Raw genomic sequence first — 71,097 nt, forward strand, 5'->3', positions numbered from 1 at the left:
GGAAGCCCAGGGAGCCTGGCAAGCAGCATTGGCCTGGGGACCACAGCCAGGGCACTGGCTTGGTACCTCACTTAGTCTGGCTTTACCTCTCATTTGTCACTTCCCCTTGACCACAGTCACACACAGGCAGTCCTGACCTCAAGCACCTGCCTGATTTCTGTGGTCCTCTCCGAACCTGCTTATCTTCTCTGATCTGCGTCATTTACCAAAAAGTGCACTAACCTCAAAATCTCGTCCCACTCTCTCAGTGCCACTTCCTCTCAGTCTCACTGCAGCGGTTCCAGGAGCTCTTGTGACTTCCAATCCTTCCCCACTTTCTTGTTTGCATTAGTCACACCTGGCTGGTTGCCTCCTGCCTGGTCCCTAGTGCGTGTTCTGTGTTCCGATCACTGCCAGGCACTCCTGTCCCCTTGCTATGCTCTCTGGTTGTGGGAGGCCTGTCGCCCTCTGCTCATGGCTCTGCATGGCCTGTCCTCTGGTTGCCCTGACTGTGGCAGGTCTTGCACTGGAGCTTCCAGTGTTAAGAAGCCCTCCTTTGGTCCCACAGTCCACCTTAGCTACATTTCTAGGCTTCAGACCTCAGCAGAATTCCCCAGGCGATATCTGTACTCCAGCCTGGCACACACCTCTCCTTTCTGCTCTGAGTTCAGTCCAGCCCCCCAGCTGCCCCCACCACTCCATTGAAGCTCCTCCTATCAGGGTCACTCACCTGTGGACTTCAAGTTGCCCAACCCTGTCAGTCCTTCTGTGTAGTCACTTGGTGTGACCTCTCAGCCCCTTCAGCCCACCTGGCCATGATCCCCAGCCCTGACCTCTACAGGTGGATGTGCCTCCAGCCTAGTCCCCACTCCCAGTGGGGGCACCTGCTCCTGTGGTCTTCTGTACCACCCATGCTGGTAGCCTCCAGGGTTCAAGCCCCAGACCTCTACACCCGCACATCCCCTACTGCTTGACTCATTTGGATGTCTCAAAGTGCCACGGACATTTCAAACAGAGCACTTCCCAAAACTTCAGATGGCTTTCCTTCTCTCCAGTTAAGTCTATGGCCCTGTGATCACCTTAAATTATCCAGACGCTCAGGCTGGAAACCCAGGGGCTCTTCTTCTGTCCGCCTGTGCGATGCCTGCCTCACCAGTTCTCTTGCCACTTCCTCCCCTCAGTGAGATCACCACTGCACTGCTCAGTGCTGGACCTTGGTAGTAGCTTCTTCTCCCGCTTCTTTTTTAATTTTATCTCTTGAAACAGGTCTGTGTTGCCTAGACTGGCCACAAACTCCTCAGCTCAGGTGATCCTCCTGCCTGGCCCCTGCTTCTGTTCACATCCCCTCCGTTCCTTTTTCAGCATAGCAGCAGGAACTATTTATAGTCAGATCCCATTTTTTTGTTGTTGTTTAAAACCCTACAGTCCTCAAAATAAATGAATAAAATCCTTCAGTTATATCAGATTATCCTTTTCTTTCATACTATCAGAGCCCAACATAAGCATATGTATACATTGTTTAAATGCAAGATTATATACAGATTGTTTGTTTCTTAGTACCAGGGATTGAACTCAGGGCCACTTTACCACTGAGCCACGTCCTGAGCCCTTTAAATTTTGAAACGGGGTCTTGCTAAGATGCTCAGGGTCTCTCTCATTAAGTTGCTAAGACTGGCTTTGAACTTGCAGTCCTCCTGCCTCAGCCCTCTGGAGTCACTGGGATTACAGACACAACTGCCATTCCTGGCTGTTTCTTCTTTTCAGTCTCTAGCTGTTGTGCTTCTAGTCTTTGGTATATGTTCACTCCAGCAAATGACAGGCAGTGAATTAATGTTTTCACTTTCAGGGTGCATATTAGCATGGGCCCATGTTCAAGAACTTCCCAGTTCTTGGTGGGTCTGCTGTGAGTTCCCTGCTGATGAATGGAACTCCCCTTGCACCCCAGACAAGTACATGAGAAGAGGACACTGGAAAGTCTCAGTTCCTGGTAGTGATGGAGGCTCCGGCCAGGGCCAGCACACAAACCTGGACCCATTTTGCTGAATTTTCTGTGGTTCAAAAGCATGCAACTAGTGAAGTCACACAGAGCCTCACACTCAAAAGGGTCCTGCAGTGAACTTGGAGTTGTCTTAGAATTCTGCACTATTTTATCTCTCAATTTGTATTTTGTATGTGAAGTCTATGACAGGACTGTGGAGTATGTGCGGGAACTTGGAGGGCAGCTCAGATAAAGTTGTGACCCCTGCTGAGCCCATGCATCCCAGGACAGGTTTTGGCCTGCCACTCTTTACCCCTTGGTCCTCTGGGCCTTCCCACCTGTGAGTGTTGCCCTTGCCCTTTGCCCCTCTGGGTTTAGCACAGGCCCAGCAGGGCCTTGGGAAGGTCAGGGTCAGGGTGTGCCCTGGAGCACTACAGCAAGTCAATGGCCAACTCTGCAGGATCCTCTTTCCCTCCTCACCTTGGTACCAAGTACTTTTCCCCTTGTGGCTTGGGCTCTGCAAATTATGTGGCAATATACTGTTTGGGTGATTGGTAGCAAGTGCCTTGGGAAATGTTAGGGCTAAAGTCATATTGTCTTGCTCTGTGTTCCAGAGTTTGGGTATGATCCATCCTTTGTACTTTATTCTAGAGCAAGCCCCAAATCACTCTCTAAGAAAAGCGTTGTTTGTGCTATCAAGGGACATCCTGTGGCTCACCTCCCAACTATCCTGAGGCCATAGATGAGGGAGGTGTGATTAGGCATCTCAGTTTTTACAACTGTTAAAATGTCATGTCAGGATGTAGGTCTACCTTGGTAAGCCACACACACCACACTGGCAGAGAACATTACTGAAAATGTTTGCAAACCAGTGTTTATCAGTGCAGCTGAGGGTGGGGTTATTTGTGAAAGGTGATTTCAGTGACGTGTCTGTGATGTGTTCCCTGAGCTTTGCCTTGTTTTGCCCTTGATTCAGCTTTGCACTTGGATCATCAGCTGGGTTCCTTACACAGTGTCTCTTTTGCACTCTGCTGCTGGGTCCGGTCAGCATTGAACAGTGTTGAACAGTTTTCCTTACAGATTGCCTTACAGCCTCTCCTTTCCAAGGAAGGCAGACCTCACTGAGCACTTACACTCAGCCCAAGTGCAGCAGCCTGGCAGAAGGCAGATGATGTGCTCCTCCTGAGACAGTGCTGTGGCAGACATCAGTGAAGGCAGGCGTGGCCTGAGTCCCTTTGGACATGTAGTGAACAGAACCAAAACTGCTGGGCTCATCCCAGGTGCAGTAGTGGCTACAAAGAAGGAGAAGCCAACATCTCATTCCATAGACATTTTAATTTTTGTCCAGAATCACTCTGGCTCACAAGTAGACCTAAATGTTGTTACAGCTGCTTATTTATCAAATGTATATGGAGGAGTGCTTGCCTCGCAAGGGCCAGCCCTGGGTTCCATTCCCAGCACTGGAAAAAAAATGTATATAGAGCTCATACTTGGCCAGCTACTATGCTGAGTCCTTTGTGAATATTAACTCCTTTTGGTCCTGTAATTAGCTAATGGATTCAGTACGAGAGGTGGCACTTCCCTGATTTGACATGCTTGGGAACAGAAATGTTTCAGATTTCATGTTTCTTCTTTTTTTTTTATTTGGAGATATTTGCATGTGCATGATGAGGTATCTTAGGGTGTGCTCCAAGTGTGGACATAAAATTTACTCATGTTTCATACCCACCTTGTACACAGAGCTTGAAGTCTTCTTATATAGTTTTGTTTTGTTTTGGGACTGGGGATTAAACTTGGAGACATTCAACCACTGAGCCATATCCCAGCCCTGTTTTGTATTTTATTCAGAGTTGCTTAGTGCCTTGCCATTGCTGAGGCTGGCTTTGAACTCACGGTCCTCTTGCCTCAGCCTCCCGAGTCACTGGGATTATAGGTGTGCACCACTTGGCCCAGCCTTATATAGTATTTTTGATCTCCTGTGTTTTGACTGTGATCTGTCACTGGAGGTTTGATATACAATTTTCCATTTTTAGTGTCATTTTTGTGCTCAACAAAACTTCGCATTTTGGGCATTTTGAATTTTCCCAAAGTTATATGTCATTTTTGTTGTCTCAGGCAGTGAGACAGTCTGTGTCTTCCATAGTTCAGGAAAAACTTTGAAATGTTTTTTAAAAAAAACTTACCTTACCAGTGGGGCAACTTTTGATGTGCAAAACAAATAATATTCATTAGAAGGTATATCTACACACAATCACACTCCTCTTCCACCGTGCATGGGTTAAATCCAGGGACTCTTTACCACTGAGCTAAGTCCCCAGCCCTTTTTATTTTCTAATTTACTTAGTGACTGTGTTCTGCTCAATTGCAAAGGCAAGACCCCCTGCCCTGGCTCTTCCATATATATTTGGATACAAGTGACTTATGAGACTTTTTATTTATTTGCAAATATATATTTCCACTGTTTTATGGAAATTTTCTCCCGTTTTGTTGATATTTTGAAGCATGGAAGTTTTCAATTTAGATTTTAAGTTCTGTTGATTTGTTTTTTTTCTTTCTTGCTCATGCTTTTGGTATCATATCTAAGAAGTTATTGCCCAATTTTACAAAATCTTGCTCCTATGTCTTCTAGTTTGGCTCTTAACAGTAGCATCTATGATCCATTGGAGTTAACTTTTGTTTTGTTTAATATAGTTTTGTTTTGGTACCTTATTTGGTGTCTATAGTTTGCTTTTTTTACTTAATAATATGACTTGGAGATCATTCCATGTCTCCACTAAACTTCCTGATTCCTTCTTCCTTCTTTGGGTGCTGTGGCATTCCCTTGAGGGCATATACCCTTACATTTCTTAAACAGGCTGGGCGAGGTAGCACACACCTGTAATCCCTGTGGCTCGGGAGGCTGAGGAAGGAGGTTGAGGAAGGAGGTTAAGGAGTTCAGAGCCAGCCTCAGCAACTTAGTGAGGCCCTTAGAATCTGAGTAAGATTCAGTCACTAGAATAAAATATTTATTTTTTAAAAGGGTTGAGGCTGGGGATATGGTTCAATTCCTGGTACCCCTCCAAAAAAAAAGTTGCTTGAGCAGCCCCTGTTGCTGGAAATTTTTGTAAATATTTGGGTTTTTGAAAATTATTTCAAAATGTCAACGTGGCGTGAAAAGTTATTCCATGGGGCTGGGGTTGTGGCTCAGCAACAGAGTGCTTGCTTAGCACATGCGAGGCCCTGGGTTTGATCCTCAATACCACATATAAATAAATAAAGTATTGTGTTCAACTCCAACTAAAAAATAAATATTAATATTTATTTATTCCATAATAACCTCCTCAAAATACAGTTTAAACCATTTGGCAGACTTGGTTGTTGTAGACAGATGGTTGTTGTAGACAGTTCTCCTATCCAGAGGCCTTTGGTAAGCCCCAGCCCTCTGGAGAACAGCCCTGAGGAATTCAAGAGGCTTCTTTTCTTTGAAGAATCCCGAGGAGTCAGGGGGCAGGACATCAGTTATCTGAAAGTGACTGGGACTTACCTCTAGGGGAAGCAGGTCCCTGCAGGGCTGTGTCCTCACTGATCTGGTTCCAGATGACTGACCCTGCACTTGGCTAGTTGTGTGTAAATCAAGTGATAGCAATCTCAACTTGGATCAATACCTCCAGCCACAGGGTAGGCCCTAAATACCCAGAGATTATGAAACCCGGGTTTCTGTTAAGAGGTCGGTTATGGGTAAATCCTGAAATTGGCCAAAGTTGGACTGATCTGCAGAAACTTATCTGACCAGGAGAAAGTAAACAGAACAGGCCAGTGGGAAGCTCAGATCACTGATGAAGTCATCCCCCGCAAGCCCCTGCTACTGCTAACAGTTCTTCACTGAGAGACTGTGAGCTCTTCTTTTATGCACTGGTCATATTAGCATGATAACATAAAAAAGAACTTTGGAATTATTCAAATCCTATTCCTGTTCAGTAAATTAACCTTTTGGGCTAGAGTTTTTTCATTTGTAAAATGAACATGCACTGAATTTGATTCCAAACCTGCAGTAGATTAGAGAATTTACTTAGGATGTCTGTGTGGTACATACTTGTAATCCCAGCTGCTTAGGAGGCTGAGGCTGGAAAATGGCAAGTTTGGGGCTAGCCTAAGCAATTTAGACAGACCTCATCCAAATAAAATAAAATAAAATACACTTTTTAAAAATGTTTTACTTACTTATTTATTTTGTGGTACTGGGGATTGAACCCAGGGACGCTTTACCACTGAGCTACATTCCCAGCTTTCTTATTTTTTATTTTGAGACAGGGTCTGGCTGAGCTGCCCAGGCTGGCCTTGAACTTGTAATCTTACCTCCGCTGTCTGAGTTTCTGGAGTTACAGGTGTGCCCCACTGTGCCTGACTAAAAAAATAAATAACAGACAAATTTAAAAAGTGAAACTTACAGAGGTCCTCAGGGGCTTCTGAACAGCACAGCTGATCTGATCCAATGCTGCAGAGAGTAAGAAAGTTAAAAGAATTTCCACAAAGTTCAAGGCTCTCTCAGCCTTGCAGAGCCAAGCTTCCCCAGAAGGCATCATTAGGTTACAGCATGTTCCTGGTGGCCACATAAGTTCCAGGTTATCAAGTAAATGTTAAATGGAAAACGGCATTATTTTTCTTATTTTTGATTTAAATTTAATTTCAGACTTACAGAAAAGTCATGAAAGAGTGCAAAGAATACCATCTGTGCTTCACTTGGATTCTGCAGATTATCATTTTTCCCACTGGCTCAGTCTCTCCCTCCCTCTCTCCCCTCTCCGGGCTCAGGAGCAAAGGAGCCGTGTTCTTCCTGGACACTAAGGACATGGTCTTTGTAACCACAGGGTCATGATGGGAGTCAAGAAATGATCCTGGAGCATGGTGCTGACTAACATGCCGCTCAGGTCAGGTTGCTGTGTCCTTTAGGGCAGCAGCAAGTCCGGAGCACGTGCCTCCTCCTCCCGCCCCCACCCCCCAGCTCTTTCCTCACCCTTAGTTTTTGACACTTCCTCTTTGTCTTTAGAATTTTTCATTGACTATTATGTGGTAGGTGGACGCCGGGCAGGTGTGGACGCTCGGCGGGTCATCCGCACTGGCAGGAGGCCACATGGTGAGTTCTGGGTGGGTGAGTCCTGGGTGGTATGATCTGCAGAACCGTGCTGCTGCTTGTTCCGTTCCTGGGGCCCTTCTCTTCACTGAAAGAACTGTTTTTTCTCCTTTGGAATTCCTGACTATCTTGTGGGGAACGTTTTGAAACTATGTAAAGGTCTTGTTTCTCCCCAAACATTGTACTCACACTGGATTGCCTTTTTATGAAGACAGAAGAAAGCAAAACTCCTCAGCAAGATTCCCATCAAAATGACTGTGGTGGTGAAAAATGTAACTTGTATAGCATTTGATAACTATCAGGTGGAATTCCTTAGTACTCACTATGTTAAAGACTTCAGGTCTTTGTGACCCTTTCTTTTCAAAACATCCTATATCTAAGGCGGACTCAGACTCATGACTCATGTGGTATGATTTTGTGAGTGCTGTTGTCTTTGATAGATGAGTTACTCCCACCACTTTTGTATTTGTCTACTATCAAGGGTGTAATAAAATAAACAAAAATGCTTTTAGAAAAGATTGATTCCAAGTGTCTCTTCTTTTCCTCCTTTTTCTGTGTATCTGCCAATCTCAACCAAAGACTTTTACTTTATTGCCCACCTAAAAATCCCCAGCGGTGTTTCAGTCCCAACTCTTCATCCAATCCAAGCCTTCCCCTTCAACTTAAGAACTTTACTCTCTTCAGTCAAATTAACCTACATAATTTGCTTTTAAACACCAACTTATGTTTTTCTCTTTCTGCAAAGTGCCCTTCCAGTCTGTCTTGATTCTGTCTGTCCACATTCCAGATAAAATCAAGGGCATCTCCATAAAGGGAGCCTGACCTCTCCTTTAAAAGTGACTTCAACTGCACATGATCTGTTTGGTACTGTAGGGGAGATGATGCAGGAGGGACTTACACAGGGAAAACAGTGGTATAAATGACATGTCAGATACAGACCAGAGGTCCATAAACTCTCTCCCACAGGCCGTTTTCTGGTGTTCTGCATTTGACTAGACCCTGCACACAGCATACACACAGCACTTTTCAGTACACATTCCCATGTGTCTGTGTCCATGTGTGGTAGCTAATGAGGCTGCATCCCCATAGAACCCAACATTTATTAGCTATTCAATAAAGAGGTGATTTATTGACTTTTTTTTAACTTTTTTTGGTATTGAGGATGGAATCCAGGGATACTTTACCACTGAGCAACATTCCCAGCCCTTTTTTAAAAATTATTATTATTTATTTTTTTAATTTTGAGACAGGGTCTTGCTCAATTGCTGAAGCTGGCCTCAGAGTTGTGAGCCTCATGTCTCAGCCTCCCCAGTTGCTAGGATTAGAGGCATGTACCACACCCCCATTCATTATCCTTTTTTGTTCTGGTGAAGCCTTCTCAGAAAAGGATGGGGGACAGTTGTTTCCATTCTTCATGTTTTAATTCATGTCTAAGTGTGAGTGTTTACACTTGGAGCCCTTTCTGGCAGTGAGAAATTGGTGCTGATTAGTTTGGATGCCTTTACTAGATTTCCCTAGGAGTGAAGGAGCACTTCACTGGGATTCAGGGCTCATTTGAGGGCAAATTGTTTATTGTAGTAAAACATACATAGGTGCTTCTGTTTCATTAACCAAAGCTTTACGTTATAGGGATCTTCATATCTGCCTGTCATCTGTTTTAAATGTTTGACAGCTGTCTGGTCATCCGCAGCTGGTGTTGGGGCACAGAGGCTGAGCCAGGCTCCTGCCAGGAGATGGGGGTCCCACAGGAGCTAGGGTTAACTGTGGAGCTGGTAATTAAAGTGAGTTTGCTTCAGTGGACGGTAGCCATGGTGTGCACAGGGAGTGCTGAGTACTGAGGTGAAGGGGTGGCCGCTGGGGGCTTCAGCAGTCAGGCAGGCAGAGGGTCCTAGAGGCAGGCCTGGCCTTGGGATGGGTGGAAACCAGCTTTGTGTGGCCAGAGGAGCACACACTGGGGGCTTGTTGGTGCCAGACGAGGACTATGGGCTCTGGGAGGCATGCGGGAGATTTTTACCTGGGTTTATACAAGAAACAGGTACATACAGGTTAGCAGTAAGCTAGAGTTTACCCAGAGCCCGCCAAAGGATAACCCAGCAATGGACCAGCTCCATTTGAGTCACTCCCCATGTGGGGAGGATGCCACCAGCCTATCTGTGGCCATTGGGCTAACTCTGCATGGCAGTGTGGTTCTGAAATGGCAGGGTTTTGTTAGTTCTCTTGTAAACAGTTACTGATTCAGAAGGTCATAGTGCACTGCTTTGGTCTTTGAGAAGTTCAGGTCCAAGCCTGTCCTGCTCACCAGGCACGGTCTTGTTCAGGAGCTTCAGGTTCCCACATCTCACTGGTGTGCTGGAGGGTGGTCCTGTGTTTTGAATCACCCCAGGGCATTTAAAAGGTCCAAATGCCCAGGCCACACCCCATACCAATTAAGTCAGAGAGGGGAGAGGTGGCAGTGGGACCCAGCAGTAGTAATCTTTTTAATAGACTTTATCTTCTAGAGCAGTTTCAAGTTTACAACAAAATTGAGAGGAAGACACAGAGGTGACCCATAGTTTCCTGCCCACAGGCCCCCCAGAGAACATGGTGTCCCCATAGGGATCACGCTTGCTGCTGTGTGTTTCATGGATGTGGTCCGTGGTGTCGCGATGCCTCTGCCATTATGGGGTCTCACATAGAATGGCTCATTACTTTTCAGTGGTTTCAGTTTGATGGTTTTTCCTCTCTTTTGGGCTGTATTTTGGGGTGAGGCATAACCCTGTTGCTGTCAGCCCAGGTGTCCTTCAGTCTCTTGTTCTGTCACTGTGGTGGTGTTTTGTATTGAGCTCTCTAACGTGCTGTGAACCACCATCTGGGAGCTCAGGGACATAGGTTGAAGGTGCAGCAGTGGTTCTCAGCTTGAGGAGTCTTTAAGTCCCTCGAGCCCTGGGAAGTGTGAAGTAGGAGTATGTGTCACCTATCAGACAAGCCCCAGAGCACTCGACACGGATGGTAAGACAGACTGCTACAGCCTATTAAATTGTCTGACTTTGTACCCAATGTGTCTTGTTTTCATCTGCTATGGTGAGAAAATGTTCAGGTACTTGGTGCAGACTGTCGGGCTGCGCCACCAGTGACTCTGGCACTGATGTGTGGACTCTAGTCTTCCACGCAGCCCCACCTCACGTAACAGCGCCCCAGTCAGGGCCAGGATCCAGCTGCTGCGGCTGCACTGGAGGTGTTTGTCCCCACTGGGCTGTCAGGACCCAGGGGCTGAGGCTGAGTCCTAGCTTGTGTGGGAAGAATGAATGGCTGATTGAGGAAAGGGAATCAGTCACCAGAGAGAGCAAAGCAGATGTTGAGGGCCAGGAAGGAACACCAGGGCTTGCAGGGACCTTGATTAGTCCATGACTGGCCCAATTCAGGACCTTTTGGACATTGCTCATTTCAGAAACAGAAAGGTCTTTGAGGCTGGGGTCGTGGCCCGCTGGCCATAGATCATGGAGAAGGAATTGGCCTGGCTTGGTGACCCTATCTGTGAGATTGCAGGCAGGAACTACCCTTTGGGAGTCCCTTGAGAGCACCGTCTGTACCTCCCTGGACCCACAGCTGCATTGCTGCGAACGCTGTGCTGTTGGCACTGACTGGAGCCACTCAGGGGTGGCAGCTTACCTTAGGGCTAAGCTTATCTGAGCTGTTTAATAGTTTTTATTCTCCTTAATTTTTTTCATTCACTTTTCCCAAAATTCAGACAGATATTTGTTGAACACATTGTGAAAGTCCAGTGTTCATCTAGCAATAAGGGTGTACACACTGGTGAACGGGGACACCATCCCTGCATTCTGATGGCCACAGACATTGATCCTTCAGCAGAGTGTGAGCCAACAGGGGAGGACAGGATGTGGGGGGGCTCAGGGTGGGGGCTCAGGGCAGATGCTGGAGGAAATTGCTTTGAGTTTGGGCCTGCAGCATAATTTCAGACAGAGTGGAGCGGAGTGTGTTCCTGACAGTGAAAAGCTGGTTTATTAATGTGTAGGGCTCATGGGATGGAGTGTGTTTTTGTTGCCTTTCCTCACACCAGCCTGCCCTGGCCCGGGGAGCCATTCCTCCAGCTCTGTGTTCAGTGCGTATCTCACTCCGCTCTTTTAGTGTCTTTTAAGAGGCCACATCTGTGCTTGTTAGGAGATGTTGCAGTGTCAGACTGTCACGGCATAGCGAGAGAAGAGAGACAGGCCACAGTTGCTCAGTGGCTCAGGGAGATATCCTGACCACATCAAAGTGCTTCAAACAATTTTTCAAACAAAACCCTCTTTCAGTTTCAAGGAAGTAGCAGGACCTGTTATAAAGATAAGGATCTTACAAACCCCCATACTGCAGGTGGACGCTGCCACGAAGTGACCGGCCAGCTGGGTGCCAGGCCAGCCTCGACTGCCCCAGTGATTTCTTCATGGTGATGCTGCTCAGTACATTTCCAGTGACTTCACGGTGTGACAGCTAGAATCACTTGGCGGAAGATCGTCCTGGCAGGAAGCTGGGCGCCACCGTTGCTTTTGTGTTACTTTAATAGTTCAGAATGTTGAAATGGGCTGCCTTGGGAAATAGCCTCTTGGGTGAACAATTTCCAAATTTGCTTTTGTCTTTGTTATGATGGGTGTTGTTTTGTATTCTGTCTTTTCCTCATTCTTTTTTCTTTCTAAAATGTCCTGTGTCTCCATCTACCATGTAGGAACATCAAGCTCTGAATGTCAGTCAGTCATGGGAGGGATGACAGCGGCCAGCTGGCCCTGAGGACCTATTGACTGCTTCTCAGATGGCTTTTTAGGTGTCATTGGTTGCGCTGGGTCCAGGCTTGAGTGGCACTGTAACTTTTGACTACATGCTGCCTTTTAGTGGTGAGGTGCATGTTAGAAGCCCTGTTCTCTGGACAATGCTAAGGGAAGGGTCCTTTTGGTTCTGATTTTGTTCCTTCTATTTAAACTCTGGCATGACTCAGCAGACTTCTGCTCCTGGGAGAAGGCCCAGGGAGAAAGCTGGCCCACCCACGTCACCACACAGGGCTCCTACATATGGGGGCTTATGTGTAATGAGGACCTAGAGCTGACTGTCAATTCTCACTTTACTTCATTCCCTAGGATGCTGGTTTTCCCAGAAGTCAGCAGGAAGCTTGCTTCTTCTCTCTGTGAGGTTCTGGGCCAAGGCTGGAATCATGTCACAGCCTTCTTGGCCACTGTGCCATAATTGCAAATCCTAGGCTTGAAAAAAATCTGTTCTTATTCAGACTGGGATTCCAGTCTTCAGTGACATGGAATGTAGACTAGAACAGTACTTTCTGTATATCTCAGTGTTCTTTATGTTTGCATTTTCACCATTTTAATGAGCTCGTAAAACCTCCCTTTTATGGCTCTGAGGGGAGCTGCCTGAATCCACAATACTTTTACTATGTATTTCCATAATACTCTCAGTCACTTAAGAAGGTGGGGGTGGGGCTGGACAAAGTGCACCATTCCCAATTGCTTAAGAAACCGGTGAAATCGTGCCTTGCTTGAGCTGCATGGAATGCAGGCTGAGGGGGAAACTTGTGTGCAGTTTCTCTTTCTCACACAGGACAGCATCTCTAACAGATGCTGTTCACAGTCACATGCACTTGGTCAGGGACTGCTGCAGCGAGCTTGGCCAAAGTCCTTTGGATTTCAGGCTGGGGGTACGACATGGTAGTGGAGTGCTTGCTAGCATGCATGAGGCCCTGGGTTCAATCCTGAGCACCACAAAGAGAGACAGGAAAAGGCATTTGGATTCTGCAGACAGTGAGGTGAATGGAAATCATGTGCACCTTGAAGCAAGCGTTCCCACTGAACCCTCCCTACCTGAAGCATTCTCTTCCTTGTCCCCCATAGTGTCACAGTGTCTCAGGGCTCCCAGTCTTCCCATCCACAGCATCCTCTGTCCTGAGATACCTTAGTCAATGGTCACCTTCATCACAAGGTGACCAAAGTGGTTGCTGGAGCCCGAGTAAGATGGTGGGAGATGAGGTCTGAGAGGTTTGGGAGACTTGGCCACAGAATGCAAGGACTGAGCCCATCCCAACATGGAAACCATGGAGAGCTTGAGCAGAGACAGGATCTAACTTCTGTCTCTCACATCATTCCTCTGGCCCTGTGGACCACCATGCCCAGTGGGTAAGACACCAGTGTGCCCAGTGAGTAAGGCCCTGCAGCAGTCTACAAGCAAGACCACGACTTGGTGGGGCAGGGAGCTTCGTGCTCTAGTCACGGGTCTCAGTAGAGATCATCTGTTTTGCCCACAGCTTTGGAGGCCGTGGTGAGCAGGAGTCAGGTAAGGGTCCCGGCCCCCGGAAGGCTGGTTGCCATGTGCTGAGGGAGAAGAGGATGGGAAGGTACATTGAGGGGTGTGACTCAGGAGCTGAGTTTGAGGCAGTCAAGTGACGCTGGTAAGGGGCGAAGCGTGTGCTTGGCATGTGGAGCTGCTCAGAGTCTGAGCCTGGGTGAACGAGCAGAGGAGTGTTGACTAGTGCTCAGGGAATGACAGGGACAGAAGAGGTCAGGGAGAGCAGGGAAGGAGCAGCAATAGGATAGGAATAGAATCAAGGGGGAGTGGGATCCAGAAGTAGGTCTGTAAGACGAGCTGAGAACGAACCCCCTGATCTAACCACCTGGAGGTCGCAGAAGCCCCTGAGAAGGACAGCACCAGTGTAGTCGCCAATGTGGTCATGGAGGTGAAGGTTGAATATCCACATTCAGGAGAAAATGGGAGACTGGACACGGTGAGCAAGGCACACAGTTCTTTTAAGATTTGTAAATAGAGGACGAAAGGGCCACAGCTGCAGGGTTGAGCTTTGCCCTTAAAACTGGGATTGAGTGTGAATGTGGCACTTAAATGGCTGGCAGTGGTGATTTTACAGCCAAAGGAAAGGTCAGGGGCAAGAGGGAGAATTGCCGGATGGGCGTCCTCGGGTGGCAGGGTAGAGAAGCTGCAGGTGGCTCTACAAAGACCACCCGCTTGCCTATGGCAGGAAGGCAGGACCTGTGGGCAGATGCTGTGGGGGCAGTGGTGGCTTGGGGGTGTGAGAAGTTCCCTTCCAGGTGTTCAGTTTCTCAGGGAAACAGGAAGTCAGTCAGTAGTAAGAAGGAGAAGCTGGCAGAGGTGGAGATTTGGAGGAAAGTGGGCTGGGAAGGGCTTTTCTGCATCCCAGATTGCCTCATGCTAAGAATGAAAACGGGAAAAGTACCCTCTGGCCTGCCTGGTGCCAGAGAATCTCAACTTGATGTTCTCTGGCCAGCACAGCCTGGCGAATCTTCATGTGGGTGTCACTGGCTTTTGTTGCAGTGAGACAGAACCGAATTATTGGGACAGGCAGAGAAATTTAGCTGCTTCTCCTGGTTTGATCAAGCTGCGTGAATTCGCTTTTCCTTTTTATATTCTTGGCTTTCTTATTAGGCTGGTGGGCAGCTGAATCTGGCCAGCTGGATCCAGGCACTCTTCCTGGTCTGGCTGCAGTGATGGGTGGATTGGACATGTGGACGGACTGCTGGACGCATTAGGAGCTTTTCATGAGAGGCAGGACGGTGGGAGTGGCTGAAGCACACTTGATATGCAGGAGTTGCAGGTTGTCCCCACACCAAGTGAGAAAGGCAGGGTCTCCTGGAGGTCAGCGACCGCCTGTGGAGGGTGAAGGCCACCCTGTGGCTGTGTGCTTTGGAGGCTGGGCAGGGAAGCAGTGCATACAGGAGGACTTGGGAAGCGTGTGCTGGGTGGCTGGGGGACGGTGGGCTTTAGCTTCAGACCTGGCAGCAGGATCAGTGAACCAGGTGGCAGGGGCACTGGGAAGCCAGGAGGAGATGTCAAAAAGCCTGACTGTGAGGACTGGCGAGGATGCAGGCCCTGACACAGGCCCTGACTCAGTCCCGACACTTGACTGTGCTCCAAACATTCCCCTACAACACAGCACCATCTGGCCCAGTTGTCAGCAATGCCGAGACAGAAAAACCTGGGTTTAGGTGTGGCCATTGGGGTGACTGGCAGGGGTAGGCCCAGTCTTAACCAGATCACCAGAAAAGGGAAGGTAAATACGGAAACCAGGAGCTGACTAATGGCCAGGGCTAATGGCCAGGGCAGCCAGAGCGCCCTGGGGAGGACGATGGTCAGCAGGGGATGAGGGAAATGTGCTCACTGGTTGGAGTCCCTTCCTCTTTCTGGAACTAGCCGATTGTCTAGATTTGGACTCAGTCCTGGCTCCAAGAGCTGCGTGTTCCCATTAGCCAGAGTGATGGGATGGTTCAAAAGAAAGGCACGAACTAGTAACCAGCTTTGGTGCAACTAGGTCGGGCCTAGAGTGCCTAAAGCTGGTTAGGCATATTGGATAGTATTTCTGCTCAAAATCATTAACTGTAAACGTGGGTGCTTGGCCTCGAGCCCACAGCTCTGCAGCCAGGCCTTGATCTGGCTCAAGAATCCCTAGGAAACTTGTTTGTGTACTTTAAAGCCTGGCTTTCCTTGTAGGGCTCTCTGTGGAGACAACTAGTCAACAGGGCAGAGTGAGTCAGGGCTTCTAACTAGCCCCTTCCTGCATGAACTGGTTAACCGGCTCTCCTGGCTTCCTTCTTGGTTCTGAACTCCAGTGCCCAGGGCTGCTTTTCTGCCTACCCACAATAGCAAGGAACTTCTTTTGTTTGCTTCTGGTCTGAAAGAAGGGGTTGTTTTGAGATTTGGACCACAAATAATAATCTATTGTTTCCTATAATAGTAATCCACCCTCTTTTAGCAGAAAAAAAAAATCTGCTTGATGTAGTGTGGCTATCAGTTTATTTAAAAGAATAGCCAAAAGTGCCCACTGTGTCCTGAGAATAAATATCCGGAAGATGGTTGGGAGGAATGGGGGAGTGCCCTCTTCTCTCTGGCCAGAATCATCCTTAAGGCCTCAGTAAGATTCTGAAACTGACCATCAGTCCTGGCAACAGTATCGCTCCTTTTCTGCCTGTTAGGTTTTAAGAATCATCAGAACACTGCACATATTCACTACCAACAGCTTGTTTTAAAATATCTCATTTTGAAGGGCTGGGTGAGTTTAAGCTAAGAATTTTAAAGAGCCTCAAGGAGCAGTTGAGCTCAGTGCACCAGGGTGTGTTTTGCCCACCAAAGCTTTTCCATTAGCTGAGCCCAGGACATGGCAGCGAAAACATCCATTGCTGGCTGCATGAACACAGCTCTGTTCCCAGGATCTAAAATCAGAGGTCACTGCAGAAACTATTATGGATTGCTGCTAAAATGGGAATCTTCACTCAAAAAAACAGACTCAAACTAAGTGAAGGTTAGAAAGAAACGTATATGGCCCTAAAATTCTTAGCTTAAAAACATATAGTTCAATGCTTTAAATGTAGGTGAAGAAAGTTCCTGGGGCAAATCTGAGAGCTGCTTAGAGGAGTAGGATGTGCCTCACTTTGCCACAGACAGGCCACGGGGGCAGCTGCCGGCTCTCACGTAGCAGCGGAAGTGAACTTTGCCAGCTGGGAGGGGCCGTCTGAAAAAGCTACATGCTGGTTCCAGCTGTAGAGTGTCTGGCAAAGGTAGAAACAGGCCGAGAAAGGTCACCAGGGACTTGGGGGCAGTGAACCAGGGCCCAGCTATAGAGATGCTGTGTGTGGCACTGTGACAGTGGACACATGTCATCGTACCCAAAGAGTACACACAGAGTGGCCCTCACGTGAGCTGTGGGCCTTAGTCAGCATTTCTGTGATGGGGTTGCTGACCAGCGGAGAACAACATGACTAATGGAAGCCGGTGGGGACATTTGTGAGAATTCTCCACTTCCCATTTAATCTGTAAACCTAAAATTGCTTTTAAAATGTCTGTTGTTTCTGAAAACATAAATGTTAGGTTTAGTAAAACTGATAAAACTTACACAGAGATGAAAAATTGTGCTCTATATGTGTAATAGGAATTGTAAAGCATTCTGCTGTCAAAAAATTTAAAAAAGAGAGTACCTAAAAAAAAAAAAAAAACCTTTAAAAACTTAAGACCATCAGCAGTTACTCTGTAGGAAATCTTTAGAATATCCTGCCAGAAACTTATAGTTCTGTTTTGCTTTTTTTTTTTAATCTTCTTATTTTTTTGGTTGGATTCTTTTTTTTTTTTTTTTTTGGAACTGGCGGTCAAACCCATGCTTTTGCGAATGCAAGGCAAACGCTTTGCCACTGAGCTACATTCCAGCCCCTGTTTTACTTTTTTAGTTTTAGTTTTGAGATAGGTTCCATGGGTGTATGGAGCTTGCTTGCCCTGCCCCGGCCTCCTGAATTGCTGGGCGTAGGGGCGTGCAGGGTGGTGTGACAGCAGTGAGTTCCTGTGTCTGCCGACCTCCTTGTGTCTTCTGTGTCATCTGGTGAGTGTGCGCGTGGTAATCACACCAAGCCTCATTCCTGTGCTTTCCTTCTCTCCAGGGACAGCTGGTGTGTTGGCCTTGGAGGTGTACACACCCAAAGAAATCTTTGTGGCAAACAGGACACAGGGGAAGCTGCCGTGCAACTTCAAGTCCACTAACGTGACCGGCTGGTTGACGTCCATCTCCTGGAGCTACCAGCCCGAGGGGGATGACACCACAGTGTCGGTAGGAGTGCCCTCTGCCCCACCAGGCCTGCCACAGGCTTCTGTCCTGCTGTCCTGTGAGGACAGTCCATTCTTCGACTGTCCTTTTCCAAAACGAGTGTGGTCCTGGTCTGCTGTAGGCTGCAGGCTCTACTCCAGGAGAACATGAGCAGCGTCTGTCCTGCTCCTGGCGCCTACTTCCCATGCCCCTCAACGGTCAAGCCCTGTTGTGAAGTCCTCTTTCCTGCATTCCCTGGTTGTGGTGTGCCTGAAGAACACTTGCCTGGTTTCCATTTCAACTGTTTTAGGCATTCGACTTGCTCCCCTCCCACCTCCTCCTGAGCCCACAATCTGACCGTGCAACAGGCATGTAGGGTCTTCAGAAAAGGTCCCAGCATGGCTTTTCTCTCACCTGTGGATGCCTAGAGAGGCAGCTGAGGGCGAAACAGGCATGGCCTGGGTGGTGGTTAGTTAGAAACTGGGCGGGTGCAGGGTGGGTGCTTATTAGACCTGGGCTGGCGGTCTGTAAAGTGGAGGTAATGCCCCAACGTGGGACACTGGAGGGGGAAGGTCGTCAGGAGGCCCTGGGGAGCGGGCCCTCAAGGCACCACCCCCATGCACCATGTTGTGTTGCTGTTGTCTTGTCGCACGTCCTTGGAACTTCGCCCCTACTTCAGCAGTGCTACACATTTTAGCACATGTGAGCACTTTGCAGGGACAGAGTCCATCGCCCATCCTTAAGTAAGAACACCCAGAGAAGCACCGTGGTTTGAACATCAAAAGTCCACATGCTGGGAATGTGACCCATGTTCCTGCGTCAATGGAGTGAGAGGAGCTTGGGTGCCATCGCAAGGTGGAGCTCTCCATGGCCCTAGGGCTCCAGAGAAGAGGAAGAGGGAAGATCTGGCACTGGTCCATCTCACTGGGCAATGCCCCCAGCTGTGCCCTGATGTAGCAAGAAGTGCCCACACCTCCCCCTGGAGCTCGGATGGAAAGGCTGGCAGCAGTGACTGCCTGCTGGCTGTTGGGGTTGCCGAAGTCTGTGATCTCGGGACTTAACTTCTGGTGTTGAGAATGTGCCCTCTGCCATTGCTGAAGGGACAGAGGATTGCCAGTCCCTTGTCTATAGATCATGAGCTGCTCAGGGTCTCCTCTGGGGAAACTTCAAGTACATACAAGATAATCCTAGCGAGTGGAAGAAAAACACCATTATGTCTGGCCAATTGGCTTAATTTTTGCATGTGGTATTGCCAAAGCTATGACTTCTGTCCCCCAGGTGAAAGCTGTTGCCCTGTACTGGAACCTAAACCTAATTTTCAGATTCCAGGACTTAGAAGAGGAGGACCTCTGAGTGGCCTGTGTGGGAGGTGGGGAAGGGTGAGGTAGATTCAGGGTGTCAGATTCATTCAGCTTCCTCATGGGGCCATGTGGGTGTGCTTATGGGTGGGACAGAGTGCAAAAGGCATGGCCTAGAGGTGCCTGCAAGGAGCCTCCCCTCAGGTAGCTATAAGGGTGAGAGCAGACTCCATGTAGAGGTCACAAGGACCAGGGACAGAGTCATTCAGCTGCTCTAGACAGGGCAGGGGGTGCAGCCATCAGCATCGCAGGAGGGAAGACTCCATGCATGTGTTCTCTCAAAAGACTGCAGCCAACATGTGAGGCCTTCCCTCTGCTGTCCTCTGAAAAGGGAGTTGTTCAGTCCACAGACAATAAAGCAGGCCAGCCACATTGCCATCCTGCCACTCAGGAGCTGCACAGGAGGATCATAAGTTCAAGGCCAGCTACAGCAGTTTGGAGAGACCTATCTCAAAATAAAATAAAAAGGGCTGGGCATGCAGCATAGTGGTTGAATGCTCCTGAGTTCAACACACAGTGCTACAAAAGAGAGGAGAGGGGGGCGGAGGAGGAGAAAGGGGAAGGAACCACCGAGCAGTACCCCAGTGTTGGAATTATCCCTGTTGTGTGGGTTGAAGAAGATCTGCATAATACAAGGGGTAATGTTAAGAGCATTGCTGGAGCTGGTGAGGTGCTGCACACCTGTCATCCCAGCAGCTTAGGAGGCTGAAGCAGGAGGATCATGAGTTCAAATCCAGCCTCAGCAACTTAGCAAGACCTGTATCAAACTATATTGAAGCCTGGACTAGAGCTCAGTGGTAGAGCAGCCCTGGGTTCAATTCTCAGTACCCCCCCACACACACAAATAAGAATGTGCTGTTTCTGGTTCACATTTTTACCTAATCAATTTATACTCACAGTTAACTACAGAATGCAGTTACTGATTAAAGGATTCTTTATTTCTAAAATATTAGGATGCATTCAGTCAGGGAGCAGGTAGCCCTTGTTAGGGCCCAGCACACCTCGGACGGCTTTCCTGGTCTGTGGACTTGGGTTCCCACATCTGTCACAGACAGCTCTCCTGGTCTGTGGACCTGGGTTCCCGTGTTTCTCGCAGACAGCTCTCCTGGTCTGTCGACCTGGGTCCCCGCATCTGACGTGCACTTGCCCTTCCCTGCCTCTCCTTCCCCCTTGGCTCGTGCACTCTCTGGAGCAGTCTGTGTGGAGCTCTGGCCCGCTCCCTTCCCACCTCATCTCTTCATGCTGTTTCCCTCCTCCTGAGCTCTAGCCTTGTGCCGTCCTTACCTCCAGATGCCCCAGCTGAATACAGTAAAAACAGGTGTTTTGAGAGGAGATAGACCTGTCTTACAACCTGCAGCTTGAACTTTTTAAATACTGGTTGAAAATGAGGCCTGGTTTTTCTTCTTAATTTTTACTGTTTTATTCCTGTCTTTCACTGGTTTGACCAAGGTCATCTTCATCAGTTCAGTTCACAAACGTGATTCCTGCTGTGTGCTAAGAAGTGCAGAGAAGCACATCTCGTCCCCTGTCTTCTAAGGTCACAGTCCAATACAGGACACCTGCCACGAGAACCCACTGCAGAAGGCAGCCGTGGGCAGCATTGCAGAGCTGCTACCACTGCTGGCCCAGAAATGCCAGGCAAGGATAGAGATGCTGTGGGAAGGGAGGCAGACTTCTTGCTGGAAGGGCTTCTTTCCTGGGTTGAGAGTTTGTTTATTTCCTGGCAAAGAAGAGAGTGAAGGGCTTTGAGCAGGCAAGACATGACCATTCCTGAGAGGCATTCAGTAATGGAAAAGCATGAGTCTTGGCATCGAAGCTAGGCTTGAATTCCATCGGGAGGGCCTGTGACCTTGGGCAGGTCGCTGTGTTTCTGCTGGTAAAGTTCCAGGGTGGCCATGGGAGTGTCAGTCGAGGAGGTGTGCATTCGTCCTGTTTCTGCATGTCTGGGCGAAGAGCACAATGCCTTGTACTGCAGTTTCTTGGTAAGGTGACTGGCTTAGAAAGACCGACGCTATTCCCCTCTGGAATGAGGACACATTTGCCTACTGCCCAGTGTAGTGAAGACGCTGTGACTTTGGGGTGAGAGCTGGGCTTGCCTTCTGCCCACTATTGAAGATTTGGACTTGAGGTTGGGTGTGGTGGGGCACACCTGTAGTCCCAGCTGCTGGGGAGGCTAGGGAGGGGATCACTTGGCCAGTTCAGTACCAGCCTGGACCGCAGCAAGACCTGTCTCAGACAACAGACAGAGATCTGGGCTCCGTCTTGGGTTCCTCGGCAGTGATGCAGGGTCTGCATGTGCAGCATCTGCCCAGGCCCCTTTAGGCCATCCCTGGGGTCTTGGAGGCAAGGGGAGCAGGTCAAAGCTTCCTGCTGCATCCTACGTAATAAGGCTCATCTCCGAGTCTTCTTCATGGAAGGAAATCTTTGCTGGAACTGCCCTCTCACGCCCCACCAGGAAATTTGTTAGTTTGCAAGTAGGTTAAAACCTCAGACCCTTCACAGTTTCTGATGAGTATTTGAGTCAGCTTAAATGCAGGGTATATATTGGATAAATAGCAATACTAACAGTTATTTTATTTCTGCTTGTTGGCGATCATTTAGCCATTTTATATTTATTTTTAGTTTTTTTAGTTGTAGATGGGTACCATACCTTTAGTTATTTACTTATTTATTTTTAGGTGGTGCTGTAGATCGAACCCAGGATCTCACACCTGCAGGGCAAGTGCTCTCCCACTGAGCCCTAGCCCCAACCCTCATTTAGCCTAGAAGGTAGATTAGCCTCCACTCAGACTGGAGTCGACCAGTTGAGAGGCCACTCTGATGAGCATGACTCAGGTGTTGCTATGGAAATGTGGAGACAGGACAGGGAACAACAGATCTGGCAGCAGGGTGGGAGTCACCTGGGAAGAAGGCAGGGATCAAGGACCGCTCCAAGAGTGGTGGGTCGAGTGAGTCTGAGCCCATTTTGTGCTGGATAACGTGTAAGGAACTAAGCTTATTTCCTATAGATGGAGGCTGGGCAGACCAAGATCAAGGGCCCAGCACATGGCAAGGGCCTTCTTGCCGTCCAGCTCCATGGCAGAGGGCTGAGGGGCAGGAGCACGTGCTCTTTTGGTTGGACCCCTTATTATGTCATGGGCCTGTCCTGCAGGTGGAGCCCGCACTTCCCAAGGCCTCCTGCTAGCCCCCTCCTGACACTTGCAAGGGGAATGAAGGCTCAGCACGAGTTCAGACAGCAGCCTCAGTAGAGATGAGATGAGTAGGCAGAAGTTTACAGCAGGTGACAAGCTCGGAGGGCAGGGTAGCCACCCATGAAGTGGTGGGCCATCAGGTGAGAAGTCTGAAGCACAGGGACACTGTTGATGCCAGGCCAGGACATGGGCACTCACAGAATAGAGGTGGTTATGAGGTCAGGAGGTGGGTAGGGTTATCTACCAAGTCACTGTCCCCAGCACCACGTCACTTGTCCAGGAGGAATGAGAGCACAGGCCCCCAGCACAGCTGCTTGGCTTAGATCTGAGCACTGAGACTGTCCCCTTCCCATGGTGATGGGTCTGAAGGTCTTTGAGAAAGTTCACTGCTAAAAGCAGGTCTGAGGAGAGCATGAGGACGCTGGAGGATGGGGCTGGAGCTCAGCCTCCAGAGGCGGGCACCTCTGGCTTGGGTTCCACGTCTGAGACCTGTTGTGGGCATGGCATTTCTTCCATGTGGAGTCTTATGTGTGGTGAAGGGGCTCAAACCAGGGCCTCATGCAAGCCAGGCAAGCACTACTGACGAGCCTCACCGCGGTCCATCCAGGCTCCAGGGGTTCTGCCACTGAGTGTGGCTCACTGTGCTCTTGCTCCAAATGCAGTTCTTCCACTACTCCCAAAGACAAGTGTACCTGGGCAACTACCCCCCGTTTAAGGAAAGAATCAGCTGGGCTGGAGACCTGGACAAGAAAGATGCATCCATCAACATAGAATACATGCAGTTCATTCACAATGGCACCTACATCTGTGACGTCAAGAACCCTCCGGACATCATTGTCCAGCCTGGGCACATCAGGCTGTACATGGTGGAGAAAGGTACTTGGCTCTTCAGCGTCTCCACAGTGGTGGCCGTCCTCTATCCCAGGCTGCACTGGGAACAAGAGTGACCTGTCGGTTGTGTTTGGAGGGAGGGCTTTAGCCAGACAGCTGTGCTGCCTGTGTCTCTGGACCTGTGGCCCACCCCCCAGCCCTGGCTGCTGGGAACTGCCCGTTGTCCGGCTGTGTCACTGATTCCCCCATCAGGAGCCTGTGGACCTGATCCTAGGGATATTGGCTTTTGAGTGTTGATTGTACAGAACCTGAATTGATGGTAGCTAGTTGTAGAGGACAGTGGGAAAAAAGAAAATCAATGCTGTTTTGATGACTTTTAAGAATAAAAATTTGACATTTCTAAAAGCAGTACAAATATTTCCCCCCCCCTTTTTTTGAGAATAAGCAGGAAATTCATGTCTACTTTGAGTAGAATGATAAAGTCCACCTCTCAGTCTTGCTTTGGTTTTAGGACCAGGGATCAGAAGTTCTCAGTTCTGTAGTTGGTTCTTTATAGCCAACGTTTGTGTGTCCTCAGTTGGGTACCAGTGCCTGTCTGGGTGACAGCTGAGTGGACAGGGAAGGTGGTGCCTGGCTCGTGGGCTGGGCCCATCTGCATAGGGAGCTGCCTTCCTCCCTGCGGAGTCCTCACCACTGTCATCTTCTCTCTCCAGAGAGTCTGCTGCTGTTCCTGGTCTGGGTGGTGGTGGGCATAGTCACTGCTGTGTTGGTGGGTCAGCAGGACCCTGTACCAAAGGAGGAACTCTAAACGGGATTACACTGGGTAAGAGACCCTGACTCGGGAGGTGGAGAGACAAGGCAGGGTTTGCATGTGTGTGGAGAGAGATTGTGAAGAGTGACCTGCATTGCCTCTGCACCCTAACTGGCCTTCTCCAGTCAGTGCCTCTTCCAGCTGTGGACAGGAGGCTGGCCCCTGCTCTTCAGGTCCCTTTTGGACAGGGTGGGCTGTACTGTTTGGGATGGTCCACTCTGCGTTTGGGATTCTGAAGCTGCAGACTTCACTTGCCCTACCTGAGTTAATTTCTTAGCATTAACCTAATGAGAGTCTTCTTTCTCATTGGGTCCATACAAAACTCTGGTCAGGAAGTCCTAATGGTCCTAACCTGGTGTGATGATGTGGGGCTCCTCCTTTTAGTAATTTCCCTTCCTACCCCAAACTGGGGCAGTAAGAGTTGACAATAAAATATACCAGCAAGGGCTGGGGATGTGGCTCAGTGGTAGCATGCTCACCTAGCATGTGTGAGGCTCTGAGTTCAATTCTCTGCACCACATAAAAATAAAATAAGGATTTTGTGTCCACCTAAAAACTAAAAAATAAATATATATTTTTCAAATCTACCAGAAAGGAAAAAAAGTTTCTGTTTGTGACTTCTCACAGGACACCTTTGAGCACGGTGTGTCTGATTGCAGGACCTTGCCTTTCCTGCCTGGACTGGAGAGCTAACCCACATAAGCTACTAAGAGCTCGTGTGGGGACAGGGGCCGTGTCACAGGTGCAGTGCTGCAGGTGCAGGACGTCCTGCAGGGCTGGCCGAGCACTGCGTGCTGTGCGCTCTCTTGCTGGTTGACAGTGGATCCTCATCTGCAGACTGCTGGCATGGAGCTTAGGAGTGCAGCGAGTGGACGGGCTTGAGTGCTCCGGTTCAGGCACGGCCCGCGTGGAATGCTTCTCTGGGGCTGGCTTGGTTCACTTGCATGGTGAGAGTTTTCCTGAGCAGGCAGATGGTTGGTCTCAGCACAGGACTAGTCCAGGTGGTGGCGTGCCAGCTCTTGCCTTGGGGCTAATAAAGGCAGAGTGATGTTCTTTAGGACCCTGCATGGCATCACAAGTGCTGCTCTTCTCACTCTGTTTTTTCCCTCCCCTGCCTCCCTCCCTTGGTATGCTGGTCAGCTGCCTCTCCACCACTCCTAAGGAGAGCTGACATAGAAGACGCTTGGGACTGTGGCAGGCTGGGATCCTCCTCTCCAGTAGACACTTGGTAACTAATCACACTGCCTGTTGCTGTTCACATTCCGTGTCCATTCAGCTGTGTCCCTGTTGCCACTAACCAGCTTGCTCCACTAACCAGCAGTCTTCGAGGTCTGTCCACAAGTATGCCTGGCAGCTGCGCACAACATCCAGATGAAGTTGGTTCCTGTGGCTGTGTGTACTCTCATGGGAAATGCACATGCATGTGTATGTGTCTGTGAGTGTGTGTGTGTGCACTATTGTGTGCACGGGCACGTCTTTGTTTTATTTCTTCATACATACATCAGTTTTATCATTGGTCACTGAACCTTCTTCGTGTCGGGGTAATTACACGACCTTGGCTCAGCCAGGCAGCCTCCCATCCCAATGGACGCAGTGTCTGTGGTGTGCTTCAGTCTGAGCACTGACACTTTAAATGTGCTCCTCCCCGAACTCCAAAGTTTTCAGAACACTGCCTTAAAGAATTTAAGCTGTGGGGCTGGGTTGTGGCTCAGTGGCAGTGCACTCACCTAGCATGCCCGAGGCACTGGGTTCAATCCTCAGCACTACATAAATGTAAAGTGTTGTGTCCACCTAAAATTTAAGAATGAATATTTTTTAAAAAAGGACTTAAGCTGTGCTGATGACACATCCCTTAGGGACCGCTGATGACCCCTTCCAGGAGCTCCCGTCCCCTCTCTCAGTAGCCTTGCTGCTGAAAACCTCTCACCGGGAGAGTTCACCTACCGAGTGGCACTCCACACTTCCCACCCTCATGACTTTCTGGGTGATCTCTTTGTCTGATGTTTGTCTTTTTCTGTTGCTTTTGGTGTGGTTGTGTTACCAGTGGTGAAACAGAATATGGGGAACCAGAGGATGGGGGAAGAAAAGCCTAGACTCACTCTGGATGTAGTTTTTAAATACATTCAGAAGACGTTTGCTTTTGATGATAGCAAAAGCAGATTGCATTAAGGTATAAGCTCACTCCTTTGAACCTTTGTCCCAAAGTAGGGTTTAAAAAGCAGCCCAGGCTGTGTTGTGATCACCCTGTTTTCATTTGAAACGGGGCTGATTTCTGCAATAGATCCACCACTTAAGAGAACAAGTATCAGATGGAAAACTGTCTTCAAGGCGGGTGACCCTCGGGTGCCCACTGTCCACTGTCTGTTCATGTATCTGCGCTGCGTCTGGTCTCACTCACCATTCTGTGTTTATTTTCATTCATTTTAATTTTTAATTTTCTTTTTACATTTGTTCTCCAAATTGCCGTTACATCAGCTGCAACACATCAGAGAATTTGTCTCCGGTTAAGCAGGCTCCACGGAAGTCCTCCTCCAACACAGAGGGTCTGGTAAAGAGTCTGCCTTCCAGATCCCACCAGGTAATGGCTGATGGCAGTCCTGCCCCAGCACCAAGCTCCAAACTTTGGTCTCTGTCCCTTCTGGGTTCAGGAAGGATGCAGAGCTGAGAGAGAGAGAGAAAGAGAGAGAGAGAGAGAGAGAGAGAGAGAGAGAGAGAGAGAGAGCAAGCATGAGCGTGCTCAAGGTCCACTCTCGAGAGACCACAGCCTCTGTGTGTGGAGGACACTGCCCTGCTGAGGTTTCCACCCAACCACACTAACACATTATTTGCTCAGAATGTGACTCCTGTGGCCCAGGTAGAATTAAGAAATGGCTTTCTCAGCTGAGAGAGTCTTCAGTGAATTGCCCAAGGAAAATCGAGCAAATTGTGTTCTGAACTGAAGTCCTCTAAAAGAAACTCACAGGAAAAGCCATCTTCCTGGGGTTGAGTAAGACAAAAATGATTTTTCATGGATTCTGTAGAAAAACATGGGAGGCTTTATCTGGATGATTGGCAGGCTCGGTTCCCACCTATTGCAGAGATGCAGGAGAAGTGACTTCAGTTGGAATCTGGCAAAGAGTGGCCTTGTGGCATTGTGGGCAGCACCATCTGGCCATGCTGTTGCCTTGCCAGGCAGCTGCCTGGATGCCTGAGACCACGTGGTGCTTCAGGGTGTGGAGCCGGCTGAGATGGCCAGCTGCCTGCCCCACAGAGGTGCTAGTGGGACAGAGGCTTAGAGGAAGTAAAGACGATGGCCGTGCTTAAGAGACCCTGTGGGTGAGGCCTGCACCTTGCTCCCTGGCACACTCCGTGGTGAAGAGACCTGGTGCTCTGCTGCCAGGTGACTGGGATGAGGTCAAACCTGGGGTTGCGAGGCAGCATGGACTCCTGGCCAGGTCCTGTTCTCCCTCTCTCTCCCTCTCTGTGTCTGGTGCCTCTGTCTCCTATTTGGACTGAGAGTGGCTCTGGGTGTGGCTCTACTGCTGAAAGCATGTTAGGAAGGAAGAGAAGAAACAGGGCTTTAAGACATTTGGGAGTAGCTTGTACATCTCTGTGATCTGGGAGAAATGACAGAGCCCAGGCCCTGTGGCCACCAGCTGGCAGCCCTGCAGGGTGCTGCTGCAGTGCAGGAGGGGAGTGGTTTGGGGAGGTAGGTGCAGTGTGAGGTGGCCATAGAGTACCAGAAACAGACACTCCAGAAAAGGAAAAGGAATCTAGCACTCTCTAGAAGAATACAACAAACCTCCAGAGCCAACACTGTACAATTCTCCATTTCTGGTACCCATCAAAACTTACTAGCCATACAAAGAGAAGAAGAAGACTCATAACCAGGAGGAGCTGACTGAGAGGCTGTTGGTGAATTGCCAGAGGCAATGGTTCATAAACAGGGAACTTCAGACAGGTGTTGTAAATCCCACAGACTCAAGGATATAAAGAAAACCCTGAACATAATGAGGGGAAAATTATATCTGTAAAACAGAATCAAAGAACTCAACAGGCATGGGATGCCGTGAAAGACCCATCAGATACCATAGAATGTCAGTGAAGTGGAGGACAGAAGTAGGAACATCCAAAATGAAGTATGGAGAGAAAGACTTGCCCGTGTTTGTTTCTGAGCCGTGTTTGGCTGTGGGTAACTGAAACCACGGAAAGCACAACCCAAATCAAGAGGGGTCTCCTGTGAAGCAGTAGGTCAACTCACCACACTGATGGTTACCTTACATATGATGCTCAGAGCACTCCAATTAAAAGATAGAGGGTTGGGTTGAGGCCCAGGGGCAGCATGTGTGTAGCTCGTGGGCCATGAGTTCAATCCCCAGCCCCGCAAAAATAAGTGAAATATTGATGGTCAGGTTGGGTAGAAGTCACTTTTGTCAGCAGAGTAGGTGCCTCATACCTGGAATCCCAGGCACTCAGGAGGCTGGGGAAGGAGGATGGCAAGTTCGAGGCCAGCCTGGGTGCCTTCTTAGAGAGATACTACCTCAAAATAAAAAATAAAGATTAAAAAAGAGGGCCTGGGTGCAGCTCGAAACACAGTGCTGCAGGTTCAGTCTCTCATCCCTGGGGAAGAAAGCAGAGCACCAGTCTTACTTGACTGACTTCCAGGTCCTGTTTATACTCTTTCTGTTAGATTTACCAAGGGTAAATGACTTGGGTGTGCAATCCGAGTGTCCTTGGCCTGTGGTGAGAGATGGAGGTGGCCCTCTCACTTCTGCAAGTGTTCCCTCGTGAAATGTGCTGTGCTCTCCGTCTTCAGTTTCACACTAACTGCCTTGGAGGACACTGTCCCGGGTAAGAACATTTGCCTCAGATACTCCACGGCATTCTAAGCCCTCGGTATGTCAGTGAGTGACCCTGCTGGCTGTGTCAGCATCACCATGGTGCTGCTTTGCACGATCTGAAATGCTTCCTTTGCAGAGAGCCCAGGCCCTGTCCAGCGTAGCTCTCATCAGAGGCCACAGGGGACGCACCATCTTCAGTTTGAGCTGTTGTGTTATCTGACTGTGTCTGCTGTGTCATCTTTCATCACTTCTGTGGGCATCTGAGTGCCTACACAAGCCATGCGGCTAGCTGCCACAGGACTAAGGCACAGATCAGCACCCAGAGCTGCTCTCAGGAGACTCCTGGGGTGTTCAGAGAACCTCAGGCTCTTCCACCAGGAAGAGAAAAGTGTTTGCAGATATTCTGACAAACAACCTTGGGGAGATTTTCACATCTAGATAAGCCCCGCATAGTGCTGTAGGAGTTAGTCGTGTGTTCCAGACCTGGGTCACCCTGGGGACTAGCTAATGGTGTTAGCTTGGAGAGACTTCTAAACTTGGGCATCCCTTCTCTTTTCTCTGAGGTGTGGTTCATCTGTTCCCCACTTCTAACCCTAGGCCTGTGTGATGTGCACATGGGTCTGTGACAGTCAGAGCTGGGGGTGGGGACATGGCAGGAATGTTTACAGACTCTCCCTTGAGTTCATCCCAAGGGTTCTCTCATCTTCCTGCATTTCCATGTGTAGGCACCACCTGAGAACTGAACAGTGTCAGCGGTCACTCTGTGGATGAGTAAGTAGCTCCCTGCTATTTCACCGTAAGAAGAAAAGGATAATAGCTCCCCACAAAGGGAACTTTAAAAGGAGCACCCTAATTTCCAGGCGTGCGCCCTGGTGATGAGCGGAGAAGACTGATTAACAGAAGCCCCCCAGCAAACATGTCCTCAATTCCATTGTCCAAGAATCAGGCACACGCTGTTACGTCTTCCAGTCACCTGCAAGGGGACAGGAATTTTGACTGGCTTAGATGTCAGCCTGCTTCACCCCGCGGGGCAGAGGAGGCAAAGGGAGGGTGAACAGCAGAGCCAGAAGCCCTCCCCAGCACAAGGTGTGCAGTCAGGATGTGGGGGTGGGAGTGGGGGCAGCACAGGGAGGAAATGAGCCAGAAATCGCTTATAAAGCATAGTTTAAAATAATTTTTGTGTAAGTACTTGATGAGAATTGGTTTCCTAGATCTTTTCCTGGGTGTGGTTTTGCAAAAGGCAGTAATTTTGGAGAAAGGTGGTTGGGATATTTAAGAGTTTGCTGGCTCTAATACGCAGACACCGAGATGCATAAGGTTGCTGCGTGCATTCCCTCCTTGCCTCACGGCAGCTGGTACGCTGCGTTCTTTGTGGCCCCTGTAGAAACTGAGCTGTGTCCGAGGCACTGAGCCGAGGGTAGTTGTCAGTGGCGGAGCTGGTGTCAGCCCATCTGCCAGGTCCTGAGAAGGGTGCTCCTCCCGTCCTGCTCCGGTTCCGAATTGATGGTCAGTATTGGTTCCATTTGCCTCAGAGAGCCACTGCACTTAGGTGCTACCATTTACCTGGCTCTTCCAACACTGGAGTGAGTACTGAGAGGTTTTGTCAACAGCGGTGAGCGTGTGCTCAAAGAGACCTCGGCGCAGTTACCCCTTCCAGGTGGGGAGACGCTGCCCGGCTAGCCGAGGTGCATGCTCAGGCACCCGTGTGTTTGCAGACAGGTCTCTTTGTTCTTCCAGAACCCTCTTTTCCTGGCCCACCTTCCAGTATGTTTTTACTTGGGAATAAATTTGATACAAGTAGAATTCAGAGGTACATTTCTCTCCAGTTATCACTAAAAGGATCGATCTACGTTGGGCCATTTGTTTCTGGAAACATTTTCAGTACTTAAGGCCCTTTGTGAGTCAATATTTGAGGAAAAATATCGAAACAAAGCACATGAAGGAGAGTGTGGGGGGAGGAGTGTCTGCGTGTGGGCCCTCGGTGGCAGCCCTGGGTATGGCCCCTTGGTGGCGGCCCTGTGTGTGGCCCCTCGGTGGCAGGGGCTTGCCTGGGAAGCCCCAATGCCAAAAGAAGAGATTTACTGCAAAAATAGGTAGGCTGGTGTGGTCTTGTGATTGTCCTTCTTATTATTTCTGCGTACACAAGTGACTGTCTCCGCAATGGCAGGGTCATCTCCAAGTTGATCTTGTTTCATGGTGTCCTATGCAGTCCTGAGTAGTCTCATTGGCCCTCAAAATCCAGGTCCATGGGCACCCCGTGTACCCTCAGCTTCTCAGCACCCTCTCGAGCAGACTTCCCTGAGCTCAGGGCACCTCCTCCCTTCCTCTGGACCCACCTCTGCCAAGGCCTCAACTGACAAGTCCCTGACCTGAGTCACTCTGTCACATCCCAGGGGGAGAGGGAGTGACCTCAGACAGCTGAGCAGCATCCTGGGTGGGAGTGGGGCCTTCTCTCTAGGAGGGACTTCCCGGCCTCTGAGGCTTGCTGGCGGGTGCAGGTGCACTCTGTGCTGCCTCTGTTCCTGGCTCCTCTGCATTTCCCACTCACATGGTTTCTCAGTCACCTCCTGTGTTGGAGCTGCCGTGTGTTTGGCTCAGGCTCTCCTGTTGATATGGCGAGCCAGTTGACTTGTGCACCTGCAGTTGGTTGGAGGGATGACCAGCTGGGCGGCCATAGTGTGGTCTTACAGTTTGACAGTTGGGCCATGTGTCCCATGTCACTAGCAGGCTGGCCTGGGCTTGTTCGCAGAGTGTTGGGTGCGGGTCCCAAGACCAGTGCAGGAGTAGACGCTATGAGACCTGTGGAGGTCTAGGTGTGACAGTGGTGATGTCCCTTGGGCCTTATTCCGTGGGTCAGAGCAGGTCAGGAGACTGGCCCCGATTCTAGCAGTAGAGGGGTAGATCCTGCTCAGTGGACGGTGCTGACTGCACTGCAGAGATGCTGCTGCACCCTGCAGAACCCTCTCCGCGGTGGTCATGGGCAGGGCTCTGTTATCAGTTGTGGGAACACTGTCTTCTGAGCATCTTCTGCACCTTTGTGGATCAACCTTTGGTTTTCCTGCAGCTTTGGGATGCAGGTAGGAGGTCTCTGTGATTCAGTGTGGACAGTGTGGTCTGTTGATCTCACCCACAAGGGGCCTCAGTGAGAGCACCCCCACCCGGATGCCTGCACCTGGGCTTCAACCCCCCGGTTACCCCATCAGTTACTTCAGCCTGATTCAAATTGTGTTCATATAATAAGATGCCCGGGTAATGGCAGCTCGAAATTAACTGGTGTATGTTTAGTCGGCCTGTCAGAGAGACCTGGGTTGCCTAAGGACCTCATTTAGCCTGTGGATTCAGGTGTGGATGCCGTTCTTAGGGCCGTGTTAGAGATGAAGAAACTGACGCGTGAGCCTCTCCTGCGCTGGAGCCACATGTGGTGCTGGGGGACTGTCCTGTGAATCACATGGGTCCTGCTACATTACAAGCCCGCAGCCTGTACCTTGGGCCTGGCCCTCCTGGGGAAATCAGAGCTTGAGCCATCCAAGACCGCAGAACACACACGAAGTTCCACATTGTCAGGGCTCCTGACTGGGAAGCTATTGTGTTGTTATTGCTGCTGGAGAAGTCAGACGTGCAGCCAGCTGGCCGGAGGAACCTCAGCCTTTGCCCAGGGCTCGCTTCCCCTGGAGGCAGGCATGTGCTCTCCAGCTGATGCTCCTTGTGTGCCCTGGGCTGGGCCCTGACTTGAGCGGCTGCTTTACGGCCGAGAAGAGATCTGTGCTTTAGTCCATCAAGGATTTTTCTTTATATTTCAATGGATTGTGATTCTTTGTTTTTTTCTTTTCATATTTTAAACCAGGAAGAATAGTTTTCTGATATTAGAAGTCAAAGAAGGGGCTGGGGGTGTTGACCAGTGGTAGAGCACTTGCTTTTCTTGCAGAATACCCTGGCTTTGACCCCCAGCACCAAAAGATTGAAAAAGGAAATAAAAGAAACAGTATTTGGTGTCCTGAGGATCACTGTGCCATCAGTAGTTATACTGAAGATAGTGGGCACAGTGGTGCACACTGTGATCCCAGCAACTTGGGAGGCTGAGGCAAGAGGATCCCAAGTTTGAGGCCAGCCTCAAGCAGTCTATCTAACAAGCTGAGCAACCTAGCAACCTGTCTCAAAAGAAAGAATAAAAAGAAGAAAATTGGGGATATAGCTCAGGGGTAAAGCACTCTTGGGTTCAATCCCTAGTACCATACACACAAAAAAAATAAATAAATAAAAGTACCTGTTTATCTAAAATGACCAGTTCAAATTGATGGTATCTTTGAATGGCACCCAGTGTGTTTTCCATAGTTTCCACAGATCTCAGGTTGACAGACATGCCATCTGGTCCTGAAGACTGATTGCTATTGCTAAAGTTGCAGAGTTCTGTGGGACTAAAGCAAGGGATATTCCTGAGGAGGAGTGTTATGTTGTTACATAAGCTTCCAAACGTACGAGAGAAGTGTAACAAAGTGCCTGTGCTGGCTTTAGAGTCACCACCTGTGCCTAGCCTTGGTGGACAGGGGTCCAGGAGGTCCTGCAGGGGAAGTCTTCTTGCAGACACAGAGACGAGGGAGGTCTGTGCCTTAGAACCAGAGCCAAAAACCCGACCGTGGTTGAGACACGTGTCCCGCAGGCACATGGTCGCCCAAGACCTCTAATTCTGCTTCTCTTCTGGGCCCAGTCATATATGCGCAGTTAGACCACTCCAGCGGCCATCACAGTGACAAGATCAACAAGTCGGAATCCGTGGTGTATGCGGACATCCGGAAAAATTAAGACCCAGAGCATCCTGGACAAGAAACAAACCCAAACTGGACTCTTGTGCAGAAAATGTAACCCATAACCACGTGTGGCCTTGGAGACCCAGGCAAGCACACATACATGTGTAGACCCAGAGGGAGGAAAGAATGTGGATGAAGGACATGTATATTCTATTTAATCTTCCTGCTGTGGGGCCAGCGTTGCATGTCGAGAAGATGGTGTGAGGGTGTGAATCTGCCTACGTATAAACGTCTTGCTGTTTTTGTACATGCTTTGGGGGTCATTAAGAGTTGGGACATTTCAGAAACATTCCTGTCACCACCATTTAGATGTGGTTGCCTTTCAGAGACAGTAGCAACCACATCTGTGTTTCCAGTGGACATGGCCTTTTAATCCAAGGGCTCAACCAGTCTTAGCATTTATTGTCATTGGAGGAAGGAGATCCCATGGCGAACACGCAGCCAGGGGCCCTATCACACGCGCCAGAAATGTTCATTTGGTTGTAGCTTTTAGACAGCAACTGTTAACTATGCCACTTACAGAAAGTTCAAGAAATTGATGTTGGTGCTTTTCTAAAACATGGGGCAAATTTGATGTGCTGTGTCAACTTACTTAAATGTCACACCCTTTATGTCCTGTCAGTGTGTGGGTTCATGACACCAGGTTAGCAAGGATAAGTGTGCCACTAGGTGCCACTGGTATCACTCCCCTCCAGGTGCCTTAGATCAACACATGGGAGTGATTTGATGGAAAGGCCAGGCTGAGCTCGGGAGTGTGGCACCTGTGGAGGAGAAAGGTATCAATCACATTCTTGGCCCTGGTCCTTCCTCCTTGGGCCAGAGTGGCCATAACATATGAAGCCAGAGAGGCCTTGGCTCCCTCCCCACAGGGGATATGGGAAGGGACCTGGGCTGGCTGGATCACCCTGGTGGTCAGATGGCCCTGATGGTTAGATGGCCCTGGCCTCGCACTGCATAGAATGACCTTCCTTCAGAAGCCTCAGGCCTCCAACAAAGCAGCCTCGGGCAGTCGGCCTGGTCTCCCAAAGCTTCCCACCTCAAGACGATTGAGGTTCACGGGGTCAAGACTTTTAGGAAACAGTGGGAGTAGAGTGGCCCCGTGCGCTCTCTTCTCTTCCTGTTTTGCTGTTTTGGTTGGTTTGTCCCACCCCCCTTCACCCCTCGTTACTTGAAACAGTGAATAGTGGTGGAGGAAGGAGAGGGATCTGTTTTCTCATTTTCCTCCACGGCCGCCCTGCCAGCTCTCTGCGTTTTCAGGTTTTCCTGGGCTGGCAAAGCTCCTGAGACCGTGGTGCAGGTTGCATTCTCCCATCTTCCAGATTGCTTTGTTTTAAAAGAACCATTTTCCCCTTTAGAACTGCCTGGAGCCCTGGCTATGGGAAGACTGTCATCTAGAAGGTGGTGGCAGGGGCGTGGGCCCTTCCCCTGGAGTCCTGAGAGCTGCTCCCCCTCCCACCTCGGTCCCCTGTGGGAAGTGTGGGATGCTGCGTCCTAAGAGCATTTTAAAGGGAAAAGGCATGACTTGGGTTAAAGGTGCTCCAAGGTGGTGAGTGGAGAAAGGGCTCCTGCAGACTCACTGTCCACTCCTGAGCTCTGCTGCTCCCTGAGACCTGCCTGCCGCTCCCCGGCTGCAGCCACACTGCGTGCACTCGCCAGCCAACAGACGGGTTTGGTGGACATCTGCTGGCCGTACCTGCCTTCAGCTGGCTGCCATTTCCACCCAGCACTCTGGCCTTTGACCCTGAGACCTTTGCCTGTTTTCAAGACCTCAGGAGCCCTCAGCAGGCCCCTGCGTGGGTGGCTGGCCAGGGTGTGGTGGGGAGGCCCAGTGCCAGAGCCCAGGTGTGAGCCTTCCCTCTCTCCTTCCTGTAGGACCATGAGAGTGGGAGGCTGGTGCTCTGTGAGCTCCACACACTTTTCTTTCCTCCCCTCCCTGACTCCTGGTCTCCCTGCCCAGTGGACACCTCACACTGTCTGCCTCTGCCTGGTGGGAGAATATCCCTCCTGACTCTTCCCCCAGGGCAACGAGCATCCAGAGCGCTGGGCCTGTCCTGGCCAGTCTGCCTGCCCTGGAAGCTGCTTGGAAAAGCCTCTTACCAGAGGCTGGTATCCAAGAGCAGAGCCTCCACCCACTGGTCCTCCACTTCCCTCTGGTTGTTTGGCCCTTGTGACCAGGGCCAGACTTGTAACCAGAGAAAGAGGCCAAATTTTTCATGAGTCTTGTGAAGGGACACCTAAAAGGGATCACCTAAAAAATTAAAACTCTGAACTATCTAGTTGCTCAATGAAAATGTATCGAACTAGGGAAAAAATGTCAATTCATTATTATTTTTGATCTTTTTAAATTGTACTTCTGTGAATATTTTAATACATCATTTTTAATTTCTGAATGTTATTGTGTGGTCATTTTTAATGAAATAAAAAAACATATAAAACCTTTTCATTTCTTCCACCGCAGCCACACCTGCCTCTTTATTCTTCAAACACATGAGCCTCTGGGCCTTTGCACAGCCGCTCCCTCAGCTGTTCATGCTTGTTGACTGGGTGAGCATATAGATGGGTGGATGCATTTATCCATTCAACAATCTATACTGAGAGCTCTTCTGAGCCAGGCACTGTGCTGAGCACAAGGAGACAGGAGTTAAGATAAAGCTCCTCCCAGAACCTGCTTTGGCATGAAGACTACAAACATAAGTAGGAGTAACAGACACCTTAGAAATAGTTACTTGGTGCTTGGTACAATGTGCCAGGCACTTGGCATTTCTTATTCTGTTACAGCTCTATGAACTAATAATAGTTGCACTAATCTTATACCCATTTTCAGAAAGAGAGTGTCAGGCTTAGATTATGACTTGCCCAGCCACGGTCACTTAGCCAGTGTTAGGAAAGGTGGGGCAGGCCCTTCATCTATTGAGAGCTGTGTCACAAATAACATGTTACACCAGACGTGGTGGTGCCCTCCTGTAATCTCGGCAACACAGGAAGCTGAGGCAGAAGGATGGCAAGTTAAAGACCGGTCCCAGCAACTTAGCAAGACTCTGTCTAAATTAATAGAAGAAAAGGGCTGAGATGTGGTTAAGTGCCCCTGGTTCAATCAAAAAAAAAAAAAAAGTGGTCTTCTAGGCCAGGGATCCCAAGTACAAGTCACTATTAAAGCACTCAAGTTTTTTGGTGTTCTGTTAATTTCATAGATTGCCAAGGGTCCATGAGGAGCCCGGGCCACATAGCTTTACACTCTTGAGTGGGAGAGAGTGTTGGCAGGAACATCCCAAGGTGACTCTCACAGGCCCAGGAGTAGAACGAGAGGGATGCTGTGCTTCCCTGGGCACAGGAGGCCACCAGTAACGGGACTCCTCCTGCCAGCTCTGGTTTCCAGGCTGCACAGGGACATAGACATGCTGGCCAAGGACACAGGTGCTCAGCAGCCATTTCACCACTACAACCTTTATTCTATATCTTCAACCACACGGACGTTTTCTAACAACTAAAATCTTCCCATACTTAACAAAGCATTTGGGGTGGTGCAGAGATTAAACCCAAGTGGCTTTGCCTGGAGCAAACCCTCTTTTCTTTTTTTGATACAGGTAGTCTCCCTAGGTTGCTGAGGCTGGCCTCCAACTTGAAATTCTCCTGCCTCACTCAACACCCCCACTCCCACCACAGTGGCTTGGGATTACAAGAACAAAAGCATTTTTTAAAAACACATTTATAGGGCTGGGGCTGGGGATCAGTGGCAGAGCACTTGCCTAGCATGTGTGAGGCACTGGGTTCGATCCTTAGCACCACATAAAAATAAACAAATAAAATAAAGGCATTCTGTCCATCTATAACTATAAAAAATTTTAAAAAACACATTTAAAAAAACAAATCTTTGGTTTCTTCTATTGCTCAGTTTATAGACTCCCTTTGTCTCAGAAATGGTTTCTTTGAGTCAGGACCCAACATATTCTAATGAAGATTTCTTTTTGTTTAAAACCAAAAGGAGCACACACAAGGCCAGGTTGAACCCGCACCCCAATGTTCTAATAATAAGAGAAAACCCCACCCACGTGTGGCGCAGGCTGCCTTTCCCAGCCTTGTGCCTGGAAATTTCTGGAAAGGACAGGGCCCTGTGTTGTTCACACCTGCTTGACTTTCCATAGAAGCCATTTCTGAGCTTTGGACCTGTAAGTGTCAGTTGTTCCTGCAGTGCCGTGATGGCCGTCGGTCCTGATGTACTATAAAAATGAAAGCCAGACCTGAGCACTCTAAAGCCCCGGCCTGCCCTCCGCCCTCCTCACATCCCTCCCAGAGGCCTGGGCCTGGCTGTGGGGCCACAGCTGAAGGCTGGGGCTGTGGGAGGCCTGGCTGTTTACAGGGGAGGAAACAGGGCCTCTGGGCTCAAAGGAGTCCACCGGGGAGCGCTGCTTCCACACTTGCTCCTGCAGGAGGATGGGGGCTGTTTGTGGCCGCAGTCCTCATCCTCAGGCCGTCCTTAGCCCAGGCTTGGAGTTTCAGTCTCCATTTCTCTGACCTTGAGTCTTCCAGACCACAGGGAAGGGCTGTTTCCTGTGGTTGGTCTCCCTACCTCTGGGAAGAGGAAATCTGGCAGGTTTAACATTCTCATGTTTGCTTGCTTTTGAGTCTGGCCCCAGAGACATCCTGCTGTATGATGGACACATCTGTGGTTGCTTTGCCTGGGGAGGGGCATTCAGTAATTTCAGGTGCCCACCTGAACCACTGTGGGAGTGTGAGGTGGGCAAAGGTGCTGGGGTTAACCCATCAAACTCCAAGAACCTGAAGTTCAAATCTAGACCATGTTATTGGTTCTTTCTCTGCCTTTGAATAGAAATTTCTTATTGTGAAGGTTTTTTTTTTAACCAAATAAAAGAAGCAAAATTTGCACTTACTTTTCAGAGCCTCTCTTAGAATGTACAGTAAGCCCGGAGGAATGCAGAGCCCTTCAGGACCTGCCCTCCTTGCTGGCACAGCAGAGCACCAGGGCTGGTGTGTAATGGACTGATGGCCGGCCAGTCACTGCGCACTGGCTGGTGTGCTGGACTCACCATGTTGGTGAGAGGCGCAGCCTGGGCAGCCTGACTGTGTTCTCTGGAGGCCATTCTCTCCTGGGCCACAACGGCCTTGTCCTGCTGTAGAGAAGTCCTGGCTGAAACGTTGGGGTTGTGTCTCGCATCTTAAGCTCAATGCAGATATGTACAGACCCACACTGCCCTATGTGGTGGCCCAGGTCAGGTGCCATTTAAGTTTAGATTAAATTTAAAATTCAGGTCCTCTGTCACTCTGACCATGGAGCTTGGTGGTTCCATGTTATGGGGGCTGTCACGTTGATCAGAAATAGAACGTTTCCTTCCTGTGAAGTTCTGTTGAATGCACTGCTATCAACCACACAGGAACCAGTGACCTTCAGATGTGTGTCAGTGTGCCAGGTCAGGTGAGGATGGTGGGAACGTGAGTGTGAGGGGATAATTCTGTAAAGTGGGCCCACTGTGCAACCCCACATGCTTTCTTTTCCAAGAAGCAATTTATCTGAAGCCCTGCCTGGCCTGAGTGGACAGGACATATCACATTCCTCAGCCAACCACCTGTTATCTGCAGGAGAAATGCAGGCCAGAAATAATGTCAATGGGAGGAACCCAAGAGACTTTTGTGAACTGATCCCGAAACTCTGAGAGATAAGGATAGTTCCTCCTAACCATAAAATCAGTAAGAATTTATGGGTAAGAAACCAATTAGAACCAGTCAGCATGAGCCAAACAAAGTGACCTAAAATTGTCAATGCAGTGGGGACTTGAAACTCTGATGTCATCTTGCTGTCAATCAAAAGTAAAGAAGTGAGCCTGAGCGGGACTCTCTGGAAACCTCTCTTGAATCCCCAACAAAACCGGAGTGCAGGACAGGTGCATTGTCCTTCTCCTCCCTTGAGAGTGTCCCCTTTCCCTTTCCCTCTCCCTTCCATGAACTACTGAACTAAGCCTATTACTCTGAGCAATGTCTGGGATCTTTCCGACTTGGTTACATGAGTTGATAGCTCCAGTCATCCTGCTTCCCCACATGTTCAAGTGCAGCATTAGAAATGCATGCTGAGGCAAGCGTATAAAACAGGGCTTATTTAAAAAGGGGTAATGTGGGCTTTTCCGGGAGGGAGCAAGGGGCCATAGCTATCCTGGTATCCCAGGATGTGAGAGCATCCGCCTTTCTATGTTCCACAGACTTCCTTTGTTCCCCTGGTCTTCCCCTTTCTCTCTCCTTCCTGCTAGTGACTGGCCCAGGAGATGCTCGGAGGGAGGGCCTCAAGGTGAGAAGAGAGGGGCTGGAGGGGCCTGGTGGAGTGATCTGGGCTGGAAGGGGCACAGGGTGCACTAACTTTTATAACTCCCTGGAGGGACAGGTCACCCTAGCCGCTGGTAGGAGCAGGGTGGAGGAAGGGCTCTGAAGAAATTAACATTTCAATCCCTCCAACTTCCCAGACCCAAATTGGCCTCCATTCTCTCCATCGACCCTCTGTTCTGACTACCTGTCTTTAATTCTGTCTTGTGAATCAGGTTTGAAGAGGGGTCTTTGCATTGCCTCATTTTCTCAGAAGGCTCCTGCTCTGTGACACTCACACCCTCTCTTCCTGTTGGAATGGACACCTGGTGGGCAGGGTGGTGCCTGGGGGCTGCCACTTTCTGCGACGTCTCCTTTTTCACTCCTGCTCACTCCAAGTGCTCTCAGCCTCAGGTCCCACACATGGCCCAGGGCTGCCTGCAGCTTGCCACAGGCCTTCGGAGGCTGCACCCCTTGCCAGGGAGACAAGCATGGGCACCCCACTGCCCTGGTGAGCTTGGAGCTCGTCCTAAGCCACAGCAGCAGTCAGTCAGCAACCCAGGAGGAGCTCTGAGGCAGAGGCATTTGAAAGCACTGTTCCTGGTGGAGGGTCCCCAGGCTCCTCAGGCATCCGACCTGAGGCGAGCTCTGCCTTAAAAGCCTTACATTCCAGGCACAAAAATGGGATTCTGTCTTGAGGGCAGGTGGGATTTTTAGTAGTGTAAGGAAGGGTCTTTGTCTTAGCAAGCTCATCTTGCCAACCGTAGGCAGATGGTGGTGTCCGAAGTTCAGAGTAAATACTTATGTGGCCTTGAAGTTTAGCCCGACACAAGGAACTGGGCATTGACCAGCAGGAGGGCAGGAGGGACACAGATGATTGGAGGGTGTGAGGGAGGTGAGCACCATGTTCAAGAGCAGTGGCAGAAGGTAAGGAGCAGCCGGGGGCTGAAGAGTCAGGAGCAGGGTGGGTACCTGAGCAGACCCAGGCAAGGGGGTCAGGAGAGCAGACCTGGGTGCTGACGAGGCCTGGTGGGGAGGAAGGGCAGACACACTGTCCCTTTAGCAGGCATGACACCACACAAAGGCTTGCCAAGGGTCAGTCTTTACCTGGCCTCTGTGTGTTCATTTTGAGCACCTCCTTGAAGAGCCATCTGATCTCAGTTTGTTCTGCCTCCTCCAATTTCTCATGTCAATGCCCTTTCTCTCTCTAGGGCACTTCCTGGTTGCAGGTCACCCTAATTCCAGGCTCACATCATTACCTCCCCGCCTTCATCTTGCCCAGCCCACTTCTAATCCATTTTCCATAAGTAAAGGTGAATTGGGGCGGGGCTCAGTGGTATAGAACCTGCTCCCAGGGTAGAAGGCTCTGGGTTCAGTTCCCAGCACCAAGAGGAGTGGTAGTCTTTCCAAAGCTAATGTTTGCATGCACCTCCTCAGGAGAGTCATTGGGTGACTGCTCCCATGGGCAGGCTGTGCCCTGAGCCCCCAACCCCCAAGACAAGGCTGGAGTTGCATGTCCCATGGCGTCACCCACCCACGTGCTCAGCAGGCTTCTCCAGACCCACACCCAGTGGGCACACCCTGAGAACTTCCCTAAATCACCCCATAGCCACCTGTGAGCATCCCTGCCAATGTGCTGTTATTGTCCCCATTTGACAAACAAGGGAGCAGATGGGAAGGGGCTTTGCCCAAGGACACACAGCTTGCAACTGGATCCAACCCATCGAGGTGGGGTCCAAAACCCACCTGCCTACCATGCAGCCTCTTTTTCACTTGTCCTTGTGACCTGGGCAAAGCCTGGCTAGTTCAACTGAGGGCAACTAACTTTTGTGGGTCCCTGTGAGGGACCAGATGGTCTACTTGCTCAGTAAGTACTAAGTTCATTCTCCTGAGGCTGCCTGAAGAGTTAGCTTGAAACGATCAAATGGAAATGTGGCTACACCCATTGACTGACATGTGCTTTCTGAGCTCTGGCAATATGTCCAGGCACTGGGCTCAGTGCTGGAGACAGAATGGGGACTGGACCTCTGTCCTCTACCCTCAAGGAGCCTACAGGTGTGACAAGCGTTCAGAGGCTACTAAAAAATGACACAAAAAACCCAGAGCATTGCTTCTCTGATTGCCCTGGGCCCGAAGCTCTCGTGGATTATATGTATCTTCCTTCTCCTAAAAGTAGCTGCCTGGTGCTCCTGAGACATGCCCTGGGGTACTGCAGCATGCCAGGAGCTAAGAAGGCACTTGCCCAGGAACCGGAGAGGTCTCGGGGCTGCAGCCATCGCAGAGCCAGTGCTGCCATCTGCTGTCCACACAGAAGATGAGCCATGCCCATCCCCGGGGCAGGCCTTTGGCTTCCTTCAGAGATGAGCCCTGAGCAGGGATTTGCCCCAGGTCGCTCACTGGAGCCTGTCAGGACCAGAAACCAAGCTTGGGTTTCTGTGAAAGTGGAGGCACGTGGACTCAGACATGTGGAAGGTGCAGGCTCCAGGCTACCATCCAGTTTCTTCCCACCTCCACCTGTCTCACTTGCCTTTCTTAAAAAAAGGAATGTTAACTGACACAATGTAATTGTAGATCTTTATGGGCTCTCCGGTGATATTCCAATACATGTGTACAATGTGTAATGATCACAGCAAGTGACAGGTCTATCCCCTCAGACATTTGTCATTTCTTTGTGTAGATAACATTCATAGTCCTCTCCACTGGTTATTTTGAACTATTCAATTAATTGTTGGACTCCTACTACCCACCTGGGTCCCTGTACCTGTCAATCATCCTCTCTCTCACCCCCCCTGCCCTCCCCAGCCTCTGGTCACCACTGTACCACTCTCTACCTCTAGGAGATCAATTTTTTAGCTCCCACATGTGAGAACATGCAGTATTTGCCTTTTGGTGCCTAAGTTATTCACTCAGTGTCATCCAGTTCAGTCTATGTTGCTACAAATGGCAGAACTTCCTTCTTTGTGGCTGAATGATGAGCCATTGGGTGTTCACACTTCATTTTCTTTATCCTTCCATGCATTTGTGGAGTCCTTGGTTGACTCTATGTGTTGGCTGTCATATTTGTGGTCAGTCCTCAGGGAATTACACCACTGTGCTTCCAACGAGGACTGCCTGTCCCTGTCTGTCTTTTCCAGGCTTGCCCATCTTGGCTTTGTCTTGGTCAGAGCAAATAGAATGTGAAGGAAGCGTTTGAAGTCCCGAGGGCAAGTGTTGGCTGGACGGGCACCCCCAGCATGGGGTGTGCTCCTGGAAGACTTGGTCTCCTGGGAAGCTGGTCACTCTGGTGGGTGCCTGACACCTGCTCTTCCTCCAGCAGTAGCTCCAGTGCTGGGGTGGGAGGAGGGTGCACTTCCAGGGCAGAGCAGCCATGCAGAATGCACTTGCCTCTGTCTCCCAGGGCACAAGGGAAGCCACCTCAAGTCTGCTGTCCTCTGGGCAAGTGCTATCAAGAGCTTGACATCCCTTCCCATGCCTCCACCTACCCCCAGTGGCAGAGGGCACTATAGGAAGAATGCCTTCGCTTTTCCCAGGAACAAATGGCAAATGGGAGACTCAAGGGACAAATGGACATCCTCAGATGACGTGGTCCACCCCAGTTGGGCCAGTCTGCCCTAGCCCACAGGCAGTAAGCAAAAGGAAGACTTCCTCTCATTTATCCCACAGATCACCTCCTACAAGTGGTCAGTGGAGACTTTAACTGAGCCCAGCCTCTAAAAAACATAGGTAAGTAGTGGACCAAGAAAGTGGGCAGGGACCAAAGAAAGACCTTTCCTTGCTTCCAAGGATGCCCTGAAGGTGGAGGAGTGCACATCTTGAGGCCAGGGGAGGTGCTATGGGAACAGACTGGAGAGTGGGCTGGGCCAATGGGGTGGGTCTCCCACGCCACGGGAAGTCCTTGAGGTCTTTGACCATTTATTCATTGTCCTGGCCTTGGCTTTTTATGACGATGTTACAGAGATGGCCTGGCTTCAAGCACTGCAGCAGGGTCCTAAACACCTGGGTCTGTGTGTGCCCCGTTTCCCCTGTGGTCCGGGTAGACAGAACGTTGGAACAGCATGGAACGGGCTGAGGAACATCTGTCGGTCTTCCCTGTGGCCCTCAGAGTAGGCAGAGGTCTACCTCTGTTGCCTTTGTATCTCTACGTCCAACACTACTCAGTGCTCGGCGTGTGGTGCTTACTTGGATGAGCAAATGAGAGAAAGCAGCCTATAAAATGCTGGAGGCACTAACAAAGGAGAGGCCTCGACTGGCGTTGGGGACAGTGTGCAGCTTCAGGACCACAGCTTGGTGCGCGAGTGTGTCTGATACTGATCTATGTCTACTCATCAAGCTCCTCGGTGCTTTTCGCCCAACAGCGCTAGAGACACTAGCAGCTTGCTGCGCACCACCTAGTCCGTCAGGTTGGTAAGGCTGCCCAGGTCGGCCAGGTTGGTGGCCTTGATCTCCGAGTCGCGCAGCGAGTGGTAGTCCTTGCGCGCCAGGTCCTCGAGGCATGAGCCGAGGAAGCGCAGCTCCAGCAGGATGCACAGGTCCAGCAGGCCACACAGGAACTCCACGCGCTGCGGCGACGGCAGCTCCAAGAACCAGCGGTACACGCCGTCCCTCTGCAGCGGGCAGCGCTTCTCCGCCATGCTGCCTCCCGCGCCAAGCCGCGACCCGGGGCCAGGGGCTGCACGGGGACGGCCTGGGGGTGTGGGGGCCGCGGCCGGGGTGCGCCGGGCCGGGGGCGCGCGTGCCTAGGCCGGCGCTGGGGCTGGGTGAGGCACAGGCGGGGGAGGGGGCGGGGCGGCGAGAGGCCTCAGCGCCCCCTTCCTCACCGGGGGGCTCCCTGCCCGCGCCGTCCCCAGTGGCAGCCGGTGCGCGGCGGCGGCGGTTGCTCCTCGTCATCCTCGTCATCAGGGAGGCAGGTGGCCGCCCCCATCTCCCCCCCGCACCGCAGGGTCTGTCACTGAGGGTCCCCACCCCTCCCTGCACAGCTACCTTGTGAGGATGCAGCCAATGGCGCCATCGGTGAAGAACAAGCCTGGCAGACACCAGATCCGGCACCTTGATCTTGGACCTGCAGCTCCCAGACCATGAGCAGTAAATTCCTATTGTTTTAAGCGATGCAGGCTGCAGTGTTGTCTCAGCAGCCCGAGTGGACCAAGACGGGGGCCTCCCATGCTGGGGAGAGCCTGACTGGGAAGCTGTCCTGTGGGGCTTCCTGAGAGCAGCCCCCTGCAGCCCACCAGCGGGGGTCCACGCCTTGCTCATGTTCAGCCAGCATTTCTCCAGCATGTTCCCCTGTGTTTCTGAGAGCCTCAAGGCTTTGTTCAGGAACAGGTCTCAGTTCTGCCCATCTCCCATCAGAATGCAGACATAGGTCATCAGGTAGTAGAGTCCTGGGTAGAAGACTGGGCCAGTAGTGTTCTGAGCCACAAGACTCTCCAGGTTCTAAAGGAAAACAACAGAATGGTACAACCAGAGTCTGAAACAGCTCACTGACCACAAAGTCATTTCCCTCACAGATGGTTTGGGAACATTTTAAATATATGAGCAATCAAGGAAGAAACTGTGTTACAGAGACGTACCTACTAAGTATGGTAGATAGAATGGTAACATGAGGTAGAGGGGCCGCCAGGGCCCACCCCAGACCACAGTGGCCTGCCAATACTTTTCTGAAACTAGTTTTTTTTCTTTTGGTAGTACTAGAGATTGAACCTATGGCCTCACTTGTGCTAGGCAAGTGCTCTACCCTTGAGCAACATCCACGATCTGTGACTACTTTGAAAACAAAACATCTTACTCTGATTATCAAAGCAGTACAAGTGAATGATTGAAAATTTAGAAGGAAAGTTGTCTAGTTCTGCATGTAAGGAGCTTGGAAATCACCACGTGGTAAACTAGTTGAGATCTGAACAGACCAAATCCTGCCCAGCTCTTCTCAGATCTGTAGGAAAGGCGAGACACAGGACAGACAGCCACCCCCAAGACTGCAGACAGACAGGCGCACACAGGGCCTCCAGGGCAAGCTGCTGTGGAAACAGTACCAGGGTAAGGGACCTGCACTGCACCGGATGAGTTCAGAGACTCATCAGGGGCCTTCTGGGGGTTAAAAACTCCAGGTAGAAGAAGTGGAGTGGGAAGCGCCAGGGTCTGTCTCCCACTCAGACAGCAGCCGCCTGGCAATCTGCAGGACTCAACTCTTTCAGAACTCCGGGGTCCTTGGAAGCTTTGCACGGGTCTGGGTTGGATGGTGAGTTGAAGCAAATTTTGGCCAACTTCAGCACTTAGCACAGTAGCAGCTGCCTGTTTCCTGCACCAGCCCCACGGCAAGCAGTTGTGACATGTTCCTGAGTGACCTACATACAACTTGCTGAATCCAAGATGGACAAAAAGGACCCTGCCACAGATACCTGGGATCTGCACTCTGACCGCTGATTGCTGCTTTTGACACAGAGGGACAGTCCCAGAGGCAAGCAGCTGGCAGGCAGTGCATCTCCTGCCATCATTACAAGCCCTCCTCTGGCTGCAGGGACACCCAGGGCACTGAAGGGCTGGTGAACCTCCCCTCTCTTCATTCTTCTCTCTCTCTTGATTGAGCATTCCAAAGCACCTGCCTGTATGCAGAAAATTAGAAAGTGACTATGCACACCCAAGGAAAGGCATAGGCTCAGAAAGACCAAAGAAGAGCTTCAGTGGGCCTTCCTGCTGATCCAGGGCATAGAGACAGCCCAGAACAATGAAAAATAAAAGAAAAAAAAAGCAAATGCTGGGGAGGAGAAAGAATCTTATATCCATCAGAGCTACCACACTGTTATATGCAAATCTGTAATATCAGATACACAGAGTTTAAATCAAAAACAGTTATAGGAGACCAAAAAGGAGTTTGGTCATTAAAAAGATGTTCCAAAAATAAATGATAGATAGATAGATAGATAAAAGAGGTTCCACACAGCAAAAGGAGGTCTATGCAAACCATCAAAATCACAAAGCAAGAACTGGCAGAACCGAGGTAGAGACAACCTAGAGGAAGAGTGGGAGACTGTAGGACTCCACTCTGGACAGAAGGGAGAAGAGCCAGAAGAGATCAGTGAGGAAACAGAGGACGTAAGAAACTGGAAATGCTCAACCACTGTGCACTTAGCGGGCAGAGTTCCAGCTTTGCAAGATGTAGAGTTATGGAGACAGATAGAAGAGATGGTGCTCAATAGCATTGCTGAACTGCACACTTGGAGTGGGTGGCTTTGTGTTGTGTGCATTTGACCACCGCCAAAAAAAAAAAGGGACAATAAATAAATTTGAAAAACTTACATGTTGAGAGTTGCACTCAAGGAGATTGACCAGGTTCTTGCAGCAAATATGGGGGCGGAGGGGGGGTGGATTCCCTTATGCTTCCAGCAGGGAAAGGCAAAAAGGGATCATTTTGAAATATACCAGTGCTCTCAGAAGGACCTACCTAAGCAGTCTCATCCCCAGGGGGTTCACCAGAGCAGTGGCCGACTGCTGCACTCCTGTCTTCCCTCAGAGAGGCAACTGCACTGCACTTGTGAGGCTCAGGGTCCAGCTAAGCAGGCTCTCTAAAGATTGAGCCTAGTCATGAGGCCACAGGACACCTCCCCTCCCAGACACCTTATACCACACCACTAAAGACCTTTTACACTGCTTCCTTGTACCTTGTACATCATGTCCAGCTATCAAGAAAACATTATACGGAAAAGGAAACCAATTTGAAGAGAAAGAGGGATATGAGAATTGTCAGTCAAGTAATTTGAAGCAACAATGATTAATATGAACTCTAATGGATAAAATAGATGGCAAGAAAAACAGAGATGGAAATCCTGAGAAAGAACCCAAAACAAGTGCTAGAGATTAATAAAAAAGAAAATAAATGCAGAATGCCTTTGATGGGTTCATTGGTAGACTAGGAACAGCTAAGGAGAGAACGTCTGAGTTTGCAGGGATTCCAATAGAAACCTCCAAAACAGAAAAGAGAATAAAGACTGAGCAATTAGGGGCTGGGGATGTGGCTCAAGCGGTAGCATGCTTGCCTGGCATGCGTGTGGCCCGGGTTCGATCCTCAGCACCATATACAAAGATGTTGTGTCTGCCGAGAACTAAAATAAACACTTAAAAAAATTCTCTCTCTCTCTCTCTTAAAAAAAAAAGAAACACAGAACAGAATGTCCAGGACTGTGGGAGAGCAGAATGTGTCTGTGTAGGGCAGACCCCAAATGGCTGTAGGTAGGCTCCTCTGTCAAAGCCTCCAGCAGGCTGCTTGTAGTATGCTGCCAAGGTCATGAACACCTTGATTCAGCAGAGGCACTCAAGGTCACACACAGGGCCTGTTAGGTAGGCCCACTCATGCAACCTGTGGACAATGTGCCTTCTTTGTCTGGCCTGCATCAAAAATAATAGCCTATCGAAATGGCCCAGGGAGTTGGCTAAATGGAATTGGCCAGGACTCAGTGGGGCTGGAGCTGGGCTGCCACCACCTCTGAATAAAGGGGATGTGGCTCAAGTGGTAGCAAGCTCGCCTGGCATGTGTGCAGCCCGGGTTCAATTCTCAGCACCACGTACAAAGATGTTGTGTCCGCCAATAACTAAAAAATAAATATTAAAAAATTCTCTCTCTCTCTCTCTCTCTCTCTCTCTCTCTCTCTCTCTCTCTCTCTTCTCTTTAAAAAAAAAAAGAAGGTCTGCTCTCCAGGATCCAGACTCTGCCCCCCAGGGTCTTAGCCTCCACCCAGCACTGTACCTCGTCCTTGCCTCAGGCTTCCATCCCCACTCCCTTCCTGAATCCAAAAGCCACCGTCTTCTTAGTGTTTTAGGCCTTTGTTGTGATCCCAGCACCGTCTGCTTCTTTTGGGCATTGCCTGTCTTTTGTAAGAATGGGTTTTATCACTTTACTATTGATGGACCTTCACTTAATCACCTGCTCATTTTTCTGGCTGGGTTCTCACATATTGATCAGGTTGACCACAAGTGAGGGGCACTTTCATCAGTACTCAATTCATCTCTAAAAGTGAGAATGATAGTTGACTCATGTGTCAGGTGATGCACCTGACATTTGGGGAAAAGAGAAACTTGGAATAAATTAAATCCAGTGTAAGATGGCCAAGAATATTTTTTTCTGAATGACCTGGAGTTAAGTATATCTCAGATTTCTCCTGAGTATCTTCTTTTTTTTTTTAATATTTATTTTTTAGTTCTCGGCGGACACAACATCTTTGTATGTGGTGCTGAGGATCGAACCCGGGCCACACGCATGCCAGGCGAGTGCGCCACCGCTTGAGCCATATCCCCAGCCCAATCCTGAGTATCTTCTTAAGTAAGAGACATTCACTATCTCCAGTGACATTTTTAAAGTAATGCTTTATATAACCAAGCAATTTCCCTATCCCAAGAGCCAGCACATGTTGCACAGATCTGAGCTGCAGACTCCTGTTCCGTGTCATGTCACCTTCAAGTGGGCAAAGTCTGAACATCCACCTGTTCGGAGGCAGTGACTTGATAAGCTGGGAAGAGACCCTGAGGTTTGTGGGGGGGAGTGGTAATGAGCCCTCCCCTGGGCCATGTATCACTCACTCTCTACTCTCTTTTTTTTTGAACCCAGGGTTGTGCACACAAGCCAAGCACTCCACCAACTGAGCTATGTCCCCAGCCCCAAGCTCTCTTCTCATAAAGCAGGAGTGACAATGTTCAGAGCTCAGTGAGCTGCGCTGCTCTGTGGGCCCACCTGCCTTGTTCAGGTTTTATCATTCAGCTTGTCTAAAGTGGGCCTGTGTCTTCATGGCCTGAAAGACTTGGAAACAGACTCTTGGTTTCTACAGATGAGAATGCAGCTAGGCCCCTACCTCAGTTCTAGCCTCATAAGACCTTCAGCAGAGATCACAGCCAGGCCCTCCCAGACTTCCAGCCTGCCTAACTGTCAAACAGGAAGTGGGTGCTTTTGATTTGTTTTGTTTAGGGTGCTGGGGATTGAATCGAGGCTTGCACACAACAAGCCCAAGCTCCCTGATCAACCATGGAGCTAAATAAAGCCTCAGCCCTGGGTGCTGGTTCCAGCTATTAAATTTGTCACACAACAATACAAAACACATCAGTGCTCAGTTTTTATGAGAACAAGGTAAATTCTAACACCTGCAGTTTAACCCTTTATTCCCTGAGGGGCTTGTCCTCCCTGGGTGGTAACCCAGATCTACTTTGCTTCCCACCCCCATACTGGGGAGTTAAACTCAGGACCTTGAACACACTAGGCAAGTGCTCTACCACTGAAGTATATGCCCAGTCCTTTGAAATTTTCGTTTTTATTTTTTTAAGACAGTGTCTTGTTAAGTTGCTAAGGCTGGCCTCAAACTTGCAATTCTCCTGCCTCAGTCTCCTAAATTGCTGGGATTACATGCATATGCCTCCACACCCAGCTTAATTTGCTCATGCTTTTATTCTGGTATTTAGTTTAGTTCTTAATACATATCAGTTGAATTTTTGAAATTGTCATTCAAAGACTTATCTACCAGGTTGCTTATCAGAACAATAGCAATAAAATATTGTAGAAAAGTTCATCCAAGAATAATTGGGCTATACAATATAATAATATAATAATAATAATAGATAAACACTATGCTTTGTTTTAATATAATGACAGGAAATTATTCATAATATGTTTAATAGCAAATCACAACAAATGGAAACGTGTATGCACACACATCAGAGAGAACATGAAAGGTGATATCTCAGTGCATAAAAGCAATCATTGCTGAATAGTAGGGATACAAGCAGCTCATACTTTCTTCTTTCTGGTGTTTAGGAGGATTGCCTTCAAAAATATCTATTATAAATAAATGTCTAATGTAAATTCTGCAGTCAGAAATTGGTTGGCCCAGAAAGTAGGCAGCCATGAGTGGAGGAGGGACAGGGCCCCTGGCCTCACCTTGAGCAGCTCCACCCCACGGTCCTGGGCATTCTCCAGCTGTTGTTCAATTTGCTTCTGCAGATAGAGAACTTGCCCCTCCAGGTACCTGACAATTCCTCCATAGTAAAGAACTGTGGGGGTTCTCCTTGACACCAGGCATTTGGCTCTGCTGGAAAACGTGTGGAATTCATCCCAATCCTGAAGCCTGGCATACCTGTACACCACAGGGAAGTAAGACAATAAGAGCCACCCCTGGGGACAGGGAGCTCACATCCTGTCCACTGCTTCTGAGTGCAGTTTCCAGCCCTGGGGCTCTGGGGGCCTACTGCCTGAAAACACAGGAAGCTGTGGGCCATGAAGCCCCGAGAACACGGAATACACTGATGGTTTGAAATGAATCAAATCCTTAGGAGGACCCAGGTAATGTTAGCCATCATCTTTCTTTAGAGTCAAAAAAAAATGAGACATATCAGACTATAAATTCTGGGCTTGAAGAAACTGCTCCAGTTTTTCCAAAGAGAGATGCAGGGTCCAGCACTCCTGAGTGGTGTAAGCAGACTGGTGAACTCAGTTCCACCTTGGTTCCCCTTTTAAATATGAATTCTCAGGTCCCCAGATTCTACTAAATAGACAGGTGAGGCAGCATTTTGACATGTTGCTGAGGTTGGCATAGGTGTGTACAACCATGTTCACCTTTTCCAGGTGATTCTTATGCCCACTAAATGTGAGACACATTGGCCTAGGACACAACTGTTGAAAAACTCTCCAATCAAAACAGAAAAAAAAATAGAATGACATTTGGACTATTATTGAACTTCAACCCACATGGCAAGTGAATTTGACCTTGAACATTAATTGGCAAGGGAAATTAATTTGGAGATTTTGAATTCTTCCAAGTAATTTTATAATAAGAAGGCATTTCGATTCAAATTTGAAGCTGCTCTGATTTGTGACATTTTATATAAGAATGTCTCCATATTGTCACTGACTCTCATCTCAAGACCTCTAGTGGACAATGTGGCTGCATGTAGTTGAAGGTGGGTGGGAAATAGACTGGAAGGACTTTGAGCTGAGGGGTGGCTGTGGAATTTAAGGAACGTTTGGCTGTGACCCATCTTGGAGGCTTGCTGTTCATCAGGCACAGGTGTGGCCATCACTGGAGGCTTGCTTGGTCAAAGGCTTAGCAAGCTGATGGGACTGAGCCTAGGGTCCTGGGGAGTGGGCTACCAGAGAGTCTTGTTTCCTCCCGTCTCTTTCCACATGAGGGCCTCCACAGGTGAAGCCCCAGGTTATGCCTGCTTCCTCACTCCTCCAGTGAGAAGTGCTGCAGTTGGCTGGTGGTCTGGGGAAAGAATGAGGTCCCTTTCTCTGTCCTTCGTCTTGAGAGCCAGGGCAGCAGGCCTGGGCATGGTGTGCATCTTCTCTGCACAGGGGGAAGAGGCCTGCAGGTCCCAGGACTGCCCGCTGCTGAAGGTGCACGGAGTTCTGCGGCCATATCCTGCAGTCCCAGCTTCTTCAATGTGGTTTCTGTCTGCTCTGATATGGGTGGGTTCAGGTGGGCAAGCACCACTCATGACTGGTTTGGAGGCTCCACCCTCCTCAGAAGCAGTGTGGCCGCCCCTCGTTCCCCTTGAGGGCCTGGTTCCAAGACCCCTCTCCCGACACACAGGACCTGTGGATGCTCAAGTACCTTACAGCAAATGGCCAGGATTTGCACATAACGTATGCACCCTGTCCCGGAGACTTAATGTCACCTCCAGAGGACTTAGGAGACCTAACCCAGTGTGATGCATGTAAATATTGTTTTACTGTATTGTTTAGGGGAAAATGATAAGAAAATGTACATGTTTAGTACAGATGCAATCCCACCACTATCTCCCAATCCAGGTCTCTGTCTGGATTCAGTTGAATCCACAGACAAGAACCAGGGACACAGAGGCTGTTGGGCCATGCCCTTTCTGGTTTCTCTGGCGAAGTGTGTGTAGCAACTGCTCACTGCAGTACACCTGAGACTGCCACTTCCCTGTCCTTGGTTGAGGTGATGAACTAGACAACCCCTCCCTGTCTCCGGGTAGATACTCTGTGACACCCTCCAGACAACTCAGGTATAAGCTACACAGGCTTTTGCTTTCTTCTGGAAATACTCCCTGGAGCTCTTCCAGGAGACATTTCCCCTTAAAAACTTAGTGACATCCAAGACACTTACCAGATAGCAACACAGGAGTAAAGTCCCAGGGGGATTCCACTCTGGAACTTGAGAATTCTGTTGTTTTCATTTTGGCATATGAACTCCACACATGTTCTATAGATAAAGCCTAAAAGAGAAAGCAGCAGGAGAGTGTGGTGGGTGGGAGGGGGTGCTCGTCCTGCTGGCCTCAGAGCCCACTGTGGAGACAGTTCTTTCTGATTGCTATGAGCTAGAGGGTCCCGTGGACTTCAAGAACAACAGTCCTACACCCACTGTGTTGCTGAGTCCCTGCTATCATGGAATGTTATAGGTTCACAACGCAATTCCATAGCACAGACCAGGCAAGAGCAGAGTCTAAACAAAGATTTCCTGGCCTGAGCACAAAGAGGACCTTAGTGTGACCTCTCCCCAACCTTCCCAGCCAGGCTTCTGGACTGGCAAGCAGTATGTGCAGCCCTTTCTAAAATGCATGTGTGGAGAACAGCCCCCCGCTGATCCTGCTGGTGAACTGTGCACCGAGGGTTGTCCACTTGCAGTCAATTCAAGGTCGTCAGGTTCACCAACAGCTGTTGGTGCCTGCCACTCTCATCATTAGTAACCCAGTCCTTTAATCTAAAGCACAAAGTCTCTAAGAATACCCTAGTAAACATGAAGCCCTCCCAGCACAGGGTGCATGGCCAGACAGGCCTGTCAGCTCCAGGGTAAACTGAGCTGAGAGTGTAACTGACAGCTTAGGCCAAGGCTTCCTCCAGACTGGATTCTCCTTCTTGCTGTTCCTCAACAATCCTGCCACCTGCCAGACTGCTCATCAGCACAGCCATGAACCTCTCCATCCCCGTCATATCCATGCAGCCTGAAAACTTGAAGTCTCAAGGCCTCAGCTCTGGGGCTGCCTCACCACACAGCACAGGGGCCACACCCACCTTCTCTTCAATTCCAGAGCTGCACTTACCAGAATAGAGCATGATGTCCAAGCAGACAAAATAGAAAAATGCCTTGCTGAAGATGTGCTCTTCCACCACAGAAAGTTCCCACAGCCACCCCAGCACCTGTATCAATTGCTTGTATCTGTGAAACAGAGAAGGCAGTAGGATCACCAAGTGGTGGATAGGGAGAAGTGAGCCCTGGTCTAGTCCTGGTCCTGCCCAGTAAAACAAAACCAAACAAACCTTAAACCCAAATTGCCATCTGTTTTGTTTTGTTTTCCAATCTGTTTTTTCATAGATTCTTCTTTTTCAAATATACATTTTTTATTTATAGATGGTCACAATAACTTTCTTTCTTTATTTATTATTTTATTTATTTATTTATATATTTATTTATTTATTTGGGGGTGCTGGGAATCCGACCCAGGGCCTTGTGCATGCAAGGCAAGCACTCTACCAACTGACTATAGGCCCAGCCCTATTTATTTATCTTTCTGTGGTGCTGACGATCGAACCCAGGCCTTACACACACTAGGCGAGTGCTCTACCACTGAGCCTCAGCCCCAGCCTGTTTTTCATAGATCTTGAGACCAGGGTAACCATAGTCAGGAAAAACTGGCCTTCAGTCCTGGTTGCTATTGTCTGGGCATTTTCCTTCCTATGAGACATTTTCCTTTCCTGCCACCTGTCAGGGCTTGGAGTCCTGATTCCAAAATAGGGTTGATCAGTCTCATGGCCAGAGCAACCAAATTAGAGATGATGCTTATGAATAAATTTTGTTAAACAGAGGTATCCAAAGGCAAAAGAAGGCCACCAGCTGTCCCATCTTACTGGGAACTGGACTCCCTGTCCTGTCCTATGGAACAGGATAAAAATGAGCCCTGAACATTCAGCAATATGACTGACTTGGGAAAATAAATAAGCTTCAAGATAAATACCTGCTTTTCAGGAAGAGCAATTTACAAAGTCTGCAGAGGACCAGATAGTGTTTGTTGGGATTCCGAAGCAGTGACCACAACTTATGGGCTTGAGAGCCTGGGAAGAAAACAATTCTGGTGTGGGGGGCATTATTTGTGTCTTCATTTCTCTTGTCACCCACCAGCCCTTACCTAACATGATGGCCAGGTCCAGGTGGCCCATTATGTATTTGATGTGGGCCAGTCGACCAGCCACAAGGGCCACGATATCAATGCCCTCGCCCTTCAGCGGGAGGTTCACGATGTGCTTCATGACCATCAACTCATACTTGAACCACATGCCCTGGCAGCCAGCCAGCTGGTGGTAGAGTGAATAGTCCAGGTAAGCATTAATGATCTGAAATGGCATCAGGGCAGGGGAGAGGGGAAAGCCTAAGGTGGTCCCCAGACCCAAGCCCAGGCACATCACCAGGCACCTGTCAGTGAACCACGGGTTATCAAGCCTGGGAATAAAGCTGGTCACCGGCCAAAGCCATGGGTTTCCAGAAATCAAACTGAGTTTCTACCACCTATTTGCTGGGGCATCCGAGGCAAGCGCCATGGCCCCTCTTGTCTACATCCCTTAAACAAAAGGCAAAATGTTTAATTTTTGTGAAACATAAAAGCAATAGCAAATGTAAGTAAATGATTGCACAACAGAAAGCCTGAAAATGTCTTTTAAAAGAGAATAACCTGTTAAGCTTCTCCCATTTGCCCTCATTCTCTGGGTATATTGTGCACGTTACCAGAGGTAACCTGTGTGAAGCTGCACCAGAGTAAAGGCTGAAGCAAGTGTCAGAATCTAGTATCTTCTGTGAATCCAGACATTAAGCTATTTGCCAAATTTTAATACAATATCGTTGTATTTTGTTTGTTTGGGGAAACAGAATTCTTTTAAAAAATAAAAATGTTGCCAGGTGCAGTGGTGCACCTGAAATCCCAGCAGCTCAGGAGGCTGAGGCAGGAGGACCCCAAGTTCAAAGCCAGCCTTAGCAACTTAAGAGACTGTAAACAACTTAGTGACATCCCTCTCAAAATAAAAAATAAAATGGCCTGGTTTGTGGCTCAGTGGTAGAGTGTCCCTGGGTTCAATCCCTGGTACCAAAAGAAAGGAAAAAGAAGAATGTTAATATGTAATGTGTTTATTACTTTTAAAGTATTTTTGAATTGTTGCAATTTTTGTTTCATGATAATATCAACAGATACAACTCATAGAGAAAAGCCACTTGGGATCCTTGATCATTTCTAAGAGCGTGAAGTTGGAGAAAGGCGGGGCACTCTGGGCCAGAGCTTCTCCAACCCCCTCCTGACTTGGAGTCTCCTCTCCACCGATTGAGAGCCGCTAGGAAAGCACCCTACCTGGAAGTCGTTCTGCGTCTCCAGTGCGGAGTTCACCTTCATCACAGCCGCCAGGTGGCCGAAGAACTTGCAGTGGAAAAAGTAATTGGAGCTGTAGATCCGCCACAGCAGGGAGAAGCAGGCGGTCTGCAGTAAAGCTGGGCCAGCCTCCTCTTCCTGTGCAGCGGAGGGCGCAGGGCGTGGGCAAGGGGGTGAGGCCGGGGCTTTGAGCAGCTCCCGCGGGGCCCGTGGGCAGCCCGGTCTGGGTGGGCGCTCGCTGGATAAGGGACATGCACGTCGTTCATCACTTTTGGGTCTGGAATGACCACCCTTCTAGCTGAGGAAGGAACGACGGACCCCAGCTCTGGACCAGCCATGCAGTCTCCCCGGCTATTGCCTCCACCGCACCCCGCGGCCGGGAGCCAGGGCTCTGCTCCACGGAGTCAAGGACGCTCGGGACACCCTCGGTCCAGCAGTGGGACACAGAGGGCCAAGGCTGCAGCACCCATGGGTCTCACCGTCCACGAGAACGGGGAGGAGGGGTAGAGATGCGGGTTAGAGACGGGAGAATCTGGGTCCTTTCCTTTAGACAGGGACGGACGACAGGGCAGGATCCCTCTACCGCTAACGCGGGGAACTCATCAGTAATGAGGAGCCGAGGCCGGGACCCAGGGTCCTGCCTGCATTGTCGCCTGGTGGGTGTGGCAAGGCAACAGCAACCGCAGCTCCTTCTTCCCAACGCTTCTCTATTTTTTCTCCTTGTGCAGGTATTTCTTATTCCTTTTATTAAACATGGTTGCCAACTAGGGTCATTAAGTTTAGCCAACGAAAATACAGGATCCCAGTACGTTTCAGTTTTGTTAGAATGCCTATGCTCTGAGTAGATCATGTCACACACACTGTCATCAGAGACTCAAGCACAGCTGCCCACCTCTGCCCTGAGGCCTCTCAGAGATTCCTGTTAAGCTCCTGCCCTCCCCTCTGCCTCCAGGAGCCCACCTCCACCTCTGTAAAGGAGCTGGCTCATCTCATTGCCACCCAGGGAACCCCATATCTAAGGGCCACTCTGGAAGCTGGGAAGGCAGCTCTTGGTGAGATTAAAAGAGCTGGAGAAAACTGGCCATGCTGCATCTTAGGCAGAAGGTATAAGAATAGCGCTAGGGTCTCTCTCAAAATGGAAGAGAAGTCCTCTGTAGGCTCTCCAGGCCACCACCCAGTGACAGCCTCCTTGTATGAACTGCCAACAGGTGGGAGACGCTGGACACTCTTATTATTATGGAAGTTGTCAGACCTGTACTTGGCAACAAGAGTATAATGAGCTAAGTGCACTCAATACCCAGCTTCTGCAATGGTCATCCTTCTTGCCTCACCTACCTTTCCACCCACTCTCTCTCTCCCCCATTATCATGTTTTATAATGCAAAATTTCCACCCACTGAAATGCACAAATCTTTTACTTTAAAGAAGACTTTAAAATTATAGTGCATTTTGCTTTCTGTGGACTGTGTTCAGAATTATTTATAGTTTTCTTTTTTATAAAATTTGTTCTTTTTAGTTATGACTGTGGAGTTTATTTTCTCATATCATACATACATGGAGTATAACTTCCCATTCTTGTGGTTGAACATGTTCTGTATTCATGTATGAACATGGAGAAGTGATGTCCCATTAATTCCACTGTCTTTCTCATTCCCATTACCCCTCCCTCCCCTTCTCCTCCCTGTCCAATTGGGTTCTCCACCCACCCCCACCCCCATTGCAAGTCACTATCTGCATATCAGAGAGAACACTTTTTGGCTTTTGGTTGTTTGGGATTGGCTTATTTTACTTAGCATAATCGTCTCTAGTTTCATCCATTTATCATCAAATGCCATAATTTCATTCTTTGTGGCTAAAATTGTGTACATTTTCTTTATCCATTCATCTGCTGAAGGACACCAAGGTTGGCTCTATAGTTTGGCTATTGTGAATTGAGGCATTGGTATGGCCAAGTCACTATAGTATGCTAATTTTAAGTCCTTTCAGTATATGCCAAGGAGTGGGATATTTGGGTCAAATGGTGATTCCATTCCAGGTTTTCTGAGGAATTGCCAAACTAGTTTCCAGAGTGGTTGCACCAATTTGCAGTCCCACCACCAATATATGAATGAAACTTTTTCCCCACATTCTCACTGATATTTATTGTTACTCATGATATTTATTGTTATTCTTGATAATTGCCATTCTGACATGAGTCAGATGGAAATCTCAGAGTAGTTTTAATTTGCATTTCTCTAATTGCTGGTGATTTTGAACATTTTTTTTCATATATTTGTTGACCAATCCTATTTATTCATCTGTGAATTGTCTATTAGTTCCTTAGCCCAATAATTGATTGTGTTATTTTTGTTTTGTTTTGTTTTGTTTTGGTGTTAAGTTTTTTGAGTTCTTCATATATCCTAGAGATTAATGCTCTAGTTGAGGTGTAGGTGGCAAAGGTTTTTCTCCCATTCTGAAGGCTCTCTCTTTATGTTTTTGATTGTTTCCTTTGTTGTGAAGAAGCTCTTTAGTTTGATACCATCCCATTTATTGATTCTTGATTTCACTTCTTGTGCTTTAGGAGTCTTATTGAGGGATTTGGTTACTAAACAGACATGATGGAAAGTTGGGCCTACATTTTCTTCTAGTACGCACAAGGTCTCTGTTCCAGTTCCTAGGTCCTTGATCCACTTTGAGTTTTGTGCAGGGTGAGAGATAGGGGTCTAACTTCATTTTATTATGTATGAATTTCTAGTTTTCCCAGCATCATTTGTTGAAGAGGTTATCTTTTCTCCAATGCATGTTTATGGTGCCTTTGCCTAGTATGAATAACTGTGTTTATGTGGGTGTGTTTCTGTGTCTTCTATTCCTGTTCCATGGGTCTTCATGTCTGTTTGGGTGCCATGCTGTTTTTGTTACTGTAGCTCTATAGTATAATTTAATGTCTGGTATTGTGATGCCTCCTGCTTCACTTTTCTTGCTGATTGTTTTGGCTATTCTGGGCCTCTTATTTTTCCAAATGAATTTCACGAGTACATTTTCTATTTCTGTGAAGAATGTAATTAGAACCTTAATAGGAATTACATTAAATCTGAATAGCACTTTTGGTAGTATGGTCATTTTGACAATATTTCCTCTACCTATCCAAGAACATGGAGATCTTTCCATCTTCTAAGATTTTCTTCAATTTCTTTCTTTAGAGTTCTGTAGTTTTCATTGTGGAGGTCTTATGTTTCTTTTATTAGATTGATTCCCAAATGTATTTTTGAGGCTATTTTGAATGGGATAGTTTTCTTAATTTCTCTTTCAGTTTATTCATTACTGATGTATAGGAATGTCATTGATTTATGGGTGTTAATTTTGTATGCTGCTGCTTTGCTGAATTCATTTATGAGTTCTAGAAGTTTTCTAGTGGAGACATGAAGAATTATGTCTTCAGCAAACAGGGATAGTTTTAGTTCTTTTCCTATCCCCATCCCTTTAATTTCTCTCTCCTGCCTAATTGCTCTGGCTAGAGTTTCCAGGACTCTGTTGAGTAGAAGTGGTGAAGGAGGGCAGCCCTGTCTTGTTCCAGTTTTAGAGGGAGCGAAAGCACAAATCTTACCAGTACAATTTGACCATGGCACCCCGTGTCCTCATCGGGCTACCTGGACTGGCAGTAGTTTGCTCTTTGGCAGATGTCCCTGGGTTGGGACAATGCCCAGAGCCTCAGTACTGAATGGAAGTGGGCTTGAGAGTGAGATTCTGGGCTGGCTGGTGCTGGTTACAACAGTGTGTCCTGGTGGTGAGAGGTTACAGCAAAGGAGGCCACTGGAGCTTGCTCTGCAGAGGGACCCTCATACTTTTGTCATCTGAACTCCCTCTGCAAAAACTGCCTGTGAGGTGCTATGGGACCCAGTCCTGGTCTAGGAGCCCCTCCTAGACTCTCTTCCTCCCACTAGTCAGAGCTAAACAGGGGTCCTGGCGTCCCCTAGAGGCCAGGGCTTGGGGGCTGACCTGCATGATGTGGGGTCTGCCTTGTGGTCCCCCAGCTCCCCCTTACCCTGGAGGGGAGCTGTCCGAGCCTTGCTGGTTCAGGTAGTGGAAGTGTCTGTTCTTCTCCACGTGGGTTTGGAGGAACAGGGAGATCATGTTGTAGGGGAATACGTGGTTGAAGAGCTTCAGCGCCTTCCTCAACATCTTCTTGGCAAGCACCATCTGGTGCATGTTAAAACAGACCTGGAGCTAGCCAGAGGGAAGAGGAGAAGCCAGGAGTCTGCGTGGGCCTGAAAGTTCCAGCCACAGACGGCGGGACGCTTACAACACAGCTCCTCTGTGGCCCGGAAACAAACCTCCTGTGGGGGAGGGTGCGTGGGGCGTGTAAACTGTAACTGCTGGCTGGATAACTGCGTGAAGGAAGCTGCAGCCTAGGGTTAGCATTTGGCGTCTTGCTCGTGTATCATGAGCTCATGTCCATTCCTAGAGGTTGTTGAAAGGGTTCACTGAGCTGTTGGCCCTGGACAGCGAGCTTGTGTGGTAAGCGGCAGTGAGGGCTGGGGGCTCGGGGCTCAGGTGGGACTCTGGTGTGGGTGGCAGGAGGACTTGGGAAGCTCAAGGGTGACTTCTGCCAATGACCACTGAGTCATGCCTCCAGTGGCTTCTTACCTGGCCTTTGAGACTGTAAAATGTGGCAGACTCAAAAGTCCTTCTCCAGTGGCTTCTTACCTGGCCTTTGAGACTGTAAAATGTGGCAGACTCAAAAGTCCTTCTCCAGTGGCTTCTTACCTGGCCTTTGAGACTGTAAAATGTGGCAGACTCAAAAGTCCTTCTCCAGGACTTTTTCTGCCTGAGAATGTTCAGCATCTTCTCTCCCTTGTTCAAGTACACATATGCCTGCAACCAGCACAGAGAGAGTGGCCCTGAGCCAGCGGGACAGACCCCTGAAGGGACACAAGTCCCCCCACAACCCCCGCAGTAAGTGGCGCAGGAACGGAGGCAGGCACCCCAGCCTCACTGAGGACAATAACCGGCAACCTCCAGGCAGCAGCTGCTGGGCAGAGCTCCTTGTTGCATGCTCCTGGGTGCAGGATCCCTCTGCCAAGAGGACCCACTAGCAATCCCGACTTTCCTCCTGCTGCTGCAAGTTTTGACCGCCCCCACTGCCTATGCCGAGGCCATCTCTGGGAGGCAGCAGAGGAAGGTGAGCCCCAAGCAGCTCTCCTCACTTATCACCAGCCTCCAGGGCGTGAGCAAACACCAAGAAAAGATCAGACCTGGAGAGGAGCACGGGGGAGGCGGCACAGCCAGCCTCCTGCAGCCAAGGGAGGCTAGGAGGCTTGTGAGGAGCAGCTGCCGTCCAGCCAGCCAGCCAGGTTCTCCTTGTCAGGGCGCACTGGAACCTTGCACCCGGCCCCTACTGTCAGTCACTGTCTTCCTCCTCAGTCACCACTCCGTGTGGAGTGACAGGGGAACCCACAGGCTTCAATGAGTTGGTCTCTGAGGATACCTAAACCTCTGCCTCCTGGAACCCACTGGCCACCTCCTCACTGCCACCCCAGCTACATGCCTATATACAAGACTTCCATGTTTAAACACTCGAAGGGCTGACAGACATTCTTAACGGTTTAGTTTTTAAAATTGTATATGAATCCAAGGTATGAATGTTGATTGGACTGCTGTGATGGACAGCAACTTTAAAACAGACTAGACCAGCACTGTGGCCAAGGACTGGGGACACAGCTGCTCAGGTGTGTGGTGCTTCTGCAGCTGCTGGAGGCAGATGAAGCAAGGCCCAGAGAGACCTTTCCTTAAATTCCTTCAGGGAAGGTTAGTTGGCCAGCAGCTCCAGGAGGCCCTAAGGTTAGACAGGTGGAGAAACACTAGGTTCCTCAGCCCAGCCTGCCTGCACTGCCCCATCCTCCTGAGACCTACAGGTGTCTCAGCATATCAGAGCACCTGGAATGTCTGCAGTAAAAAACCTCCTCAGCCAAGCCCAGCTCAACCCAAGTTGCTTAGCAGTGGATCATTTCAATGTCATTCTATGGGTCACATTGCCCTGGAGCCTTATTTATAATTATCCTGGAGACACATTCTTTTGTGCTTTGGGGCCTAAAGCTATATGTGATGATTTTAGCACAAATTGCCTCAAGAAAAAGTGGAGGAGGCCTTTTTTTAGAAATATTTTTTAACATATTGTTTAGTTGACTATCTTGCAATGTGGTAAGTACGGTAGCACCTTTGTACTATAAGCATGATGAGAGGAACCAGAATCATCGTTAAAGTGCAAAACCTTGGAACTCCGTCCAGAACTATTGAGAGTATTTACATGTAGCTGAGTGCAATGGCACACAACTTTAATCCTTGCTGCTCAGAAGGCTGAGGCAGGAGGATCCTAAATTCAAGACCAGCCTCAAAAAGTTAGTGAGACTGTCTCAAAAAAAAGGGGGGGAATAGATGGTAGGGATGTAGTTCAGTGTTAGTGTGCCTCTGGGGTTCAATCCCCAGTATGTTAAGTAGATAAATTAGTAAGTTATGTTTACATATACAGAAACATTACATGATAGCCTCCAAAATCTATGTAATTTTCATTTTTTTATGTATCAGTTAAAATAAATTTAATGAAAATAATACAGAATAAAATTATGGTAACCAGATTGTAGTTGGAGAGACCTTGCTTTGTAGGATGCACACATCAGCTCATCATAATACTTGGCCCCACACAGTTCAACAACTAGTAGCAGAATATTAATAATCTGACAGATGAAAAGGATCATGAGAGAAGTGTAAAGTAGGCTTCAGTGTGAGGGGGTTGTTGGGGAAGAAGATCACAACCAAGTATGATTATAACTATTAATGTCATCAAGTATAATAATAATGAACATTTATTTGCTAATTCTAATAAATATACTTATTCCAGAGCTAGTCATTTAACATGCCTGATCATCTCCACAATGTCCATGGAGGTAGTTACTATTATCCTTATTTAACATATGAGTAACTTTGAAAAAAAAATCTAAATACTAGGGTCCAGCTTAGAGTTTAAATGTCTATTTTCTCCTTTGTTACAACTTTTTCTAAATTCCCTTGCCTAAGTGTATCATTTTCATTATTACATATATGTTATCTTTCCTATTCAGGATGCAATGTTTCTTCCAAACTTGTTTGCAGTCTTTTAAATCTTAAAAACTACTTTATACTCATTTGATTCTCCTACAGAATTGATTGGAGGCAGTAAATAAATTTTTCAATGATATAAAAAAATAACAATTCCCCAAAGGAGAGTTTTTAAAGTTTTATTTAGTCATATAGGGCACACAGTGGTTTGTTTTAGCTATAAATGTCTAAATGTAAAGCAAAAGGGTTAAAGTCTATGCATGTGTATTTATGTGAGTGTATGCACCTATTGTGTGTGTATATGTGTGTGAATGCATGGTAAATGTGTAAGGAAAATTGTTATTTTAAAGCCTGAGAGAATATGGTAATGACATTAGCTCAAATATATCATGATTCTGCTTTAGTCCCCCAATACACTGGTGATTTGGGGTATGTTTTATGTATTTTTATTTGCTTATTTACTTACCAAGAGAAATTATGTGAATTTATACTTAATACTTTTACATGATAAATTAATTTAATTACATAATAATCCTACAGTAAATAATCCTGGGGTAAAAACTTCAATTCACCACTTTCTTAGGAAATCTGGCTTAACTATTTTGAAGAAGTATCAAGCTCCCTCTCTTAAAAATACTTCTATGAAAGTAAATATATTAGTTTTCATGCATCTCTGAACTTTGAAGTAGATCTCTTAATGATTAAATCATACTCATAGAAAAGTTTAACATATGTTTAGCTCTTTTAAAAATGAATTCAGGCACATCAGTTATTGTTTAAAATTCAATATAACTTGATAATAACAATTTGCCTAAGTAGAGTGAGTTTATTTTGGAGTAAGTGTTGTTTTGCTTTTTTTCTTGCATTTGTGCACAACTTATACAATAAATTGTAAGAATTTCCATCATAACTTTATTAGGTCCGAATAAATTAATGAAAAAGAAAGAGCCTTTGAGAACCAAGGCTATTTTCATTCTTTTATAAAAAAAGGCATCCTTTCATTTTTTTCTTTTCTTTTTTCTTTGGTATAATTGAATGCCATTTTTCACAGAAGTACCAAGGGTAGCTGGATTCTTTCAAAGGATGAATAAAAGAGGAAGGAACCCCATTCAAAGTACTCCTAAACTCTCTGTCTTCATCAATCAATGGCAGTTGTAAATAGAGACACTGAAATTTGTTCCTTTAATCTAATGTTTTCTTCTTGCACTTGCAATGTTTTCTATTTTCTTCTTTTTAATGCAATCTCAGTATGTGTTTCTGTTACCAATTATCTAAAATTTAAAATTATTTGAGCTTGGAAACAGCAAAATTTACTCTTCAATAATATTCTACTTAAAACTTCTGTTTAAAATGAGATTTTTAAAGTTGAAAAAATACTTTAATAAAAAGCTCATTTCACTGTCAATATTGTTTAATTTTGCAAACGTCTATCACAGACTTCAAAATGTGTCAACCCAAATTTGGGCGTCCCTCAGCTAAATAGTATAGGCAGGTGCATCATCTCCAGAGTGTTCTGCAAAACTTGGCCATCCCACCCCATAGCCTTTCATTTGTGCTTCCATTAATTAAAAACCACAGACATCTTCTGAGTACATGAAAAATAACTGTTCTGTTTGTCTGAGTGTGGGTTTGCTCAGGACCTGCACTCTTTTGCATGTTAGGACCTTTACTTGCCTGGTGTCATCCAATATTTTTGGATCAAGACATTATAACTTACTGTACCAATTCCTCCTCTTCTTATTGGTGGAGAAAATCAGCCTAATTCTGAAAATCACAAGCTTTTCTAAATTCATGGACAATACATTAATAAAAAATTGCTTAGATTTCCAAAGAAATTTATACTTTTTTGTTATAGGAAATTTCAAGAGAAAAATGCTTGGTAGAAAGCCTTTGCTCTTATATGTTAAAAGCACAAATGGTTTTTATCATGTTTCATTTTCTTGGATTTAGTTTTGTTCTTTCACTTACTCAAACTATATTAACTGAAATCTTATTGGGGCCTGGTAACTTGATCAGGGAAAGATAAATGTGGTCCCTGCCCTCACTGTTTATTTTGGACTCCAAATTATATTCTGGGACTGGATATAAAGGATTATAAATGAAAATGACTGAGTCTGTCCATCCTTCTTTCTTTTAACTTGCAGGTAGAATTCTGTCCAGTTTTTATGAGAGAAGGAATGGCAGCATTTAAATGAAAAACTCTTAAAGTTTTAAACATTCTTGGAGAACATTTACTTTTTTATAATTTCTGTACTTATAAAATTACTCAAGAATGTCACCATTTGAGCGAACAAAAAAAATTATGCTATTGAAAAAAATTATTATTACAGACATTAAAAGGGTAGTCATAATTGCCTGAATATGAACTTTGTGACTAAAGCAACCACTTTAGTATTTTATTTCCAAAACAAAAATGTTGCTTTTGTATTTGTTTCACACATTTAAAATTAGATGTTCAGTTTACAAAAGATAACAAACTAAGAATAGTCATGACAATAAGAAAAATAAAATGAAGACTTCCTGACTGCTGAGCTAATGCTCTTTAAGAAACCACATCGTGTGACTATATTCTGGTTGTTTGGCTTCTGTTGCCATTGTTACAAATTCTATTTTATGCCTGTAAATTCTATTTCCTAAATTTGCATGCACAAAACATCATTTATTACACCAATGATATGTTTCCTGGTACTCTTAATCTGGCTTGAATAGTTAGTTGCTTTATTTCAACTCTTCACATAATATATATGAAGTTACAATCTTCAAAAACAAATATATTCTAGAGCTTATTAAAGATGTTGTGCCTCAAAGAACATTCACATATCTTTAGTCAACAGACCAGGAATTGCTAAAGTTAAAAGTTTAGTTATGTGTATAATTTCTAACACATTGACTATTTAATTCTTCATTCAATCAACATTTAAGGCAAGCATCTACATGAGATATAGGTTCATGAAAAGTTCCAAACATTCCCTGGAAGAGCAATTAAATAAATAATGACTTATAACTTCTGGAATTCCTCTGGTAAATCTTCCTAAAATCTCTAATGTTGAGTTCATAGAATATCAAAAAGAAATTCTTGGTTTATGTGCTCTTTTAACTAATGTGTCTATCTTAAATATAGTACAATGTTGCCAAATACAAATTAAGCTGCATTAAATGAAACTGTATTGGAAAGAGTTGTGTTTGTTCAGTGTAAATTAAATCACTATTGTGGCAAACAGAGTAAAAATGCACCAGGTCTAAAACAAGAAATGCTTGCATTTTTCCCTCAAATAATTTTATGTCTTTTTCTTGTGAAAAAATACAAGTCTTAAAAAGTAAACTCAATGTTAATTAGATTAATTCTTGGAAAAGTTAAATAAGCAAGAAACTAACAATGAGGGAGAACAGCTACACTGCATTTCAGAGACTCAATGAGAAACTATCCTTTTTGAAGAGATATGAATTCAAAAAAGAAGAAGAAGAAAATTAGATTAATGGTCCTTGGAATGGAGAATTTCAAAGATGTCTCCATCATCTGCAGCATCTGCAGGCATTTTAGTTTTTTTTTTTTTTGTAAACAGTCTTTACTCTATATCATTCGAACAAAAACATTGTATATATAGTTGTGGAATTCTGTGATGTAAGAAAACCACTTGACATATTTGATTCATGTTCTGATTCTAGTTTCAAGTTAAGAAAGTGGATAAATTGGCTTAAAGCATCTTAATTACTAAAATATGGAATATTTATTCATCATAATATTACTGTAAGGCATCATGCTCTGATAAAAAGTTTGACTTAGAACAATTTCTGACATCATCTAGAAGAGTGCACCTTCATTTTCCTGCTTTGTGTATAACATCCTCCCGAGTCATATTCTAAGAAACTTTGAAATATAGGTCATCTATGTGGAACACTCAAAATTTGATGTATCTTGCCTTCTGAACATGACCTTTTGTGTTATCAGTGAAGCTAGCATACAATTCTAGTGATCACTTGATAATGTGATCACTTGGTTGGTTTAATCTGTTTTTTAAATGAGTGTGGTCTCTGTAATCAATTGTATTGCAAATGTAGCTGTTGTGCTTAGATGTTGGGAAATAAAGCAAAAAAGGTGAAACTAAGAACACCAAGGGTGATGAAAATGATAAGGCATAGAAGTCTACAGGTTGCTCTGTGTGAGCCATCTTGATCATCAAGATATATTTGAACCTAACATACATATATAGGGGTATAAGCATACTATGCACATACATCTTAAGGAAGTTTCACAAAATGTTTACCTTTATTTATCCCACTAAATGCAAAACATAGACTCTATTCTTCTATTCTATTATTCCACTCCACTGCACTCTACTCCACTCCATTCCTTTTGTTCATATTAGTTAAAAATATAATGGGGCTGGGTGTCTTGGTACAGACCTATAATCCCAGCAGCTCCAGAGGCTGAGACGGGAGAATCTTGAGTTCAAACACAGCCTCAGCAACAGCAAGGTGCTAAGCAACTCAGCGAGACCCTGTCTCTAAATAAAGTACAAAAATGGGCTGAGGATGAGGCTCAGTGGTCGAGTACCCCTGAATTCTATCCTTGGCAAGTCATCCCCCCCCCACAAATAAAGTCAGTCCCTATGAAATAAGTAGATTTCATTTCACTAATGGATCATGATATGTAAGTGGGGGAAAATGTGACTAGTGTAAGTGAGTGACTTTTGATATGGAGCACACAGGTAGTTTTTCTTTTAATGAATTATTTATTTTTTTCTAATTTGTTATATATGATGGCAAATGCAATTCATTTCATATTACACATATAGAGCACAATTTTTCAAGTCTCTGATTGTACACAAAGTATTTTCACACCATTCATGTCTTCACAAATGAACTTAGGGTAATGATGTCTAACTCATTCCAGAGACTTTCCTACCCCCATACCCGCTACCTTCCTCTTCTTCCCCTTTGCCTTATCTAAAGTTTCTCCATTCCTCCCATGCTCCCCACCCATCACCACTATGAGTCAGTATCCTGTATCAAAGAAAATACTTGGCCTTTGGTTTTTAGGGATTGTCTTACTTCACTTAACATTATATTCTCCAACTCCATTCATTTACCAGAAAATACCATGATTTTATTCCCTATTATTGATGAGTAATATTCCATTGTGCATATATTCCAAAATTTCCCTACCCATTCATCTACTGAAGGGCATCTGGGTTGGTTCCACAATTTAGCTATTGTGAATTATGCTTAGATAGTTTTAAGAGCTTACTAAAGCTATGGAATGATGAGGGGATGATGAGGGGATTCCATTAGATTCTTTAATAGATTGATGACATCCCTTTAAAATAATGAAAGTTAAATGGTATAAAGCTATTTACAGTCAGAACACTATATAATACCTACTTATTATATTATCAACTTTATTTGTATTATCTCATTTAATCTTTACAACAGTGTTTTTAGATTGGTCAAATTATACCCCAGTATTATAATTAAGGGAATTAATGTTCAGTGGGAGGAAATAATTTTTTTTATTCACCAACATTATAAAAATAAATAAAATCTTAATGCAGAAAGTTTGACTCCAAAACTATTTTTAAGCTTGCAAAATCCAGTACGATAATTTATTTCTTTTCTTTGTTCCAACAAAAAGATTTCTTCATGACCTTCTCTGTGCCATGCACCATAAACATAAAAGTAACTGACTGTTCTGATAGCATTCATTGTAAAGAGAAGGATAAACAGAAGTCAAGATTGAAGGTCATTCCAAAACTAACAGAAGAGGCAGAAAAACATAATCAGTTACACATTGACTATGAAAATAAGGTAATTCCTTTCTTCAGAATTTTTCTTACAGAAGAAATCTGTAAGTTTATCAACAGAAGAAAAAAACATGCTGGATTTGATGTCTTCCAACTTTCTATTCTAGGAATCTGCCACATTTTTCCTACTGTGAAATTTTTGGTTTGGAGTGGTACACTATCATCGGGTCACCTAGTAGGTCTCTGGCCTCACATACATTCTCTTGAAAGTCAACATTTTAATTCTAGAGTTACTGTTTGTAGAAGGAGATTAATAATTGCTCTTGGTTGTAGCCTATATGGAAATCTACACAGTCAGCAGCAGTGTTCTTGTTATGGGAAAAGGACTCAGGTGATGAAGGGCTGTGATTCATTGCTACTAAAAAAATTCAGTAAAGTTCAAGGTCTTTAGGTCTAAGTGTAACTCATGAAACTTACCTCTTACCTGTCAGCTTCTCTGACAATGTAAATAAAAATTTAGAATTACAGCAAATACAGAACTCTGCACAGAATCACCTTATTATAATAGGCAATTACTTATTATAATAGTCAATAGAACTCAACCTACAAGGTAAAAGCTTACTTTCTTTTTGTAATTTCACACAAATTTTGATTGAAACACCTTTACAGCAGAATGATGCCTAACACATTTATTATTATTATTATTATTATTATTATTATTATTATTATTATTATATGAATACAATGAATGTAGGTAAAGAAACTAAGAGTAACTGATTCAAGTTAGTGTTATCTGCTAAAATGTTTGATATGATATGAAAGTACTTAGATTTTAAGATAATGTCAAACTAATTATAAAAGAAAAGTTAATATTTGAAGTTACAACTGATTTCAACTATTATAAATTTTCTTCTTGAGTTTTCTTTACAGTCAATTAAAAGCCACATGGGAAATTATGTCTACTTGATTTCTAGTCCTTTCATAATGTTTGTCTAATCTTGAGCCCAAATTTATATACCATACTTTGCTTTTTGGAAATTTAGTTACTGCTGAAAATTAATTAATTAGTCTTTAGAGAACAAGACGTGTCAACATTCAAAAATTTCCAATAAACTCTGAAAGCAATTCCAAAAGAAGGGCCCTGCAACATGACTACAAAGTGTTGGGTGCCTGAGGCAGATTCCCAGAGCCGCCCTATTCCCCCTCCCCCGTCCCCAATAGGGTTCATATACAACTCAATCAATCCAGCACCACAACAATTATATACAGCTTAACTCAAATCATCATCTCAATGGTTTGCTGGCAGCACTTTTCAATCATTCCCTCTGGCAATATGCCAGGGTCAATCTGACTCAGCTGTGACTCTCAACAGGTTCCAAAAAATTTGTGCTGTTTTAAGTCACTACCATTGTGCTAATTTGTTAAATGGGGATTGAAAACTGACAGTTACTGGCATTCTTCTTTAAACATGGGGAAAATTGAATCATATGGGGGAATTCCTCTATGTTAGGTCCCTAGGCCTGGGAAGATCCCACCTAGATTATCTCTGCCCTCTGGGAGCTTCACTGTGTCTTCTTGCTTCTGCATGGAAGGGAGCTTGTGTTAGTAGGCCCAGCCCCCTCCTGCCAGAGATCTTGATAGTTCTGAGCATCTCCCCTGTCCTGAGGTCTGTCCCTGTCGGTTCCCACAGGCCACTCTCCTGCTGATGAGATAGCCCAGTTCCTTGTGGGCCCCTGTGGATGCCTCATGAGACAGAACATGTGCTCTCATCTTGCTGAGGTCATTCCTTTTCCATTTTCAGCTTCTTCTGGGGTGGCTGAAGGATCATTCCAAGAAGCTCCCTGGTGGCTCTCTGAAAAGACTGAGAAGACCCGCAGGCATAACTTGATCTCCTGGTGTTGAGTGCTGGGACCTTTCCATCTTCCTGAGATTGCAGCAAAGGACTGTACTGCTGCACCCCTTCAGCTCTTTGTGCTAACCTCCAGAGCAGCTATCTCTTATTTTTAGCACCTTTTGTCATCTGTTCAGGATGAGGATTTCCCACATTGACAGCTCTTTCCTCAGTTTCTCCCTCTCTCTCCCTATCCCCAAATTTTACTATAAATATAAAGAAGAAAACAGTTTTCACTTCAACACTTTGCTTAGACATCTCCTCAACCCAACTTGTAAACTCACCAAGGACTACA

The 71,097-nt window shown here is 47.3% G+C and overlaps 1 protein-coding gene and 1 pseudogene across 2 annotated transcripts; one reads left to right on the plus strand and one right to left on the minus strand.

The window, feature by feature from the left end:
* The first annotated feature begins 6,853 nt into the window (after window positions 1–6,853).
* Window positions 6,854–33,450, plus strand: LOC143410692 (myelin protein zero-like protein 1; annotated as a pseudogene).
* Window positions 33,451–44,738: 11,288 nt separating this feature from the next.
* LOC143642295 (adenylate cyclase type 10-like) lies at window positions 44,739–53,829 on the minus strand. Of its 2 annotated transcripts, XM_077110610.1 has the most exons (4): window positions 53,794–53,829; window positions 52,860–52,968; window positions 50,672–50,867; window positions 44,739–45,192 (listed from the first exon to the last, which is right to left on the minus strand). In XM_077110610.1, the coding sequence occupies exons 1-4, from the start codon at window positions 53,804–53,806 to the stop codon at window positions 45,085–45,087; spliced, it is 426 nt and encodes a 141-aa protein (XP_076966725.1). In that variant the 5' UTR covers window positions 53,807–53,829; the 3' UTR covers window positions 44,739–45,084. The 2 variants fall into 2 exon arrangements, 1 of the variants encoding a protein (XP_076966725.1); XR_013155635.1 differs by lacking the exons at window positions 50,672–50,867; window positions 53,794–53,829 and having other exon boundaries at window positions 52,860–52,952.
* Window positions 53,830–71,097: the final 17,268 nt, after the last annotated feature.

This window comes from Callospermophilus lateralis, chromosome 11, assembly GCF_048772815.1.
Source record: "Callospermophilus lateralis isolate mCalLat2 chromosome 11, mCalLat2.hap1, whole genome shotgun sequence".
Classification (NCBI taxonomy): Eukaryota; Metazoa; Chordata; class Mammalia; order Rodentia; family Sciuridae; genus Callospermophilus; species Callospermophilus lateralis.

Coding starts and splice junctions, on each gene's coding strand:
- LOC143642295 (XM_077110610.1), bottom strand. Junction 50,868..52,859: donor TACTCCTGTGTTGCTATCTG/GTAAGTGTCTTG, acceptor TGTGGTGTACAG/GTATGCCAGGCTTCAGGATT. Junction 45,193..50,671: donor GTGGGGTGGAGCTGCTCAAG/GTGAGGCCAGGG, acceptor GTTTTCCTTTAG/AACCTGGAGAGTCTTGTGGC.